General features: G+C 25.6%; 3 protein-coding genes and 1 long non-coding RNA gene across 4 annotated transcripts; 1 reads left to right on the top strand and 3 right to left on the bottom strand.

Annotated features, from left to right (window-relative positions):
- Positions 1 to 13,322: 13,322 nt before the first annotated feature.
- LOC145835287 (uncharacterized) lies at positions 13,323 to 14,667 on the bottom strand. Its single transcript, XR_014369848.1, has 3 exons — positions 14,578 to 14,667; positions 14,015 to 14,178; positions 13,323 to 13,438 (listed from the first exon to the last, which is right to left on the bottom strand). It is a non-coding gene; the product is annotated as an uncharacterized LOC145835287 (long non-coding RNA).
- A 7,563-nt stretch (positions 14,668 to 22,230) lies between these two features.
- LOC145834757 (nucleolysin TIAR-like) lies at positions 22,231 to 35,005 on the bottom strand. The gene is made up of 12 exons (XM_082942267.1): positions 34,915 to 35,005; positions 34,547 to 34,643; positions 29,983 to 30,081; positions 29,603 to 29,654; positions 29,429 to 29,516; positions 29,287 to 29,362; positions 28,087 to 28,183; positions 26,659 to 26,842; positions 25,866 to 26,013; positions 24,664 to 24,788; positions 24,067 to 24,432; positions 22,231 to 23,878 (listed from the first exon to the last, which is right to left on the bottom strand). Exons 1-12 carry the CDS (start codon positions 34,968 to 34,970, stop codon positions 23,803 to 23,805), a joined length of 1,464 nt encoding a protein of 487 aa, XP_082798393.1. The 5' UTR covers positions 34,971 to 35,005; the 3' UTR covers positions 22,231 to 23,802.
- Positions 35,006 to 51,044: 16,039 nt separating this feature from the next.
- Positions 51,045 to 57,389, top strand: LOC145834200 (uncharacterized). The gene is made up of 5 exons (XM_082941576.1): positions 51,045 to 51,434; positions 55,212 to 55,397; positions 55,709 to 55,922; positions 56,262 to 56,419; positions 56,813 to 57,389. Exons 1-5 carry the CDS (start codon positions 51,060 to 51,062, stop codon positions 57,089 to 57,091), a joined length of 1,212 nt encoding a protein of 403 aa, XP_082797702.1. The 5' UTR covers positions 51,045 to 51,059; the 3' UTR covers positions 57,092 to 57,389.
- Positions 57,390 to 60,716: 3,327 nt separating this feature from the next.
- Positions 60,717 to 65,407, bottom strand: LOC145834931 (uncharacterized). The gene is made up of 6 exons (XM_082942462.1): positions 65,272 to 65,407; positions 63,717 to 63,878; positions 62,936 to 63,109; positions 62,609 to 62,779; positions 61,185 to 61,269; positions 60,717 to 60,846 (listed from the first exon to the last, which is right to left on the bottom strand). The coding sequence occupies exons 1-6, from the start codon at positions 65,359 to 65,361 to the stop codon at positions 60,833 to 60,835; spliced, it is 696 nt and encodes a 231-aa protein (XP_082798588.1). The 5' UTR covers positions 65,362 to 65,407; the 3' UTR covers positions 60,717 to 60,832.
- Between the last annotated feature and the right edge of the window lie 6,682 nt (positions 65,408 to 72,089).

Genomic DNA, 72,089 nt, shown 5'->3' with positions numbered 1-72,089 from the left:
TAACACTCCGTTTGATAATACAATATTGTTATGCCACCTACGTTGCTAAAGCCATATGGTTTAGAAACTTTTTATTGATTTCCGTGTTTGTACTTGATTTTAAAAATTAGTTGCTAGCCTTATTATAAATAAATCTACAACAAGATTATATAATTACCTTAAAAATATGAAACATAAATGCAAAATTTATCATTGAACAGATTTTAAATGCAATCATAATAATGACTAATTCATTTGGTGAAACTATTAACACCTTTATAAATCATTAAATTTATACACTTAATTTTACTGATTTGATTAATATTGACAATACAGTACTAAAAACTTTTATTACAAATACTTAAAATACGATTAAGAAACTTTAAATGATCATTCAAGTCTTTTATAATAAAAATTTTATTATAAAACTTACATTCAAGTCCAATAACTTTTAATTTTGAAAACTTAACTCTTCTATAAAGCTTCAGGCATGGTTTAAGTTACAAAATTCAGATCTACCTTCTTTAAACATATATTTAATTTCAATTGGCTTTTAAGATATAAGCAATTTTGAATTTGAAACCAAATGTATGGAAGAAAATGTTAGGGTCTCTTTGCATAGTAAATTGGAACTTTATTAAAAATATATTCTTTTAAATTGTAACCAAATAATAAAAATTATAAAAAGGTCTTTTTAAGTGACTGTTCGATTAACATGTTTTGTGGATTGTAAAATATTTGAAAAGTTATTATGAAATGTTTTATCAGTTAACATATGAGAATTGACAAGTAGACAATTATTCAAATCTATTGTTAACAAAGGTAAAAATATGTTACATGTCCTGCGGGCATTTTTTCTTCCTCCTTATTAAGACAAAAAATGGGCTTCGAGTTTTTTTTTTCGTTTCTTAACTTTAACAAAAACTTATTTCAACTATCGAAAACAAGTTTCTAAGTAACTCACATTACATTTATTATTTAATTATGTCTTTATCACTTATAACTATGAGTTGTTAAAAGAACAATAATTTTTACATAAGTATTTAATCTTTATTAAAAAGTTTATAAAACTAAATTATCTAGATAATAAATACTTATAAATACAATAATTAAATACTTGCTTTCAAATACAACAAATAAAACTATCACTAAAGAAAACTATAGTTGATATAATGTTAAATAAGTTAAGCTAATGTCATACTTTTATAAATATTGATGACTACACTGGTGAGACTACTACACATATGATATTTTTAAGTTTATCATAAAACTTTTAATTATAATTTAAATTCAATGATTTCATATATGTTTAAATTAATTCTAGTCTAGGTGATCATTCAATAAAACTGACTTACAGTTCTTACCGTACTTACAATTCAACTAATTTTTTTTTAATATTGAAAAACTTCTTTAGAATTAACCAACTTTCTTTGAAGAAAAAAACTAGCTTGAGTTACAATCTTTTAAAAATTTTGCACAACAGTTGCAATTTACTTTTTTCTTACTCTTTTAAATAATACTAATTACTTTTGTTAATTTCTTTTTATTTAACTTAAATTAATTATCACTTTGAGCAAGACAATAAAAATATTCTTGAAAACTTCATTATTAATAGATAAAAATAACTTCACAGAAACCAGACAATGAAAAATATTAAAAAGTATATATTTGCAAAAACTATTAAAAATCATTATCATTTTTATCTTTATAAAACAGATCATTCTTCACAAAACTGATTATAAACAACTAGAATCAATGATTATAAAAATTACAAACACATAACCTATTGAACTTATAGAAAAGTGTGGCTTGATGTGGGGTCCTAATGAGAGTTTTAAAAGTCTCTGAAATGATAGTTTAAAATAGATTAAACCTAGTAGACAACAAATTGACAAAAATAGCTTAAATTTTGATATAGTAAGCTACAACAACTTAACTGCAGTAATCTTTTTTGAAAGACTGATCATGTTTTCATCATAAATCATAACTTTAGCACTGAAAGTAAATATTAAATGTTATATCAGGTAGAGCTAGCAGCAACGCAGACATTTTTAACTAATAAAGTTGGTACTTACAAACTAATAAAAATCAAATGGTAACCCATAATTTAACAAAGTACTTAGCAGTAAATTTCCTTCATTTTTTGCTTTCTTTTTTTTCTCACAAAACCAGCCTCATTCTATTGCTTTAAAAAAGGCAACACTGTTGTTTACAAAATACTTACTAAAAATTAGCTTTCTTAATCTATACTCATATTTTTTGTATATTTTAAATGCTTAAAAGGACTTTTTTTTTTTGGGTCTTTGTTTTTTATGAGAGAAATATTAAGAAAGTGAAACCCTTAAACTAAAACTATGCAAAATCTCACAACACCTGTACTTGTTGATAAAAAATTAAAACTAGATTGATTAGCAATTACCAATGTTTACCTCTACATTTAAAACCCACAACACTAAAAAAGCCTACTAAGTAGATAAAAACTTTAACCCAACCCTTGATTTCCTTTTACTTTTGAGCAATCATTTTCAAACTTCCTCAGTCTTACCTTTATTAATTCTCAAATACTTTTTTTTGTTCAAACTTTTATAATCTTGATAAAAAAATTGATTTTTTAAACTTTTCAACTATAAGTATTGTATTTATGAATTTTTTATGAATATTTTGGACAGTTTGTTCTGAATATTGCAAAGTACATTTCTTGAAAGTTCAAGTTTTTAGCTCAACAACAAAAATTTAAGTAGATATGTAGTGATTTTTTTTTTTAACTTGAAAATACAGCAAAAAAAATTGGTCCATTTTTTTTAACCTTGGTACTTTCAACAAGGATGACTAATATATGTTAAAAGTTAAAAATCTTGGACAAAACGTTAAAAGGTATCCGTGATGTGCAACTCTATAACCAAAAGGTTCTTTGTGCACCAGGTCCTAGGACCAAACATTTGAGCACTTTTTTGTTGTTCAACCAACTATACTTGAAGTTTTTATATAAAAATTGACATAGATAGCTCATACTTAAAGCTTTCATACAGAAGCTAATTTTGTTTTTTTGTAAAAATATGGATTCCCCATAGCCTTGATCCTACATTTATTAACTTAAGGTATTTTTTAGTTAACAGCGCATTTTTAATGACAAAGTTTGAGCTTAAAATATTTCCAACTGAGCTTTAAAAAAGTTTTGATAGTATAAAATGTAACTTTCAAATAAGTCATTTAAAAATAGCAAATCAGACAAAAAAAATATTTAATGGGCTTAACTTACTAATTCTTTTAGTAGCATATAAAAATTTAGAGTAGAAAATTGGTTATAAAATTGTAAATAAGTAAATTGTGGAGCTTTATATCTAACAACAAGAGATTTAAACAAGTGATAAACAGGGTTGCCACTCCTTGAGTTTTTGATTGACCAAAAACTGGCCTGAGTGACCTTAACTATCCAAAGTACTCAGAGATTTTTAAATTCTAAAAAAAGTTGTTGGTCTTTATTGCAAACACAATGTTATTTCTAAGATTAGTGAAGAGCTAGCCGCATGGCTGAAAAATCTAAATAAGCGGTTCAAAATCAGATTTCTAAACAAATTGGTTATGTAAAATAACAGAATGTTGGTACAGGGTTAACTCAGTCTGCCCTGAGATTTAAGAAAAAAAATTTAAATACTTGAGTTTTTTTTATGAAAAAGCAAAACTATTCAGAGTCAACCAGAGTTTAAAAAATAAATTCATAGTATCCTGAGTCATCTTGAGATTTTCAAAAATTTCAAAATATCCTTTATGTATGGCAAACCTAGAAAAAATTAAAAATCAAACTATACTTAATTTAGAATACATAAATAAATTTTTAACATTGAAAATTAAGCTGAGATTTAAGAAAAAAAAATTAAGCACTTGAGTTTTTTTATGAAAAAGCAAAACTATCCTGAGTCAACCAGAGTTTTAAAAAAATTCATAGTATCCTGAGTCATCCTGAGATTTTCAAAAATTTCAAAATATCCTTAATGTGTGGCAAACCTAGAAAAAATTAAATATCAAACTATCCTTAATTTAGAATACATAAATAACTTTTAAACATTGAAAATTAAGCTTAGCTGGCTAGAGTTGTTTAAACGTTGAGCTTGAGTGAACAACAACCTTAACAACTAAATTTTTAAAATTATATAAAACTAACTATGGATGAGGGTTGCCAAATGTTTTTGGCAAATTTTCTCAGGTTGTCAAAATTTCCTCCATGTTTTTAGAAGTACACATTTTTGGGTCTATGTTAAGTTTAAGGTAAGAATCTGTGTTAAATAGTATAAAACATTGAAAAGGCACTGTAAAGCTACTTTAAATATGTTTTATGATAAAAAGTTTTAATGAAAACTAAAAAATTTTATCTATATGATAGATTTTTTGTGTCAAATTGAAATTTTACTACTGAACATGTTTAAACAGTTAAAATTCCAGCTTTTCCAGGTTGTTTTTACAAATTTTCTCAAATTCCAGATTTTTCTAGGTTTTTAGGTTTTTGGCAACCCTGTTTAGATTTACATTTCTAATATTTTTTACAAAACCAACAACTTCATTATAAAACATAAATGATATTACAGAAACCCAGAGACTTGTGAGTGTGTTATTTTATTTTGAAAATGTATTTTTTTAACATTAATAACTTTTTTGTAGTTTTAAAAATGTACATAAAATTATTTACGTATTAAGCATAGTATTGTATAATAAATTAATGGGTGTTGTACTATCAAACAGTAGAGTTAAAGAACTATGAAACTTTGCTAAAGCAAGTTACTCTACTTTAAACAATTTTCCTTGAATTTTAAATTAGAACTAGAAAAAATCTGACTTTTCTTGAGTATTTTGAGTTGCCTTAGAAGTTGATGGAACAACATTAGAAGAGTATTAGAGTATAGTTTAAATAAATCATAATTAAAAACATAAAATTTTGAAAAAAAATGATTTATCAATCATCAATTTTTCAACACTACTTGTTGATACATTATTTATGTAGAAAGGTTTTATGTTTAAAACGAAAAAGTTAATGTACAGTGAAACTTTATGATAAAAGCCCTAGTAAGGTATAAATTAAACTAAAATTAAAAGGTAATTTTAGTTTTTGTTTGAAAGTTCAGCTGATATTATTGTAAAAATTTAATACTCTAGCTTAGTAATGTTCAAATTTGTTAAGTCCTGGACAAGGCACTTATAGGTATATGTAGTGTGCAACTCAGTAACCAAAAGTTTTTTTTTGTATCCCAGGTCCTAGGACATAATATATTGAGCGCTTTTTTTGTCAATCAATGTTCAGTGAAAAAAAAAGAGTTTTTTTTTATTATGATAGCTAAATGTTTTTTGAAAAACTTCTAGGTTTTTTTATTTTCTTCCAAATTTTAAGATTAAGTTTTTTGGTCCATTTTTAGTAAAAATTAAATTTAAGGTAGAAAACTGTCTAAAATAGTATAACAACATTGAAAAGATAATGTAAAGCTACTTTAAATCTGTTTTTTAATTAAAAAAATGCTATATTATAGATTTAACTATTTTAATTAAAATTTTATTACTTTACATGCAAAAATTCTTTAATTTCCAGGTTTTTTAGTGATTTTTGTTTTAAATTTTTAATTCCAGGTTTCTCTAGGTTTTTTTAAGTTTTCAAATTCCAGGCTTTTCCAGGATCCTGGTTTTTTGGTAATTCTGTTTGAAATATCATGACAACATTTATTAAGTTGATTAAAACTGATAGTTAAAAAGACAACATCAGTTTTTAAAGAGAAATCAAGACTAATTTTTTATATTGTTACTTACTTAGTAAGTTATAAAATCAAAATGAAAACAACACAGTGCTAAGTTTGCAGAATTCTGTTTTAATATAATTAATTTTTTATATATCATTAAACTTAAAATTATTTGAGATAGACACCAACACATTTATCAAGTTTTTTTTTGAAGTTTTATAAGCTAATTAGAACTTAAGTTTTATGAGTACAGAGTAACTGTAACGACCATTTCTATTAATGTTTTATAACGTTGTACGTTAAACTTTAACTATAAGTTTTAAATATACAGTTGAGTAGTATTAAAAAGCGCTTATTTTAAATTTCAAGCAAATTTATTATGGTAATGCAATATATTTAACAAAAATTTTTATTATTTAGATCAATTTTAGTGAATTTAGTGTTAAGATTAATGGTTTTCTTATTGAGCAAAGTGATAGTATAAAATACTTGGGTGTGGTTATGGATGACAAGCTGCATTGGAAGAAACATTTGAGTTCTCTAAAATCAAAATTGTCTAGGAGTTGTTATATTTTGTCAAATTGAGATATTATTTGGACACAATTATACTTAAAATGATATTTTACAGTTTGTTTTGTGCGCATATTCAATATTTATATCTGCTTGGGTGGTGCTGCTGATTGTTACTTAACAAATTGTTTATATGCAAAAAAGTGTGATCAGGTATGTTTGTTGTATGCCTGCCTTGACCACAACAAACCCTCTGATTAAAAAACTAGTAAGCTAAAATTAAGGGCATAGGGGGGGTAAACACCTTTTTTGGTTTTTGATCTTATTTTATATAGTTTTTACTAAGCTACAAGATACTTTTTACAGATTTGAAAAATTCAAAATAATTTTTGAGATATAGCCGGTCAAAGTCGGAGGCAACAATAGGATCTTTATAAGAGGCGCAAACTAAAACGGCAAATAACTAGAAATCACTAAAAATCTATCTCCTCCTACATTTTTTGAGATAACTACCTCAAATTTTCAGGAAATGTTCCTTGCAGTATTTAGAAAATTCTGTCGGAAGGAATTTTAAAAAAATTAATAAAAAAAAAATTATAATAAAAAAACAAAAAAAAAACTTTTTTTTTTGTTTATTTTTTGTATAATTTTTTTATTTTTAATTTTTTTTTTAATTCCTTCCGACAGAAATTTCTAAATATATCAAGGAACACTTCCTGAAAGTTTGAGGTAGTTATCTCAAAAAACGTAGGAGAAGATAGATTTTTAGTGAAATAGTCTATTTTTGCCATTTTAGTTTGCGCCTCCCATAAGAAACCTATTGTCGGCTCCGACTTTGACCGGCTATTTCTCAAAAATTATTTTGAATTTTTAAATCTGTAAAAAGCATCTTGTAGCTTAGTAAAAACTATATAAAATAAGATCAAAAACCAAAAAAGGGGTGTTTACCCCCCCCCCCTATGCCCTTAAATGATTTGTATAAATTACAAATTTGTTAATTAATGCGTAATACTATAACAGTGTTTGATGTAGAGCACAATAGATTTACACTTGCTAGCTCTGTTCTCTCACACAACACAAGATTTTCAATAAAATGAATTTTATAACTAAAATACCTAGAACTAGACTTTGCCTAAACTGCTTTAGGTATTTGGGTCCCAAGTTTTGGTCTAGTGTCCCTGAAACTTTTAAAAACTTTTAAAAAAATGTTTAAAATATAGATAGAAAAACTTTTTGTTAAATAACTACAAGGGTGTAGATCTAGAGTTCTTCTGCATGTATTTTTTTTTGTGTTGGAATTTGATTCATGTTATATGGGCATCAGATTGTGATGTGTGGGTCTTTTATCTTATGAATGTCCTGGTAATGAAAGAGTAATTATTATAAATTATTGAAATAAATTTTATTTATTGTTAATCTATTTTGTTTGTTATCTTTTTGATACTGTGTTAGATTTAAGATAGTTTTTAGTTTTTTTTTCTTTATTCTTATTAGAAATAAGAGGTTTAAGTGTAAATTAATTACAAATTTACAATTTTTAATTATTTTTGAGTTTAATGTCAAGTTAATACTAACAAATTTAAAAAACACTTATTATTTTTTTTTTTTTTCAAATACAAACAGTATCTCTTTTTCCTACTTACAGTATTTCTTTTTTTTTTTATAGAACTTAATACTTTGAATTAGATATTGGTTTATTTGAAATTGCAATAGCTAATTGTGAGTTTACACTGGTGGCAGTGATCACATTATTGGATTGTTGATGTGTGTTTTGTTGTAGAGTCCGCGGATACTTACTCGGGGATTTGAGTTTCATGATTTTTCCACACTTTGTAGTTTTTGATGTTGAGATTTTAACCTTGTGAGTGTTTGCCAAATGACGTATCATCAAGGGTTTTTTTTTCAATAAAGGGTTAAGGTTAGGATTAGTTTTTATTTTTATTTAGGTTAGTTTAAGATAAAGTTTTTCTTAATAAATTTTAAGATAGGGCAGGTGGAATAACACATGAGCTCAAACTCACTTGCTTGACCTTCAGAAAATGTTTATTGTTGCAGAGGGGAGAGTGAGTTCTGATGTTTTTCTACCTTAAAAAAATACATTAGTTAATTATTTAATTAAATATATTAATTAATTAAGAAAAAATCTATTAATTATTTAATTTCTATTATATTCAACTTAAATTAACTAGCATTGAAAACAAATTATTGTGTGTATATCTATAATAAATTAAATAAATATATATCCAATAATAGTTAAATAATAATTAAGTATTATTTAGGACAATAGTGTGATGGCTTGTTGATGTAGGGGTCTTAATACTAAGCTTTTAAAACTTTGAGTTTAACTTGTAATATCAAAAAAGCCTATGGTCCTCACATATATATAAAAAAGTATAACCATATTTATAAGCAAGATATATTGAAAGTGATAATTTAAAAAAAAAACTTAAATGAAAATTATTTTTATGACACTTTGTTTACTTACAAAAATAAATTAATTCTTCATAAACTATGTAGCCACTGTTTTTTTTTTTTTTCTTTGAGGTTTTTTAAATCAAAAACTTAATAGTTGATTTTTGTAGAAAATTAAATTAAATGTTTTAAACATTATTTTTATTTCTGACAATATACTGTAATGGTATTTCAATGTTTAAAAATTAATTAAATTCCAATAACTTATAATATTCTTTGTCTTTTTCTCATGTCTTTTTTATCTTATTTTTAGTATAAAATTGTTTGAAATTTTAATTATATTTTAGGATTAATGGTCACTCTGTAAAGTGTTTATCTAATTATACACAAATAAAAAACTCTTAGAGTTAAACATTACAAGATCAAAACCCAGTGGTCAACACATAAACAAAAAATAAATGGTTTATGAAAAAAGTAATAATTTACTTAATACTCTAAAAAGTTGTCTATTCCTGAAAAGAACATCACAAGAACATAACATATCAATTTATTTATTATTCAAAAGAAAGCTATGTAGTTTCTATCAAATTATTTAAACCATTTAGATTCACAACATATGTGTATTTATCCCACTTTTATCTAATTTAACCATTTCTCTATTTGCTTTACAATATATGCAAGCCATCCAAACGCTTTTAAATTAAAAACTATTAAAAAATAACAATAATTTGTAATTAATAAAACCTTAGAAATCATTAGAATTCTAACTAGTCACCTCATACTTCTTCCATTTTAAGTACATCAGTATTTCTAGAGCAGGTAATTTCATATTTGCCAATTGCAAGATTGTATATTTTTGACTGAAAGCAAAACTGGAGAATGATAATAACCCAAAATGTATACCAAGCGTTGATTTTTACTTAACAGTTGAAAAGATTTCGTACTTTACAAACCCTTTTTTTTTCAATCAGACTCAATTTAGTTTACTATAAAGATAAGAAATTATTTTTTTATTCTACTATAATTTTTTGATGTTTTTTTTCAACAAACCAATCAAAATTACAACAAAAAAACCGTCAAAGTTATTGCTATAGTTTTTTCTAAAAACATATACTATAAAGCTATGTATATTATACATAAAATACAAACTAGCTAGAAAAAATTATCGCATAAAGTGTAGTTTTTTAACCAAGTTTTATTTTTTGCATTGTTTTTATTCTTAACTTTAAAGCTTAGTATTCTTAAATCTTCTTCTTAGAAGTTAGTTATATATATTTATCTCAGGTATATTGTTTCTGTATTCTTCTAGAAAACTTAGGACAAAATGCCGCGACTAATAAGAAATATTTCTTTATGGCAACTTCGACAAAAAAATTTACTCTTCTTTGAGTACAACCGTACTTATTTCTTGTAAAATAATAAAGCTCTACTTTTTTTTTTATTGGCCTATAAGTCTTTTAAACCTTAAAAGTTTTACTTATAAATATTTTTTTACTCTGTAAAGCATACTTGTCAAAAAAAGAACTTCACTAATTTTAGCTGTTTTCTCAAGCGTGTTTCATCCTGTGTTTTTTTAAGTTGAAGCTTAATAAATATTTTCTCATTTAAGGTTGGTAAAAATTTCAAAAGGATTTTTTATGAAACTCTGCTTTAAGATTTTCAAAATAGAATTATAAATAATAAAACAAAATTTATACTTTTAATAGTTAAACTGTCTGCAGTACAATTAGTTTTTTTGTTTTTGTCGTGCTTCTTAAGAGTACTTTTATAAAACACACACTATTAAAACAATTAACAACTTCATTTTACTTATAATTCAGTTTTTTTCGTAAGCTTTGGATTTTGTATAAAAATCACACAAATTTTAATGCACAGATTAAAATTTTCAACGGTTTTTGTAACCTTAACCCAAAATAAAAAGATAAGTAAAATTTAAGTGTACATAACTTTTTTATAACACTTTAACTTATAATAGAGCTGGATTAGCTAAAGTGTTTTAGAAGTTTATTACCTTTCTAATAGTTTTTAGTTATGTTATTTTTTAAGTTATGTTAAAATTGTAAAAAAAAACAAGTTTTTTTTTTTTTGATAACTTAAAACTAAATATTGATAAAGAAAATTCAAGAAATTTATTGTGTTGCCCCAAGTTTGTTGTTTGTTTTTTTATAGTTTACTACGAAGCTGTTGTACTCTTTTGAGTTTAAAAAATGCGGCGAAGTTTGTTCAATATATTAAACGTTCTAGAAAATATTTAATAAAATAATGTTATAATTTCAACAAAAGTATTATACGTTTATTAAAAGTTATATTAATATTAGGTGCACAAGGATCAAAACTCTGACAGTTGAATTCAACCTTCGATATTTCGACTTCTTATATTTCTTAATTAATATGAATTACTACGTTTTACAATTATCTTTATTCAATAATTTTTTTTACTGAAATAATCTTTTAACTAGACCTTTGAAATAATTTTGTATTGTTTTCAAACTTAAACTAGATTTTAATATATTGCTAACATAACATTAAAAACTACTAAAGGATTTTTTATTTTTAGTAAGTATATATTCTATCTTGTATAAATAAATTATAACTTTTTATCACAAATTTGTTCTTTTTAATAAACCTTTAAAAACTTTTTTTTTAACTTCAATTTATCTTTTAAGATCTTACCGCTAATTTTTTAAAGAAATTTAGTCGTCGGAATTTAAAAGATCATATAACATTTATAACTTTATTTAAAATATAAAAGTTAAATATCAAAAGTGTAAAAGTATTTACATGTGAAAAATAAAAATGTATTAAATATTATTCATACCTTTTAGTTTTTTTTTACAATGAAAACGTTGCTTAAAATTTTTAGAAAACTAAGTTAAAACTTTAATTGAAAATAAGTTTACTTGTAACAACGCTATTAAAACCAGTTTTTGTATTTTAACCTGATTTTGATTATAGAAGAAAGTTTACAATTTTTTTAAACCTTAATAAATCCTTTTGTTAATTATGAACTCAGAAGTTTACAAAAATATCAACAATTGAGTGTAGATAATAAAGTTTATTATATTTGTTTTCGATAGAGTGTACGGTGAATGATTTTGAACTCGATAAATTTAAATGTTTACAGATTTTTTCAATACTTTATTATCTAACGAGAATTTTTTATTTTTATTTAAAAAACAGTACAAACGTGCTATTTTTAATTTATTTGAGTTTTGTTTGTCTGGTTGCAAAAAAAAATTTTATTCAAAAACTTTTTTTGAAAAACAGAGTTGATATTTAAATACAAAGAAATTATTAAACTTAATCAACTTTACTTTTTAAACTTATGATTTCTCAAAATTTAAATCAATCGCATAACTAAAACTTAGTATAAGTTTTATTTGGCTTATTTATATAAAAACATTTTGTACTAATTAGATTCATATGATTAAAAAACTTTTACGATTGTCATTAAGTTTATACCAGATTTACTTACTTTTGGTAACAACTTTATCCTGAATACTTTTTCATCATTATTTTTAATTAAAAAAAACCTTTTTAGTATGTAGCTTTTTGTGTTACCATTTTTGAAACGGGTGCACGATTATTCGAGTTCAAAAACTGTATTACTAAGTTAATGTTAACTAGCCCTTTCATCAAAAAAAAGTTTTTGTTTTTTGTAATTGTATTAGTTAGACCTAAATGACATTTTTTTCTCAAACATAAAATAATTTAAAAGATGTAATTAGAAAATTTTAATTTTACTAAAATACGTCTACTATAATTATAAATTTTATTTTTTGGTAAAACTTTTTTGACTATGGTAGTCTTATTAATTAGTCCTGCATGAGCGTTTTTTTCAAGTTCAATTTATTTTTTGAGATGTGACTCTATTTTATCTTTAGTATTTTTTAATTATTAGAATTGGAGTTGTCGTAAATTGAATAGTATTAAAACCTTTAAAAGCAAAGCATAATTAAATTTGCCATCAAATTGTACCAACCGTTTAATGTTGATAATCAAATCATGCAAAGTCTTTTTTTTAATAAAACTTTTGTACTCACAATTATTCGGTTATAAGAATTTTTGTTTTGTTGAACCTATAAACCTATTTATAACGTTATCAAAAGTTGATGAAAGTATTTTTATTACTTTTTTGTAGTTTGTAAAAACATATTCACAATATCTAACAAAAAATGTAATGCTTTTTTAGCAAAACTAAGCATTTCAAAATTAACTTAATTACTTTAAACTTTTTTTGAAATATTGTTTTTTTTTTTAATTTTAAATATATAAGCTCAGAACTTTCAAATAACTTTAATTGTGTACTTCATTTTTGTTACTGCTCCATAAACTTTGTCGAAAACACAAGTTAGTATTAACATTTTTATTATTTCATGTTTTTAAAATAGTGTACTTTACGCTTTTATAAAAAAATCTGTTGCACTGAAGTTTTCATGAACGTTAAAAAAATTATACATTTTAGTACAAATTTCCTAATAGTTATCGAAAGTTTTTATATATCGCATAAATGAGTTAAAGTATATTTTCAAAAATGAAGTAGTTAAACCGTAATGAAGTTTAATAACAAACTCTAAAAAGAATAACAATTAAAAGCTTGGCATACTTTAGTCTAGAGTAAAGTTATACTTTAGTATTTTACTACTAAAATACATTATTTTTCACATTAACACTCGCTTCTTTTGTTATTTAACTTTTATTGTAGTTAAGAGAATAAAGATGAATGTAAAACATTAACATAGTTGCAATAAAAGTTCTTTGCTCTAAAATATTCAGTTTTGCGGCCTTTCTTCTCTTAGTACTTCGTGAACTCGTAACTGAAAGTTATTTTTATAATATTTTACTAATTTAATTATAAAAAATTAATAATAGATAGTTTCTTATGATTAAAGTGATATTAGTGATGTAAAAGTAAAAAAGCTTAACAAGAGTGTTACACTTTTTACTTACTTTTTGTTTTGTTACAAAGTTTAGGGGTTGATTAAGACACAGGCATTTTCGTTAAAACGCTTCATTAAGTATGGAATCTTTTTATTAGAAGTATAAGTGCTTAAAGTTAAGATATAACAAAATATTCAAAAAGGCCAATATTAAATTTTTCAAAAATTCTAAACGTATTTAGCGCATTGATCACGTTTTTAATGAAAAAATAAAAAATCAAAAGTGCTTTACCAAATTAAGCATAATGCAGTAAAATTTAAAATTGAAACTAATAGTTTTATCTTTATTTAATATTTACTTAAAAATATTAAAAAAGATAGTTAATTATAAAACTATTATACTTTTAATAATACTCGATATTTAAACAAAAGCTTATCTTAAAAGTTTAAACATCCTTCAATTAAAAACAAAAAAAAAAAAATCACAAGGTTCAACTAAAGTTTCAAACGAACAGCAATCTTTAAAGTAGGATCCCGAGGTCCCTCCAGCAGCTCGTGAACTTCCTCCACGCTACATCCCTCCACAACACACTCCTCCCACAAGTTACTCCCGCAGTTCCGCGCTCTCCTCCCCCTGCTCAACACGCTGTTCGCCGCTCGTCTTCCCTGCGTCACATCTGAAGTTTTGGGATTTTAGTTTGTATTTAGTTATGAGTTGTAGTAGAAAACCTTTTTTTTTTTAGTTGCTGTGCTTTAGTATGTTTTGATGTATTTTTGAACAAATTAGCCTCTGATAAACTTTATTGGCTACATATTTAATTTAACTAAAGATAATAAACTTTTAATTAAATTATACGAAAAAAAAAACTATATATAAATGTTCAAAATTAACATATACATCAAAATAAGCAAAATTATTTTAATTTGTATTATGTAAAAAGTAAAAAAAAACTATATAATCACAGTTGTTTACTACTCTTTATTTTTGCAAGTGTAAGATTATAATCTATATATTTAAATTTTTAAATTTTCTAAAGTTAAGACTAAGTTTTTTATACTATCTGACAATTACAAACCTGGCAAGATCAACTTCTTAGCAGAAGATATTTTCAATACTACGAACAAAAAAACTAATATAGATAAAGTAAGCTTCATTGTACAAAGTACCTTTTGCAACTAAAATCGATTAGGTTGCTGTAACATTTTTGCAAAGTGTTTTTCTGTTGACTAATGAAGCGGATTAAAATAAATTCCTGATATTTGGGAAACAACGATTTTTGTTGTAGTAAAATATTTCATTAATTGAAAAATACCTTGCTGTGGTTGTTTAGTGTTCTTGGTAATCAAGTATTTGTAAAATAAAACCGTTGGTTTATTGTATTTATAAATAAAACTTTAAAAATAAGTTTCGACTACTAATGTATAAAAATGTAAAAAGAGAAAAAAATTAAACTGAAATATGAAAAAAAAGCATAACCACTTCAGTGGTATTAGTTTGAAAGTATTTTGGTTTTTATTTTAAATTTAATATACAAGAAACATTTGTTCTTTCATAAAGCTTGTTTTTAAAAAAAATTGTTCTTTGTTTTTTTCCTCTATTTTTTGGTTTTAGTTTATATTAATAAGTTATTTCGTTACTGACTTACTCATACCTTTTTTACTATTTACAAACTAACTTAAATAAAAAAAAACTGTTGTTCACAATTTAAATTTTGTTTTTTAAAATTTACATACACTACTTTAACTATATTTGTATACTAACCTCTTTTCAAATTGTAAAAATTAAAAAAACCTTTAATATTTGAAATTTTACTAATATTATTATGTTTTATAAAAAGTTGATTATTTATATTTTAAAAATGTTGTTCAATTAATTAATAAGTTTGTATTGATTGAATTGTTATAAATTAAAAAAAAAAGTTTAAAATAAGAGTACAACATAACATATTTCAAAATTAAGAAAATATAAGCAGCTTTTAATATATAAATCTAACATGTTATTAGATCAATATAAATGTTATACATATTTTGAAACACTAAGTTGCCAAAAATTAAATTGTTAAATTTTTTGAAATAAAAATGTACTCAGATAAAAAATAAGTTTGCTCTATTGTCGTTTACACATTAAAGTTTTTACCTTTACTGTTTAATGCTTTTAAATTACTGAAAAAAAGTTTAATCTGAGCATTTTTAATACAAGTAACTAAAAGTACATATTTTAGATTGAATAGAAATACAAAAGAAAATAAAACAAGTGAAATAAAGTATTAGAAAAATCTGGATCTCACAAACACACCAAAAAAATGAAATATGTGTGTAAATTAGTTTTAGTTTATTTAAACAAATAAAGCTCAAAATATGGGGTTTAAGGAAAGTATAAAATTGTTCTATACGAAATGTTTTTAGGATTCTTGTAAAACTTATGTAAGAAAAATAATAAAAAGTATTTATTGTATATAGAGTTACAAAATATTTTTTTTTGCTGATCAGACTAATTGATCTAATACTTAAAATTATTTAAAAAGTACTTTTTTTATTCATCTAAAAACAATTCTTTGTTTAAGAAAGTTCTAGGTTAATTTAAAATATTTCTAAGTTAATTGCCTTACTTACTTTACAGTTTCACTAGTTGAAACTAGTTTAACAAACTTATTAAATAGAATTTTGTTTACTACGTTTTAGTTCTAAATTGATAAAATCTCTCAACTTTTTATTATGCATAATAAGTTTTTTATGCTCGTTGCAATGAATAATAATAAAAATATTGTTATACATTATGCGAATGTCAATTTAAAAAAATCTAATTATATAACCGAAATTAATTAGAAGTTAGGTAACTTTATAAATTTTATTATAGATGTAAATTAAAAAAAACAAAACTAAAATTAAAAAAGAAAGTTCAGTTAGTTACAAAAGTAATTAGAAATTTGTTTAACTTTATATTTATAATTTGAAAGCTTATGATTATACTTTTGCTTGTTCTTTTACAAATTAGTTACTAAAAAATTAGTTACTAATAAGTCTCATAAGCTGCATAAATTATACCGTGTTAAAAATTGTTTATAAGTAAAAGTCTTTTAGGTTTTATTAAAACTTATCTGTAGTTTCTCAAGCTATAAGAAAACAAATGCGTTTTAGATTTTAAGCTTTTCTTAATTTATATATACAATCTTTTATAAAGGCTGACAATAATATAAACAACCGTTTAAAAGGCAATAAAATGTTTTAATTAAAGAGATGTTAACACCAATAAAAACTTCGACAAAATTGGTTATATCAGTATGCTTTGTTATACTACTTATTTGTCTTTTAAGTGTACCACCTATATCTTTTTTAAAATGTTTTAATTGTTAAGTTTTTTTTATGTGAAAGAGCCAGTTTTCAAAGTTTACAAATTTAAACAAAATATAAATCAAAGTGTAAAACTTTTATTAAATTAAGCTGTAATATTGATATTCTAAAGTTTTGACTGTTTAAATTTAAACTTTTATGGAACCAACATAATTAGCAGAACAACTAAAAGTATAATTTAAACCTGAACAACATTTTGACGGTAGTAAAAAATAACAACTCAGAAAAAAATAGTTTGAAAAAATTATGTTTTATGATTTTGTTATATATTTTATAAATTTTGATTTATTAGTGTAGTAAACTACATAGTCTGGTGAATTAATAATTTAGTCTTTTGACGCTAAAAAATCATAAGATTAATTTTCAAAGTTGAATATAAATTTAGTATAAGTTTATAAACAACAACATTTGTTACTTAACAACAAAGCTTTTTGTAGTCACAGTAATATTTTTTATATTAGTTCAAGGTTCACTTAACAACAATCAGTTAGTTTGTATTACTAGTTTTTTTTTTATTTAAATAAAAAATCAACATAGATAAGACTTAATTTACCATTAAGATAATGGTAAAAATAACTTGGTAAATTTGGATTTACTACGTAGTTTTAAACTGAAATAGTTCTATATAATTTAGTGTTTCATTTGCACAAAAACAATTTAGTTCTAACTTTTTTTTCATTAAATAAAAATATACACGTTATAAAAAAGTATTTTACGTTTTAAAATTTAAAGTTTAAGATTATGAGAAACTTTATACTTATGCTATCTACAAGTATGTTAAAATATGTATTTTAAAAAATAAGTAGAATTTTTTTAACATTCTAAGACTTTTGAACCAATGCTAGAGGAAATTCAGTAAGTACTATAAAAATAATGGAATATTAGTTATTATAATGAGTTTAAAACTTAAAAAGTTTCAAACTTGAGTTTAATACGCAAATTTGGTCCCAATATTTAAAAAAGGACATTAATAAAATTGAATCTGTGCAAAGGAGTTTTACCCGTCTTATTTGTAATCGTTGCAACATAACTTACACATCATATAATGATAGATTGATTAAATTTGGCTTAAAATCACTGGAATATAGAAGATGGGAATTAGATCTATTAACTCTTTACAAAATTATCAATGGCAAATATAAAAGTCTTTTTAACCTGTTTTTTAGTTTTTCCCAAAATAAATATCAACTAAGAGGAAATAATTTGAAAATAAAATGTAAACATGATTTTCAAAACAGTCAGTGGCAAGGCGCATTTTTTCACAGAGCAAAAGCTATGTGGAACAGACTACCTCAGGAATTAGTGTCTTGTGAGGGGTTGAACAATTTCGTTTAAAGCTAAAAAGATTTGATTTAAATACAATAAATACCAGTAAAATTCACTAATTTTCCACTATAAACAAAAGAAAAAAATATTCTTTTTCCTACGCCTTCCCCCTACAGAACAACTTTCATTTATTTTGTAATTATGAATTTTGTTTTATAAGCGATGATTTTAGACAAACTTCTTTATTATGTGTACTAAGTAATATATAAGTTTGAATTTTTTGAATTGATTTTTTTAAATTTAGTTCATTTGTATATCATATTGTGTTTAACTTGTGTTTTCATTTAAATTATGTTTTTATATCTAAATTTATCTTAAAGTGTTGAATATAAGTTTATTTTCTTTTTCTTTTTGTGTGTCCTGTTTAAGCGGCTAAGGTTTTGATGCCTGAGTCCAACATTGCACAATAAACAATATAATAATAATACAAAAATATTTTTTAGGTGTTTTGAGTTTAATCTATATCTATGAGTACTACGATTCCTACTAACAAAAAATGTCAAGAAATAATCGCAAATGGTATTAAAAAATATCATGAGGGTTTTGCTGAAGAGCTGCTCAAGTTAAGACCTTGTTATGACACTTTTTGCAACAAAGTTGAGAATTGGATTAGCTGCACCGAAAAATCTGAAGGCTGCGAACACAAATGTCAAAAGAAAACCAATGAGAATGAGAAAGTGTTTTGGGTGTATGAAGACTGCATATGCAAGGGTATAAAAATTTATGAAAAAGGACAGTCTGGTTCAAAAACTGCTGAAAGAGCAATTGAGGCTACTACAGCAGCAGTCGCTACAACCCAAATGACAGAAATCACAACAGGAGTTTCTACTGATCAAAACTCTCTGACAGAAAGTCTTACAACGACAACTTTGCTGCAAAATCCTGACTCACCCGCATCAGCTGATCCCGAAGGTCTAAGTGATCAGGTGATCATATGCATCATTGCAGCTGCTGTTATTTGCTTTTCAATTTTAGCTGGAGGTCTGGTTTATCTTGTGAAGGTAAAATTGCGAAGCCGAAACAACTCTAATCAGACTGGAAACGCAGCACAGGGAAACCTACCAAAGTTTACGAGAGAAGGTGAGGAAAACTATATTGAGATGGCGAACCCGGCTTTTGTGGGTACGGAGGTTGTGGAAGGCGTTTACGAAACTTTCAACTAGTTAAATTGATAATACAACGTACTTAACCTTAAATACATATTTAAATGATTTAGTAAAGTTTTTGTTACGTTGAAAAAATAGTTATTTACACATTTTATCCTAAAAATTACATTGTGTTTGCCTTTCAAAGTTCATGCTAACATACAATAGTATTATATCGATTTTTGTTTTGCCTTTTTACACTAAGTATTGCCATAAGTATATTTTGACAAAAACTAATTTTATAGATATAAATAAGTTAAGTTTGTTATCTACAATTTTTTAGAATTATAAACAATTTAAAGTAATTATTCAAATACCAGTAAGAGCTAAATTTGAATTTTGTAGAATAGATACTTAAACTATGCTTACATGAAAAATCGATTAAACAAACTTATAACCAGTGAAAATATTTGTAATGTATAAATTCTACGGCCGAGTATCATTATAAGTTAAGTATAAGTTGGACTAACTGCCAAGACATATACAAAAATTTTGGACACTTAACTCAATTTATAAGCCTTTAAATTTGATAGTTAAAGATATTAGCTATTTAAAAAGAATTGAGCCTGTCTTCATATGTCTTTAGTATATTTCAATCGGTTTTTATGTTTTGATAATTGCTATAAAAGTTTAGTCAAACATGCTTCACAACTAAGTCTTATTTTAATAAGTTAATATTAATAAAAAGAAGTTAATAAAAACTAAGTTTATTTAAAACAAGCTAGTTCTAAAAAATATAGTTTTTTTTTCATTTGGCAACACACCTCATTATCAAAATGAAGTGCTGAAATATATAGTGGTTAATTGAACAAAAATTATTAAAAATATTTTGGTTTAAAGACCTGGATACGCAAAAAAACCTCTCAGTCATCGAGTTGCATACCCAACTTAACAAAAATTATAATCAGCTACAAATAAAAAAAAAACCTTACAGTCAAATTTAAACTCTAAAACGAAAAACTCTATCTAAAATGAGGCTATTAAACTTTACAACATCAAATATATCAAAAAAAAAAGAAATAATTTTTATACACACATATATCTAATATTATTTAGCTAATCATATAAAAAAATAGTTTAGACAGCTGTTTCGTACATGAAATATAAAACTTCATGTACTCCTCAGTAAGCTACAGTTTATTAAAATAGTAAACAGAAATTTTGTACAGTTTATTGTACAGATAGCTGAATTTGAAAAATACGCTGTAGTTGTTGATTCAAACTTTTATGCATTTTGGAAAAGTTCTTTTAAAACATTAACGAGTAGTTTTAAACATTTTTTTACTGTTTAAAACATTTTTCTAATAGTTTAAAAGACCTTTCTAAAATAACCTTTTCAAAATCAAAATTTCTGTTTACTATTTTAATAAACTGTAGCTTACTGAGGAGTACATGAAATTTTATATTTCATGTACGAAACAGTTGTCTAGACTATTGTTTTTATATAATTAAATATATATTTAGTTCCAATTAAAATTGTCGAACACTATCGACTAGAAATTTTGTATAAAATTCTTGAATATATCTAACATAAAATGTATATTGAACTTTACGTCCAAAGGTAAAGTTATACTTATTAGTTAAAAATTATAATAAATGTAGTTACGAATTAAAAAAAATCTGACTATTTTTTTAATGCTTATCTTAGTACAAACATGTAAAAATGTCTTAGGGTAACTACATTTTAGGCAACAACCTTGACTTTAAAAGAAAAATATAATTTATAATAGCCAAAAACTGAACAAATTTACTTTTAATGAAGTTCAAATGCCTTATTATGCCAAAATCATTTAAAATAAACATAAATTGTAAATAGAAAAATATTAAGCTGATAAACTAGAATCAGATTTAAGATAATATCTAAACTAGACTTAGTGTGTGGTAACCCTGTTTTTTACACTAAATAGATTCGTTTTGTGAACTATTGCTCAACTTAAAAAGCTGGGCTAGATTAACTAGAATAGTTATTTTGCGGGCTTAAACTGTTAAAGAAAATGTTTATACGAGCTGCAAAATTAAAAGATAAACTATATAAATGTTCAACTGTAGTTTTATGATTATTTATCAAACATTAATTTGTACCGAAAATTAAATTAGGAGTTCAGTTTTTTTACATAAAAAAGCTTCATAAAATAGTTTACAACCAAGTTGGTTTTTACAGTAAAAAAATCGTTGCGGGTTAGAAATTTTGCTTGGTAGCTGGATTCAGCCCGTACGTTGCCCACTCTTACTCTACTTTTTCTTAGTAACCATTAAAAAAAAACTAAATATTTCAGGATTCGGAACAACAACTTTAGCGAGAAACTTTCATCTTAAATTAGCATGATTTAAATCTTGATCAACTTAAGTAAAACGTAATATGGGTTAGCGCATAATTTACAGTAGTCAAGTTTTAAGTAGGTAGGAAATCTTTATAAAAAATCCATAAATTTAAAGCTCTATTTTAGGGGTTGGTAGACTACGACCCATTTAGCTGGATTAAAAAAAAGAAATTTCTAACAAGAAAAAAAATTAAGTTAAGCGAAATGACCTAAACTATTATTTAAAAAAAGTTTCAACTGCTCTCAATAAATTTTTAGTTAAGTGGTGGTTTATTTTTAATTTGTTTGTTGGAGTATATTTTCAAATAAACTTGATAGGACACAAAGACTCGCCCATTAAAACCTACCCATAATTTATAAATGGCTGCCGATCTATGCTCTTACTTAAATAGAATAGTTAATATTTTTACTACAAAATGTACTTATTATAAGATAAACTTTAAGCCACATATAACATAACTACAACTTCAATTTCCATTTATACAAAAACATTTGTCTTAATTTAGTATCTTATTAGATATAAATTAAGGTTGTGTTCTTGAACTCATAAAAATTAAACAACGTTTATTTAAAAGATCTTTATTTATATAGAAATCAAACAAACTTAAATGAGCAAAGAAAGATTGTTAAGTAATAAACATAAAATAAATGTAGTCAATGCAAAATGTAAAATTTTGGTACTTTATATTAGGACAAATAAAATAAATAAAAAGCTGCATATAAGTCTAGCTTACTTTGTCATAAATAAAAATGTTAATAAAAATAGCTCAAGTCCTTTTTAAAATATTCAATTTCAAACCTACAATCATCAGACGCCTTTTCACTTATCGACCATTTAGTTGTAAATTTCCAAGGCACAAAGTATTGTTTCAAAAGTCGTCGGTCCGTAGGTGTAGCAAAACAAAACATACAAAAGAACATGTAGATAATACTAAAATGGATCTGAGTGCAACGAAAGTCTTCATTAGAACAAAAGTTATCAAAAAGCACCAACAACGTTTGCAACAACAACACATAAATGTAAATTCCAGCATTTATATATAACAGTACTTAATCAAAAAAACAAAATTATAATATTAAAAAAAAAGTAAGATGCGTTAAATAATGTTAACAAGCAATTAGTATTAATACAAATAATAAAATCGATACGGAATACTCATAAAAAGAACTGGAGTACAAATAAGTGTCATAAATTTGTGCACAGGTAGTAAAAAATTAAAAGAAATAAGAAAATTCTTCAAAATAACTTCAAAGTAAAAAATGTTTAGACCAGCCTTTATAAAAGCATTTAAAACCAGTAGCACGTAAAGTAGATAATAATTAATAACTTTAAAAAAGGTAAATTTACAATATAAAAAGTAAAATCAAATAAGTTTTTATGCAAAAAATTTTTTTAATATTATTTTCTTTTAACAAACAATTTTTATTAATTTAACTTTATACAAAAACAATATTTTTAACTGCGAAACCACTTCATTTTAGTCTTTGATAACAATTAAGCAATAAATTAATCATTTAAGTTTAAACTGTAAAACAGTATTATAACTGATTTTCCAATTGTTTAAGTTTTCGTAGAAAAAAAAGAGAGTAATATAGTGAGCAGCATTACATAGTGGAGTTTTTAGCTAGGTTTTTAATGTTTTATTCTTTTAAAAAAGTTTTATAACCGCAAAAAGCTTTTAATCTTCGATAGCAAGACTTTTAGAAAAATATAAAACATGGCAGTAACGTACTCACTGATAATTAAACGCAATTAAAGGCTGGCCGTTTTATTTTGTTTTTGTTCTAACTCAATTTATTTATTGTACTAATTTATTGTGGTTATCAAATTATATAGACTACACGAGAATTATAAAGGCACAACTTTGTCTAACAACTGACAACTAGGCTTTTATTTACGTTTCAAGTTATAGTATGTCAGCTTATGGGAGTTCAAATTGAAACCGATCGTATTTCGAAACAAACTTTCTTAATTTAGGGAGAGAGCGCAAAAATTAAACAAAAAGTAATTAAATTCAACTATTAAAAAGATTATGAAAAATCTCACTATATACCGATACCACACGTAAAAAAATCAAATCACAAAAAATAACAAACACACATACTTATTGAGTGAAAAAACAAATGGATAAAGAAAGTAATGAAAGGAACACAAAAATTACAATTTGATGTCAGAATTATTGTTGGTGCCGGGGTCGCCTGCTTGCTGGTTGCTTGATTGTTGGAAACTTCCCCTGTAAATATATACACTTGCAACTATATTACAGATAAGACAAGTGACAGCTCATTGTGATCTTGTATTGGAATTTTAAATTGATTTTATAAAAAATCTAATTGTTAACAACATTCTTTAAATACCAACTGCGTTGAAAATAATTTGTATTAGTTTTACTTAAACACTCATAAACATAATTCAACCAACCATTGCCCGTTCCACGTACCAATCGAGTGCCCGTTGCTTCCGTTGCCACCAGCAACCACCTGCTGAAGCTGGGCCGCGGCCCTGTTGTTCCACCCGTCCCCGGTCGCTCCCGCCGCCTGCTGGGTCCAACCCCAGTTCTGCTGCTGCTGTTGGCTGTAAGTCGCCGTGGGCGCCCACGGGTTCTGGCTCGCCCCCTGCTGCTGACCGCCGCTTCCGCCTGCAGTCCACGAGTTGCTAGTTTGCTGAGTGGCAGTCCACCCGCTGGTTCCACCTTGTTGCTGCTGCTGGCTACCGATGGTTGCCATGGAGCTGGCGCTGGGAGCCCAGGCATTCCACGTGGCTGTCTGCTGACCTCCTTGGTGTTGACTGCATTTAAAATACAAATCGGTTTTTTTTTTTAAACAAATTTTTGACTTATAGAAATTTACTTTTTAATTTGTTCTAAACATAGTAATTTACAACCTATCACACTAAATTCATAATTTCTAGTTTTAATAAAAACCTTTTCAATGATATTTTTATTTAACTTACTGTTTAATAAACCAAGATAGGGTATACAAAATATTTTTAAATTAAAACAAAATGTACAAAACAAACTTCCAAGCGGCCATCTGCTGGGACTGCTGGTTGATTTGCGACTGCTGGTTCCACATGTTGCTTTCCTGCTGCGACCACTGGCCCACTTGAAGCCCTTCCATTTGGTTGATCATTTGATTCACCGGCTGTAAAATGTTTTGTTTTATTTACAAAATATCATTACGAAGTACTTACTAAACCAGAGTTTTCCAAAGTGTGCAGTGTGCACATGTGTTTAAAAATATGATAGTGTGAGCAGAAAATGTGTTGTATGATAAAATAATGATTATTTTTTTTTAATTTTGAAGGAACTAAAAACTTAATTTATTTTCAAGTGTATAGAACATGTATATCGTTTACTAGCTATGATAAAAAATGGTAATAAAGACATAGATAAAAAGTATAAATTATATTTTGTATTTACGTATTAATAAAACAATTATGAGAAAAAAAGAATTTATTTGTGTCAATTATGGTTTTAGGTTTGTAAACTTTTTGTATCAAAATTCAGCAGACATTAAAGTAGATTAAAAATATGTTTAAAATGCTAAACTTATAACATAAACTACTTAAAAAGATTATTTAGATTGTCTTTATAAAAAACTATAAGCTTTAATCAATAACTAACCTTAATGTAACAATTCTGTAAATTAGACAATCTTTAAACTATCTTATTATATGACAAACCAATACCATTATAAAATTAAGTTTTAGGGCACTGCTAAGTAAAACAATGACTTATAAAGCATAACTAGTAAATATAAAATAAGATTTAATTAAGATATAATAAAGCAGTTTTGATTGACATTACCTTTTTTAATGAACCTACGGCTACTTAAATGCTTTAAACTTTAATTTATTCAATCTTAGAAATTAAACACTTTAGCGTTTGTATGCTTGTAACTTATAAAAAATTATTACAAACTACGTTAGTCAAAACATGTATGTTAAGTATTTAGTCATGAACATATGATGTTAGAGAGAAGTTTTAAATTGTTTTATAAATGAATAATAAAACTCAAAAAGGAAACAATTTTTTTAATTTAGATAAACCCAACCACTTTTCGAAAAACTGCTACAAATATTGATCCTTTAACAAAAACACAGCAGTAAATTTAATAAATATAGCGATTTAATGACATATGATAGCTAATAATTTATTCTTAGTGTTTATGAACAGTAGAAAATTAAAACAATAGTCTTTATTTTACTAAACAACTAACATTGTTGTTAGAATACTGCAGCTGATTCATTTGCTGACCAGAACTGGACGTTCCCTCTTTACCCCAAGAGCACTTGATGTTGTATCCTTCAAGCGAGGTCTGATGCTTTGCAACGATGGCACGCGCTGCATCAGCATGATTGTCCATCCTACAACACAAAAAAGCAATCAGTTAGTTCAAAATTTGAGTAAAAAAAAGTAATATATTGTAATTTGTTTTAAATCAAACAATTCAACGTTCTCGACTTGAATATCTTTGAGGAGATTTTTATCTATTACTTTTTTTTACAGTTTATTATTAACAAAACATTGTTTCACTCCTATATTGGTATATAGGAGATCATCAGTTGTAATAAAGAAATCTGAAAAAGCTTTTGAACAAAATAAATGGAAGATATGTAAAAATATTTAATAAAACAAAATGAAAATCAAAGTATTGAACTTATGGTTTGACAACATAAAATTAAGTTAATGATGCTAAACTAATATAAAAATTTTAATTAAGTTTAAATTTTCACTCAAGTTTAGCATCATTAAGTTCTATTTAATGTTGTTAAACCATAAGTTCAATACTTAGTTTTCCTTTTTTTTTTTTTAAATATTTTTACATACTTCCATTTATTTTGTACAAAAGCTTTTTTCAGATTTGTTTATTACAACTGACGATCTCCTATATACCAATACAGGAGTTAAACATTGTTTTGTTAATAATAAACTGTAAAAATAAATAATAAATGAAAATAATATGCAATCTAAATTTTAAATACACCAATTCGAATAAAAACTAAACTGACTTAACAAACGCGTATCCCTTGTCGGGAAAAACTCTGATCTCAACGATGTTGCCGAACTCGGTGAAAGCCTCCCTCATCAGCTGATCGGTCAGCCCCGACATGCAGCCACCCACGTAAACGGTGCAGTTGCTCTGAGTCGACTGGTTCATCACCACGCTCAAGTCCAGTTTGGGGTTCTGCTGCGCTGCGCTCACGTGTGAAAAATTAGAGTTAAAATGATGCAGATGCTACTTTAAATACTTGTGATGTTCTGAAGTTTATACCTTGTAGAATTTATTTTTGAGATTATAATACTACTTTAAACAAATAGATAGTTTAAAATTCACTTTAAAAGTTTTATTTTATTAACACATAAATTTTTATTTGGATTTTTCAATTTAGAGCTATTATTATTTCTAATGTGATTAAATTAAACTAGAAAAAAATTAATATGTGTATCAACAACAGTAAAACAAATATAAGCTAAATACTTCAAGTAAAATCAAAAGTAAATAATAGATTATCAATGATAAATATAGTATAAAAATAAAATCTATTAACTAATATGCAAACAAACTAACATATTTCTTAAAATTGTAAGCAAAAATATTCAGAATAATTTTTCTGATAGTAATTATGTCAATAGATTTGTAAAAAAGGATGTCTTAAAACATACACAAAATTTTAAAATTTACATTTTCTAAATATTAAAGAAAATGTTTACTATAGTTGTTGTTTTCTGAAGAAAATTAGCCTTAGTTAATGGCTAATAAAAACAAAATTTGTTTTTTTTTATTGCATAACTGGCAGTTATACATGCTTGCTTGTTTTTTCTACGTTTACAAAAATTAATAGAAAAAACAAATAAATTTAATAAAATTTTAAATTCTTAAAGTGCAACCCCAAAAACCAATATTTGTTATTTAGCGCTTACATTAACAGTTTGTAAGAGTAAAGTATTTGTATTTTATTCTTGTAGATTAGTTTAATTCAATTTTTTTCGAACATGGACTACCATTTATATATCCATTAACTAATACTTTATTTTGTTCCTTAGTTTTACTATATAATAAATTTCAAAAGTTAGAAATTTGTTGTTGAGTTTAAACCCTCGCTAGTTATTTATTACTTAGTTTTGTTAAAAAGCAGTTAAAGATGTATTAAGTTATCTAAAAACCATATAAATTTCCAACTAATTGAAGCTTGAAACATATTTTAATTGTAAAAAACGATGGATAAAAAATTGGCAATCTAGTAAAAAAAAGCTGTTTATGTTTGTCCAAATTAATATCTTATGTATCATTGTTATTTTTTATATAAACTCAATCATTTCAACTAGCATAATTGATAAAAACAGTTTCAAACTCAGTAGCAAGTGCAAAACGTAACACAAATGCTATTATACTTATATGCTACTTGAACACTGATAGACAAGTGTAAATTACTCACGAGTTCCGTTCTTGCGAGATGCCCAATTACAGCGAACCTGCCTTCCGTGAAGAGATTCCGACAACACTGTCTTCTTATCAACAATATCTTGTGCATCCTATAATGTTTAAGTTCAAGCTAATTACTGTACATCTTATACTTATAGAAACGTTTACACTTCGCTCAACTTTAAGATTATATTAGATTTTTATACTATTTAGCTTTTTAGTTTTCTACTTAATCGATTACAAATACAACATTGACAAGTATTTCGAATATCTAAACAGCAGTACTTGATATAATCATAAGGAGTTTTTGTTGTTTGTTAAATAGTTAAAGCGATAGAAAAGGCTAAGATATTAAAAAAACTAATATTGGCTTTTACACAAGAGCTTTAAGAAAAAACTATAAGCCACTTTTAAGAAAAAAAAATATTGAAGTAAAAAAAAGTTTAAAGGGTTTTGGTAGACAAACGTGTAGGCAGCAATTTTTTAGGAAGTTTAAACACAATTTATTCACTGCAAGTCTTTATTTTTTAAGCAAGAGGATTTAACATTTTATAAAACTTTCTCTTAGTAGCTTTAAATCATTTACATGTGAAATTTAATGAAATTTTTAAATATAAATTTAAGGTCAAAACTACAACAATTTGATATTTAAAAAAAAAGATGACCTTTTAAAAATGTGAAAATTTTCTGAAGTTATTTTATAACAAACTATCAAGGATAAGCTATGAAGTTTTTAAAGACAGAAGAACATAGATTCTTATCAAATAGTGTTATTGCAACTTTAATACGGAATCTATTATATTCATAAAATTTGATCACATAGATTTTATAAACTCTTTTATTCTTTTTTTATCTGTATAAGTATTTAGAAGCTGAGCCATAATTTACAAAACAAACCTAACTTGTAAAAACAAGTAAGACCTACTAGTCATAATATATCTACTTTGAAATAAATTCGTAAACACTTTTCCTTACTTAACTTGTACAAAAAGTACATGTAGTACAACTTGAAATAATAAAAAAATAGAAGAAAATGGTTTAAATTTAAAACTTTTTATTTGACTACTAAACTGAGAAGCATATTAAACGCAGTCTAGGACTTGATTTTCATAAGGCAATAAAAATATCATTTTCCTCAAAGCTAAATTCAAAATAAAACAGTGTATGTACTACAAATTACACTTGAATAATGAACTATTTTTTATATAAATACCTGATAATTGACAAAAGTAACAAATCCATAGCCTTTAGACTTATTGGTGGTCATGTCTTTCATAACCTTGGCATCCCTGTGAATAAAAAAACATTAGCAAATTTTTTAACGAAGATGTAGGTTGTTAAAAAAATCAACTCACGCTACTTCGCCGACCTTGGCGAAAAAAGCGCGCAAATCCTCGCATGTTGTTTCAGGTGCGAGATCACCAACGAAAATATGATGGTGGCCTGTTTTTCGTAGAACAATAATTTTATTGGTCATGGCAAAAAAAAAACAGTATTATAAATACAATAACGCTTTACAGAAAACTTACTTGGAGGATCGCGTTTCCCTGAAGGCCTTGTTGCCCAATTCACCTTTATTTCCTGAACAAAATATAGTAAAAACAAACTGTATACAAAGTTTTTCAATTAAAACTGGCTAGTTAAAATTTAAATATAACTTAATCGATAATAAAGCTTAAAATTTATCTACAAAAACAGCTGAATCTTACATTTTACTGTTTTTCCTAGATTTAAAATATTTATCGTATGTTACAATGTTTGTTGAGCTAACAAAACAGCTATTAGGACTTTATTTTAAGCATTCAATTAGATTAGCTTCAATGAAACATTTTTCTATTATGTTTGTTTAAAATTTTAACAGATTTTATTAATCTACATACAGAGTAAGCATAATAAAAAATAATAATACCTTTCCAAGTATAGGACGGCAGTTCATAGCACTGTGAGCAGCTAATGCATGGTGATGACTAAAATACTCAACAAAGCAATACGGATCTTGAGAGTTCGGCTGTAGATAATAGTTATAAATAAATATAAACCTTTTATGACAAAGTTCTTATATCTTTAAATGTCTGATGTATATGAATGACACTATTGTAAAAAGTTTGCATTAAAATGTTTATAAATAAAATTAAAAGTCATAAAAGTTAGTATAAATTAAGTAAGGTTACATAAAATTAGCTTTATAACAAAAACATATATATAAGGAAAGATAGATAAATAAGCAATTTGAAAATCTACTGAGGTTTAAAATATTCACCACTATACAGTAGGTTATTGATACATCGTAATAAAGGTATTTAGCAAGCTTTACTAATATAATTTAACTATTTTTTAAAATGTAAAATAAAACTTATAACACAGATATTTATAGTTCTTTTATAAAAAAATCATAATAATTTGTATAACAACAGTTCAACTTTACTTAAAACTTTTACAATGATGCGTTCGTTCGAAAAGATACATTACCTTTATGTTATATAAACATTTAAATAGTTTTAGAATTCTTTAAGAAAACAATACTTATATAAAAAAAAAATAGTGATATACCAGAACTTTTTTTTTAAATAACCATGTATATGATTATTATTTGTTTTAAGTGGAAAAATATTATTTTGAAAGATTTTTAATTGGTTTATTTGTAATAAACTAACTTAAAGATTATAATTGTAATATCTGCGAAAACTAGTGACAGATCAGGTATTTTTTTATTAAATCAAGATCAGAGTCTCAGCAAAAAAGATTAGCTCTAATAGATCACTATTTTTGATTATGATATTATTACAAAAAATTAACATCTTAAAATTAATTAAATAAATACACATATATATAGCTCATTTTTGATTAACTTTTAAAACCTTATTAACTAAAAACTAATTTTCATAGACATTTTAGTAAAACAGTTTTGCTACACTTGCAGTAATAATAGTATACATTCTTAAAACATCTAAACTTTTACATAATTGTGTGTTTATAAAGTAAAATTAAAAAAAGTTGAAACTTAAACATATTTAATAGTTTGCATTTTATTATCAAGTTACTGATTTATTATGACTATCTATTATAAGTAAATAGAGGTAAGGCCTTTTTTATATAACAATTTAGTATTGGCTCTTATATAAAAGCTTGAAGTATAAACTATAAATTAATTTTCAACTTTTGAGATACAGCCGTTTTTGTAAAAAGTTTACGATCCAAACTTATGGAAAATATTTTTTCACTGTCCATTTAAATTAAAATATAAAAATTTACCAAAAATATTTCTTCTTCTTTATCTTTCAAGCTATTGACCTCAAATTTTCAGAAAATTATCCTTGCATTAAAAGAAAAAATCCTATTTTAACAAACTGAAAAAAAATATTCTAATCAAAATAAGAATTATTTTTAAAACTAACTTAAAATAAGGACATTAACAATTTCTTTACTAATTAGGGCCAACTTTTGATTTAATTTTGTAGAGTTTTACCTAAACTATTTTAAATTTTTATTCACTTAACACAATTTCAAGTAACTTTTGAGAGAGAAGTAATCAATGTTGGTGAACTCAACAAGTTCCTTAAAGATGGAGCAAAATAAAATTGCAAAAAAATACATAATTTTATTAAAAATTTATCTTCTTCTTCATTTACAGTAGGTCCATTACTAATTTTTAATTCTTTTCAATGCTGGATTTTTTAAGTTTGAAAAAAAGCACCTATTTTTTTGTTATCTAAAAAAAAGTAATTTAATTTTTCCTAAAAACCCAAACATTAAAATATCTTTAAAAGTATAAAAAAAATATTTTCTGAAAATTTGAGGTACCTAGCTCAAAACATGAAGGATAAATAGATTGATGGTGAATTTTTAAATTTCCAAGAAAATGAAGTCTGAAAAATTTGCGGTCTATACATTTGTATTGGAAACTTTCTATAAAATTTACAGTATCTCAAAAGTTAGGTAAAATATCTAAATTCTATAAAAACTAAATTGTATTTTATACTAATAGCTTTCATACACAAGCCAATGTTAATTTTCACAAAAAAAATTGATCTTTTTATGGCCTTCAATAGGAAAAAATGAATATTTTATACTAATCAGTATATGAGACATTTCTTATTTTCACAAACCAATTTAAGGCCATAGGGGGGGGGTCCACTTTGTTTTTTACAACTTGATCTTATTTTGTAGAATTTAATCTGAGCTATCAGACACTTTTAACCGCTTAAAAAAACTGAAAGTAATTTTTGAGATATAAGCGATCAAAGAAAGGGCGTTCAATAGGTTCCTTATGGAAGGCGAAAACTAAAAATGCGAAAAAAGACTATTTCACTAAAAATCTATCTCCTCCTTCATTTTTTGAGTAATCTTTCTCAAATTTTTACAGAATGTGTATCATTAAACTTTAAAGAGATCTATTGTAGGATTTTTTTTAATTTTGAGTAAAAAAAAAATTATTGTCAAAAAACTACTCTTTTTTTTAGTTTTTTTTGGATAAAATTTTTATTTTTCAAAATTTCAAAAATTCCAACATACAGATTCTTCAAAATATTAAAAGGAACATTTCCTGAAAATTTGAAGTCTCTAGGTCAAAAAATGAAGGAGGAGATAGGTTTTTAGTGAATTTTAAAATTTCCGAGAAAATTGACCCCAAAAAATTTGCGGTCCATACGTTTATATTGGAAAAATTTTACAAAAAGTTAAATATCTCAAATGTTAAATGATATTTTTGAATTCTATAAAAACTGGCTTATAGTTTGTACTTTAAGCTTTCATATAAAAGCCAAAGTTAATTTTAGTAAAAAAAAAATGTTGGACCCCCCTATGGCCTTAATTGAACAGATTTTATCTGAAAACATTTATGAACAATTCTTTTTGCTACTTTTTAAGTTAAAAAATGATAAATGATTAGTTATGTAATTTTTCAATAAACAAACAATTTCTTTCTGCAGCAGTTTTTTAAGATATGCTGAATTTTATTAAGTAAAAAATACTACAAAAACTTAAATTCCATTATTAAAAGTTTATATTTGTTCAATTTAATTCTTTAATAATCTCATGCATGCAAAAAGCTTGTTTTATTTTGTTCAAAAAACCTTGAATTTTTAGTAAACAACAGTAGATCTTTTTAACTGTGGACTTAAAGAAATTTTTCCATTTACTTAATGTATTCTTAAAATACTGTTTAATGAATTTCATACTTAAATAAAAAAGTTTCTTCTTATTATCAGTTCCTGTTACAATGTTTAATATATTTGTAGGAATAGGGGATGAGGCACTTTTTTAAATGTTGATTTAATTTTAAAGACCTTCAACTTAGTTAAGAGATGCTTTTTACTGTTCTTATATTAAAAATTAGTTTTTAAGGGATTAGGAGACAAAGTCGGAGAGTTCAATAGGATCCTTAGGGGAGAGTGAAGTTAAAAAGGCAAAAAAAGACTATTTCATTAAAAATCTGTCTTCTCCAACAGTTTTTAAGCAATCTTTTTTAAACTTTTTCAGTTTAATCAAAACTTATAAATTAATAATCCTACTGTAGGATTTTTAATTATTTAAAGTAATTTTTTTTTCATTAAAAACATATTGAAATTTTCTCTTAAATTTGGCCAACAAAATTTAATCTTTTTTAACTATTACTATATGATTTTCTCCTTTAATGTAGGGTTTATTTCCTGAAAATTTGAGGTCAATAGCTTAAAAATGGAGGACAAGATAGATTTTAGTGAATTCTATAAAATTCTAAGAAAAACTTGATTCCCTACAGTTGTATCAATGTTTTTTACATAACTAGTTATATCTCAAAAGTTAGTTGATCTTTTTTTAATCTATAAAAATGATCTAATAAGATATACTCTAGGCTTTGAAATAAGTGCAAATGTTAATTTACCTAAAAAAAAATTTGGACCCCCTTATGCCCTCATTATAATAGATAGTAGTTTGATTACATCACTAAAGTTATGCTAAAAAAATTAATGATAAACTTAAAAACACAGAATAAAAAAATTGAATACTAACTTCTATTTTTTAAACATTTATGAACTGTACTTATGTTAGTTTTATGGTTGAAAATATTTAGTATTAAAGAGTAATAATATGGGTAAGCCACTTTTTTTAAATGTTGCAAGATTTTTAACTTAGCACACGCAGTTGCTACACAACTGACTATATCTCAAAAGTTTTTTTAATTTTGTGAAAAGTATCTTATAATTTATAATTATAGTTAAAAAAATTGATTTTCTCTATGGCCTTAATTTGGTTTTTAATAAACGTTATTTGTACTATATGGAATACCTGTAGAAAACTTTAGAAATTAATAATCTATTGACTATCATAATAGTTATTGCTTACTTTAAAACTAAAACAGGAAATTTAGTTATATACCACAATAAAAGCATGATAAAATATATGGAATTTATTTTAGTAAATTATTTTATTTGTACTAAAATAAGAATAATATATTTAAGTGTTAACTTATCTACTAACAAAACCAAACTAACATCTGCAATCATCTTACACCCTTTTACAGCTCCAATGACACCAAACAATTCTGTAATTAGGGACTCTGAAACTTGGGGGCTCAAGTTTCCAACATAACTAAAATTTATTTAGTGTAACAAACTAGTCTCACCAAAAAAGCTAATAGCAACAAAACGTTTACATGAAACTTAAGTTTTAGTTTGACAATAACAACAATAATATCTTAAAATCTTTATAATTAATAATGTTTTTTTGATTGATATTACAGTATTTTGTTTTTGTGCTTAAAGATATTAAAACTCTAGATTTTGGTTATTAAATATGTTTTAATTCGTTTAATATATAAATTTTATATAGACTTATATCACTAGAAAAAAGTAATTCTTACAGGGTTCTTGGAAAGTTGTCATCTTCTTTGTTAGTTTGTTGTAAGTTGTTCATCATTTTGCTTATTTAGGATAAAAATATAATTAAAAACTGTTACAACACAATTAAATTTTAATATTCAATTATAATATTTTTCTACATATTACTATAAAACTTATGTAACATATCAATTCAAACACTTAACTTATCCAATACTTATTGGAAATTATTATAACAACTTTATTGTCATTAGTTACAATATTGAAAATTAAAATTTGACACAAAAAATAATAAGTATTTAAATTGTATACATCTTCTGGCAACAAAAACACACAGAATAAGAAATTTATATAATGGCTTTAAACATGTTTAATGATTAACAAAACTATCAGTAAAAATCATATATTAATATTTTATAAAATTGGCTAGGCTTTATTTATTATATTTACTTCCTTAATTTGTAGTAAATAATTAGTAAAATTAATAAAATAAGAAGGCCATAGGGTTAAAAAACTTTTCATTTTTATATTAATAATTTAAAGTTATCAGTTGCTTTTTATAATTTTTTTAATTTCTAAGTTACTTTTGAAACATTAGCAATAAATCTTAATATTTAATTATGAAAGGCACTAACTAAAAAAGTTTAAAAAGACAATAACTATAAAAGACTATTTCCTTATACAAATTTTAAGCTAATTTCCAAACTTTATTAGTCTAATCCAGGTTTTATCAAAATGGGCAACATTGCCTTCCTGGAGCGATTTTGGCTATTAAGGGAATAATAAATAGTAAGACAGCAAAAAAGTAAATGAGTTATTAACTAGTATATAGGCAATACCTAATAAACCTAACAAGAGAGATTATTTAGAATTTTTTGCCAAGAGATTAGTTGTGAATTAAAGCTAGGGAAACCCTGGTCTAATTTTCATAAATTTAAAAAACATGCAGAAAAAAAAATCTTTCAAAAATAACTAAAAAAAAAAGATTGGTTTTTAGTGTTTTTTTTACTTACTGAGAATATTGACTTCATCTCAAAAGCTATTAAGTTATATGTTCTTTCAAAAATGACATATATTTTAAATTTAAAGTTTAGATTTAAACGTCAATGTCAATTTTAATAAAAAATGTATTTATCTACCATACTATGGCCCCTTTTTCGGCCTTATATTTATATGAACACTACTTTATTATTTAAGCACTACTTTTATATGTTAAGGAAAAAGTTTTTTTATTTAATAATTTTAATTTAGTTCAATTTTTTATTTCAATATACAATTTTAGAAGATAAATTAACATAATACATTAAAAAAACTAGAAATATTAGATAATATTTGTTATACATTAAGACAGTGCTTAAGATAAACTTTAAATTTTATTAAAAGATCATAACTAATACTTTCTAAGTTTGTTAATGAGATTTGTTACAACAAACTCTAAATGATCTACATTATACAAAAGGTATGTAATACAATAAATTATTTATTATAATAGTAAAACTTATAGGATAACTTGATAAAAATTTCTTGTATTTGTAATATTGAGATTTTTACTTTTTATAACTTAATTAGGCAGATTTTTCAAGTAGTTTTGGAAACCATGTCTTAGAGACGGGATTGAAAAGTTTGGAAAAGAAAAGATTAAAACTTTAAAGTTATAAGAAATTTATTAAGTATAACTACTATCATTTGGTTAAGTGTTTCACAAATGTGACTTAGTAATAACAAAATAATTTTAAATCTAAAATTAATGCTACTTTTCTTCAAAATGCTTTTAATACCTAAAATATTGCATATTTGACTCGGAGTTGACCAGAATAGAAATAATATAAACAGAAGTTTATCTGATGAAACCAAGTTTTACAAAATTTAGTTACATCAAAACAACCAAAAATATTATTGTGATTTCGACAAATTTTACATTGTTCTATAATTGAGAATACTGCACCATTTGTGGGCCTTGTATGTTCATTAATTCTGACAAACATTTGTAGCTTTGTTTCTCTAATATGTTGGGTATCTAGGTCACCTGGACTTTGAAACTTATAAATGATGCAACGCCTGTAAAACTTATTGATCCAATCTTTCAATGAAAAATAGTTTCCAACTTTAGCTGTTTAAAATCACAATAATATTTTTGGTTGTTTTAATTTAATTAAAATTTGTAAAAATCAAAACAATTTATTAGCAATAGAGGCAATTTTTAAACCAAAACTTAATTATCAACGAGGTATTGATAAAGGATCTAAAATTACACTTAACATTTTTAAATAGTCTATTTTGTATCTAATTGATATTTTTAGTTTTATGATTAATTTTATTTTGATTGTTTCTTAAGTTTGCTTGTATTTTGTTTGATTTAAAGCATAAAGTAAATCACCTTTTTCACAATTTAGTTTATTTTATTGATTTTCAACTAAGCTACAAGTTGCTTTTTACATATTTTCAATACTAAAGATATTGTTTAAGATATAGCTAGAGACTACAAAAGGTTCCTTATGTGGATGCAAACTAAAACGGCAAATAACTAGAAATCTATCTCCTACATTTTTTGAGACAACTACCTCAAACTTTCAGGAAATGTTACTTGCAACATTTAGGTAATTCTGTCAGTACAAAATTAAAAAAATATATAAATAAAAACTTTATGACCAAAAAACGAAAAATAAAAGTTTTAATTTTCTTCAGACAGAATTTTCTTAATATTGTAAGTGACATTTCCTGAAAATTTGAGGTAGTTATCTCAAAAAACGTAGAAGATAGATTTTTAGTGAAATTGTCTTTTTTTGCCCCACATAAGGCACCTATTGTTGCCTCCAAATTTGACCTGCTATATCTCAAAAAATTTTTTTGAATTTTTAAAATCTGTAAAAAGTATCTTGTAGCTTAGTTAAAACTCTATAAAATAAGATCAAATTGTGAAAAAAGTAATTTACCCTCTTATGCCCTTAATTACTTTTGTGAGTATTTATTTAGTTTTGAAAAATAAATTAGTTAAATTTTAAAGCACTGCTTAAATAAAATCGTTTAATTGAAAAAAGTTGTTATTAGCAATAAATTGGTACATTAAATATTCCCTCAGTCATTCTAAAACTTTCATAAGTTTCAACATATTCTGAGTTCATAGCAATCTTGATAGATGCATGAAAATCTTAATGTGTGAAAGCAGAGAATTTACAATGACTAAACTAAATCTACAAGAAAGCAGATATTTATGCCATAGGTCTTTTCTAATAGAACTTACTGAATTTTTACCATTATATCTAAATAGATAAACTTGAATTTTAAGAAACAATTGATAGAATTTGCTATCTTAGTAAAAGATACTTAAATTTAGATCAATTTGTGAAAAAGGTGCCTTACTTAAGCATAAAATAAAGTTTTGAGTGTAGTCCACTGAGCCAGTATGTAAAGTTCTACAATTTTACACAATTATGTCTAAAAATTCAACAGGGTTTGTGCACAAAATTTTTCAAATTTAGCCAGACATTTCTCATTTTAGACTTATTTAGACTGACATTTTTGCAAAATAGACAATATTGGCTATGATGGGGTGTTAATTAGTAGGCAAAAAAAATGGTAGTTAACTAGTAATGTGGGTTTTTTTTAATTTCATCAAAGTGGGTCTTTATGAAAATGATTTTGGGAAACTCTGCTCTAACCTTTGTTGTTCAGTGTCCAGTTAGTCTTATAACCAGATAAACGACACAAACTATTATACAAGTTGTAGTAGTATAGTCTATTATAATAGAACTTTCAAGTAAACTTTTTTTTTGTAAGTGCACATTTTTTTTTGTCAATTTATACAGGGTTCACACTAGAATTTCAAAAAAGTTTATAGGGTAATCCATAAAATATAGCATATTTTTAGGGAAATTATTAATTTTTTTTTGCTTAATAGATAGTGTTAGAGAACAACTATATTAAGCTACTGTTTATACTCTTCTTTTACATAGTTTTAATAGCAATGATATGTTAATATTACTTTTCTTTTATCATCTAAGTTATCAAGTTTACATTTATTATAGGATAGAGCTTGATGTTTCACAGTCTTAATGTCTACTTTATATAGCTTATAGCATATAATGAAAACTTTATGCTATGTACAGTATTAAACTATGTGCAGGAGTAGTATTTTAGTAGATCAATATAATAGTTAAGATATAAGAGACATTTTGAATAGTTTTTAAAAGGCCTAATTTATTTTATATAGCAAATTTAAGAATTTAAAACACTTAAGTTTTTTTTATTTCTGAATAACAATATGAAAAACAAACGTAATGAAATATGTAATGTCGTCATGTTAATATTTTTCTATAGTTATCAACTATTTGTATAACTTCTTTAACATATACTATTGAAGAAAAATGTAAACAAGTAAACAAAAAGATGTAAAAATGTAAACAAAAGAAAAATGTAAATGTAAACAGACATTTTGAGAGACAAAAACAGCTAGCCTGAGTTTTGGTTTTCTTTGATACCAAAAATAGTTTGTACCTAATGCTAGAGGCTCTAACTGATTGCAGTAATTTTTTTTAATCAAAATTTTGCTTGCTGTAAACTCATTACTTTTAAGATGGCTTTTTATTAGCTGTTTAGCAATTATACTGCTTTGCAACATGTTTGTTCTCATTGATGATTAAGGCCATAGGGGGGGGGGTCCACTTTGTTTTTTACAACTTGATCTTATTTTGTAGAATTTAATCTGAGCTATCAGACACTTTTAACCGCTTAAAAAAAATCAAAGTAACTTTTAAGATATAAGCGATCAAAGAAAGGGCGTTCAATAGGTTCCTTATGGAAGGCAAAAACTAAAAATGCGAAAAAAGACTATTTCACTAAAAATCTATCTCCTCCTTCATTTTTCGAGTAATCTTTCTCAAATTTTTACAGAATGTGTATCATTAAACTTTAAAGAGATCTATTAAAGAATTTTTTTAATTTTGAGTAAAAAAAAAAATTATTGTCAAAAAACTACCCTTTCTTTTAGTTTTTTTTGGATAAAATTTTTATTTTTCAAAATTTCAAAAATTCCAACATTCAGATTCTTCAAAATATTAAAAGGAACATTTCCTGAAAATTTGAAGTCTCTAGGTCTAAAAATGAAGGAGGAGATAGGATTTTAGTGAATTTTAAAATTTCCGAGAAAATTGACCCCAAAAAATTTGCGGTCCATACGTTTATATTGGAAAAATTTTACAAAAAGTTAAATATCTCAAATGTTAAATGATATTTTTGAATTCTATAAAAACTGGCTTATAGTTTGTACTTTAAGCTTTCATATAAAAGCCTAAGTTAATTTTAGTAAAAAAAAATGTTGGACCCCCCCTATGGCCTTAATTTTGGCTGAATCATTGCTCAACTTCTGCCTGGCCATGAAATAGAATACAAAATAACTTAACAATCTTGATGAAATCTAGTAACCTAGAACCGATGTCAAGTTTATGAAAGTAGAAATCACTAACTTTCTCAATGAAATACAATTTTAAACGTTTTGCCATATATTAACTGCTTGCTCTGTAACAGGTTTAGACTCAAACCAACTTACATTGCAAAACAGAAGAGGAAACTGTTGTGAGCCAGTCACTTTAAAAAAATTTCCTATATGAGCATCAGCATTGTGAAATAAAAAATGCAAGTGTATAAGCAATCTTTTCAATTTCCAGCCTGTTGTTTCTGCTCCTTTCTGGAATGCCCTACAAAGAATGTGTAGGTTACAGCTACCTATGTTTAATAGCTTGGGAAAATGTTAGTTATCATGTTCCTTACTTAAGGTTTTAAATAAGGTAATTCACAGCAGGACCATTCATTGATAGTTGGATCAATTTATTTTAACTCATAAAATCATACAAAAAAGTGATGCTAAAATATTCTTGTGGCTATGGCAACAAGAATATTTAAAAATTCTTTTAATGCTTTGCACTCTAAAAAGAAGTGCATATAACTCTAGAATATAAGTAAAATTTATATAAACCAAAAAAATAATATTCGTAATATTATCACAAAAATTTCAATCACCAAGCAAAAAAATGCAATTTCTAGAGATTTTCACAAATTTTTCATAGGGATTTTTCAGTACACTGCAAATTTATAGGGAAGTGGGAACCCTGTTTATAGTAAAAAACTAATTTTAAAGAACAGTATTAATTGCATACAAGTATTGAAAGGATACTGTGCTGCAACTTAAAATAGATACAATAATAAATAAAATTTAAATTATAGAAAAAAGTTCTTTACCTAATCAAAATGCTGTCAATTTACAAGTAAATATTGTTTAAAATTCTAGTTTTTTTTTTTAATTTTCTCATATTTCAGTATTTTTGGCCTAAATTTTCAAGTTCTAGGTTTTTTGGCAACCCTGTTTCTTTTAGAGGGCAAGCCAACTCATTCTTTTATCTTTTTCATAACTTTAATTACATCAATACTGATAAAATCACGTTATGATAATTCCCACTCACTGATAAATATACTCACCTCTTTGCAAATAATTGTATAGCCTTCAAAACCTTAAGTAAACTTAGAAATAAAATATTATCTTAATATAATTTACATAAGAAAAATAAAAGTATTTTCAAAATTCTTTAGAAATTCTGAAAACTTTAAGCACTAATAGTGACATTTTGCCTTCATAAGCAAAACACTTTTTTATAAAGAAAATCACAACTTAATAACATACTTTTAAAATTATGAAATCAACCTAGGCTATTTGGACCGGAGAAGTTCCCAGCAATTTTAAAACTACCTTATATTGGAGAAAAATCACGAGTATTTGAGAGCAAAGTAAAAGACTTAACAAAAACATCTTACAACCAAGTGCTTCCAAGAGTAATATTTCTTTCAAAATATTTATTAAAAGTGCAGTTGAAGGACCCGATACCAGACCAAGACAAAAGTTGTATAGTGTACAAGTTTAATTGCTCTTGCAAAAAGAGCTCTATCGGTCAGACCTCTAGGCACTTGAAAACCAGGATAAAAGAACATCTACCTGCTTGTGTACTGAAATACATTGAACAAGAACCTAAAATTAAGACAATAGCAACAAAAAATGGAGCAAAAAGATCTTCAGTTGCAAAACATCTAATAAATAATAGAGATTGTGCTAGGAAATATGACATATCCAGATTTAGAATAATCCATCATTGCAATAGTGTGTTTGATCTCGTGAAGTTGGAGGCTATCTCTATATTTTTGGAGAAACCAGAACTGTGTAAACAGAAGGAATTTGATAACAAAGTGTCTTTATTTAGTAAAATTATCTATTTTCTATCCATTAGTAGTATTTGAGTTCAACTATTTATTACTTTACACTGATTATTTATTGTGCTTATTACTTTGTTAGTTTTAACTTTTTGTGTTTTTGTTTAAAAACTTTTCATAATTTTAAATTTGTTCTACTGTTAAGTTCTGACAAAAAGTAGTGTAATACGTATAAACTATCACAGAAAAAACTTAAGAGAGTGTTTTATTTATTTGTTTTGCATTAAATATGAATTAGCAAATAATGTTTGAAATAGACATTTTGCAATTTTTTCCAAAAAAAAAACAGATACATCCTTATGCACATGAACCCTGATAAAATCAAAACTACAAAAAAAAATTAGCTTGCTATTTTATTAAACCTTCAAAATATCAAATTTAATGGAGCTGCAAACCTATATTTTTTTTGTTGAAATTTTAGTTAAGTAAGGTGTACATTTTTGAATGTTGGTCTTTATTTTTTTACAAAAAAAAAGCCTCCAGTTGTTTTTTACACTTCAAAAAAAAGTAACTTATGAGATCAAAGTTAAAGGGTTTAATAAGTTCTTAGTTGAAGGATCAAAAAAAATGCAAAATTAAACTATTTTACTAAAAATTCATCTCCTCCTTCAATTTTTAAGAATATTTTTTTTAATACTTTCTCATAGTAATCACTAACAAATTTTGAACAACTTGTAGAGACTAATAATTTTTCTATTTAACTTTTTTTTGTAAAATACAAACAAAACTAATCAATTTATTTCTTATTAGCTTCTTTCATAAAATGTTTTAACTTCTACTTCTAGAAAAATTGTTAATAATATTTAAAAGTACATTTTTAAAATACTTAAATTAAATTGCTTCTAAAATTGAAGAAATTTGATAAAACTTGAAAGAAATTATTTTTTTGTGATTCAGAATTTTGGGATGAAAAATTGTTGTACCACACAACTGTATATGATTTTTTTACCAAACTGGTTATATCTCAAAAGTTAATTTAATGATTTTGGTTTTACAAAACATCTCTTACAGTATATACACTTCGCATTGAAATAAGAAACAATGCTTAAACAAAAAAAAATGTTGAACACCCCTATGCCCTTAATTCAGGGTTGCCACTCTTTGAGAAAAAATTAGCTTGAATTTTAATAAAAAATTCAAATTAGTCTGAGTGTGTGGCAACCAACTGTATGTGACTGCCATGCTATAAATGTGTTTATTATTTGATAAATCTTTATTAGTTCTTGCAGTTACATATACAAAATAGGGGAATGGGTCAAAATAGCACAAAGACAATTGTGCATAAGGGGACAAAATTTCACAAAGACACTTTTGCATGGAGGGTCATTTTAAGGTTGAAAATTGAATGAGTTTGGGTCTACTTTTATATATAACTAATTAAAGTAATAACAAATGTTTTTTTTTTATTACACACATCAAAAATAACTCAAAATTGTTGACTTTTAGCTCACTAATAAAAAACTACAAAAAAAAAGTGAGTTAAATATGTTAGTGTCTTTCAGTTTAAGTGGCTTAGGTTTTAACGCCTAGGTCCTTTGTTGGACAATAAACTTAATAATAATAATAAATGTTAATTATGTCAGTTTATAAAATTGGGACTATATAAATGAGTTATTTAATCTTGGTTAATGTTAATCATAGTTTACAGCTTCCAATACTTAGACAATAATTTCTATACTAATTTTGGAATATACTTTTCAATACTTATGTTTTTAATGTTCTTAAAACTCCTTAGGAACATTGGACAAATACATTTTTAGGCCTAATTAGGAAAATGACATTTTACCCTGAATATAAATTTTGTAGTCAATATTTTTACACACAAAGCAAGTCAATAAGTGGTCTATAAAGATAAATAAAAGTTTAAGAAAATCAAGAAGTACAAAACAAATACTTTTGGCTAAAACAATTTACTGCAAGGTGTGAAATGTTGTTCCATTAATGTAAGAGTAAATTTTAAGTATAATGTTTGACTGCATGACAGCATTGACTGCAATTCGCGCACAGTATATCAACGGGAACTGTGGGTAACTTTTTTTACCAAAGCAACTACACAGGGACAAAAAAACATAGCAATTTTAAATTTAACAAGTGTAATTAAATCATTATTCTTAAATTTTAAAGTAGGAATCGGTATACTTGTACAGATAGTGCATAAAAGTTTTCGTCGAATTGCAGGTACTTATTTAATAAATAACTATATATTTACCACAAATTACTGTCTAGTTTTTTTAAAGTAGAAAAACATCAGAAGAACTCACTCTCCCCTCTGCAACAATAAACGTTTTCTGAAGGTCAAGGAAGTGAGTTAAAGCTCATCACGTGTTATTCCACCTGCCCTATCTTTAAATTTACTAAGAAAAAAATTACTTTTTAATTAAATAATAAAACTAAATTTGTCTATAAATTAAAAAAAATAAGTAACCAAAATAAAAACTAATCTTAACCCTATATTCAAAAAAAAACCTGAAAAGTTCAAAATAAGAAGCGGGACAAATTGTAATTTGGGGTAAGATCCTAAACTGACGGGGAGGATCTGATCTGGCTCATAAGCTTAAATGTAACACGTCATAAGTGCAATAAATTAATTTAGTATAAATATAGCGACTGCAAATGTTATTGTCTATTAAGCTAAGACCATGAAGCGTCTTGTCTCCAAAAAGGTTAACTTTAAATAATAAAAGTTTCAAAGGTCGGAAAGAGCTAGATTTAATTGAGCTTAATATATAAAGGCTTTAAAAAAAGAGCTAGGAGAGAATTGAAGGATAAATTAAAATAAACCGTTTAAATTAATTTAAAACAAATCGCATATGTTGACCTCTGCTTTGAAATGATCAAAACTCTTAAACAAAATGAAACTTTAGAATTTATATCTTTTAAAAGATAGAATTTAGTTTTCAAATTCAGCACAAAGTAATTAAAAAAATACAGTGAAAATGCTTTAGAAACTTTAAACTATTGTGGTTTAATTTTTTTTTTAAATTGCACAAATACTTAAATATAGATTAAAACTTTTAAGACTTTAATATTATATTTTGTTAGTTACACTACGTTTATGAGAAAATAATTTTTTTTTGTAAAGTTACTGACGTTATCAAAGAACGTTATAAACAAACTTTTTATTTTTTATTTAAAACATTTATTCGAAAGATTTAACAAAACTTTTTTTATTATTATAAAGTTTAAAACAGATTGAAACGTCTAACTCAGTACCTAGTTTCTATATAATTTAGCTAAACTTTGCTTAAGTTGGCATTCATATTTGTTTTATATAAAAACTATCTATGAAAAAACGTACGATTTATTAAATATAAAAGTAGTTCAAATAAAAATATAGTATATTTAGATGAGCTTTTTAGACTAAACGTTTTTCTTAAGTTTACAAGTCTTAACTTTTTAAATCCAGTTCCAATAAACTTAGTTTGCTGTAAAAAAATTAAAAATTAATCAAACTAAGATAAAACCCGTGTTGCCCTAGTTTCGTTTAAAAAATACTAGTTCTTCTAACTGATTTTAAAAACATAACTGTACCAAGATGCGTACTTATTTATACTAAGTTTATTTCAACTGAAGAATATTTAGATTAGTTGTTTAGTAGTTCATTTAATTAATATAAAGGCATGAAGCAAAACATTAAAATTACAAATATATGTACAAAATAAAACTTACGTAAATTGTTTTATTGCATTACCTATTTATAATACAAATGATTCTTAAAATACAATATGATAATTAGATTTGGACAAACAAAAATAAAAGAATAAAATATAAGCCAAAATTTAAAAACTTGTTTTAGTTTTTCATTTATAAATTTCTTCTCAAGTTTATTTTAATTATAAACAAAAAAATTAAAATACTTTTCTTTTTTGTATAAAACATATATATTTATCATAAATTTGTTAATCTGTTTTTAGAGTTTGTTTAGAAATAAAGCTTATAAGTGTCATGCTAGCTTTTATTAATATATTCAAAAATGTTTTCATAAATTTAATGTTGTATTTCATTCTTGAATTTAAATAAATAAAGCATTCATGAACAAATTTTATTTTTGATTAGTTTTTTTTACTCGATTAATTTTTTGTTAAATAGTTTATGTATCAAGTTTTCATACATCTAAGTTTTTGAATTTCAACTCAATGCTTTTTACAGTTTAGAGGTAAACAACTTAAGTTAATTAAGTAATTTATTGTATTAGTTTTAATACTTCTGTTTAAACATTCTTCTGTTGTTAAAAAATGTCTACTTCTTTAAAATATTTGAAAGCTTAATTTATTTATGACTATTTTTTGAAAACACAAAAATAAAACACTCAATAGCTAATTAAAAAAGTTCGCAAAATATATATTTAATTCTGAAGAAGATACTACGAAAAAACTATTTAGTGTCTTCTTTTAGACATACTATTTAAGCAAGTATTTATATCATTTTAATAAATAAACAATGAAAAACAACCTTGTAACGAGTTTAGTATTTAATTTCAAATGCTTTCTTGTTATTTGTAAACAGATAAGTTACACATGATTAACTAATTTTCTAAATTGATTTTTCTTTATTAAACTTGGATTATTGTTCTGAATAAAACGTTAAACTGTATCCAGTGTACGACTCGATAACCGAAAGGTTTTTTCGTACACTAGGTCCTAGGACCAATTTTATTTTGAGCGCTTTTTTTTCGTTCAGTATAGTGGTCATATCAGTACAGGACTATTTAAAAACTAAAAATCTAGTTTTTATTTAAAAATTTTAAGGGTAACGAATAACTATTTTTTAATTTTTTCATCTACAATGTTTTTCGAATGATTTGAAAAACAAAACTAAAACACTTTGCTCTTAAGTGATATGAAAAACAAATCGAATTCTATATGAATTTTTTATGATTGTATATAAAATAAGTACACAACAGGCAAAATATAGTAAAAGTTTAAAATTAACACTAATTTTAAAGTAACTCCCAGACATTTTTTATAATGTCTTTTAACTTACTGCATTTAAAAACAAAATAATTTAATAAAAAAAAAATTTAGCTACTTAAATAACAAAACTAGAAATCCTTAAAAATCCCTACAATAAAAATAAAAGTTGTTTTTTTAAACTTTAAAAGTATAAGCAACACCTTTTTTACTAAATACTATGATTACAAATCCTACGCTGAAATGTTTTCTTTAAAATATAAATCTTTTTTATTTTTATTTATTTTCAATCTATTTAAAAGTAAATTGTATATAAACTAAAATGAAAATGATGTCATTTAGTAGAATTTTATTGGTTAGCATGGTAAAACCAGATATTAAAACTTGCTTTGATATTTTTGAAATAAATATCGGAATAAATTTTTAATAGAGTCTCATAAAATTTCAATTATAATGGTACTACCTAAGTCAGTTACAAGTTAATTACAAGTTTTATATTCCAAAGGTTGAAAAAAATCTAATGAAATAAATTAGATAAATAACTAGTTTTTGATGACCATAGTTGCCATAATTTTTATGCTTTTTTTTTGCCCTTCTTTTTGTTATATACTAAGCTTAAGAATATTTTGAGCTGTATGCTATTTTTAACAACTATATTAAATTTTAGTACTAGATTTTAGTTTATACAAAGACCTGTCGCTTAATTTCGTTCGTAGCATTATAGTTTAAGCATACCGTAATCCGTATAACCTCAGATTTTTCAAAAAAAAAAACAAAGGTTCAACATTTAAAGTTTAAATTTGAATCTATTTCAATTCTTTGCGCTGCCATATATCTTTGAAAATTTAAACTAGCGTTCAATAAGCAAAAAAATATTGCGTTCATCGGCGAAATTTAGTTTTGTAAATACTTAGATGTTGTATAAAAATAAATTCTGATCATAAGTTTTTCTAAAATTTTTACGATTTTATGAACACAGGTACGTATAAGTATAAGATTAAACAACTTAAGTTTACTGATTATAGATTTTTAAATATCGTCTTTAGCTGCATATATACTTAAAGCTCTACTGTTTAAATTATGAATAAAAAAAGAACTTTAGTAAACTCATCTTAACGTATTGAAGAAGAGAAATAAAACAAGAACAAAATTTATATAGCATAAGTATTCTTCCGCAGCTCCAAAAACGAAACACTATTTGTTTTAATTAAAGCTAAAAAAGATGTAAGCCGAGACTAATTTTTAATAAAGAAAAAAACTATATATGTACTATTTTCTAGTTTACAAATTATTGATATATTTACACCTGTGCTCAGTCCACCAAGCTGAAAAAATTGAACAGCAACGTAATTATACCTTAAAAAACAACAAAAACATCAAGAATAAGATTTAAAAGTATATTATTTCAGATGTGCTTTTAACCTAAATGCAAGTATAAATGCGAATTTTAGTTTATATAGTTATTTATTTTATAAAAAGTATGCAGGATATAAAACACAATAAAATTGTTAACTACAAAACAACCTGTTTAATATATTTAAACCAGGGTTTCCCAAACTTATCGACTAATTCGTTTATTTTTAAGGTTAATATACAAAATATTTCCTGATCGAATGTACTTTTAGCTTAATGTTTTAAGCGTACTGTACTTTTATGTTTTTTAAACATTAGTAGTAATAATCCATTACAAAACATAATATTAATACACATGCTTGTGTAAAAAGTTTGTAACTATTGAAAAATATTTTAAGATGTATAAAGAAAAACAAATAATTATAATTCAACGAAAACAAACCCTAAACGTTGGATTGTCCTGGACATGACGTTAAACTGTTCTGGTGTATGACTCGATGACCGAAAGGTTTTTCCAAACACCAGTTCCTTGGACCAAACTTTTTGAGTGTTTTTTGTCATTCAATAAACAATAATAAACTAGTCATATTGAAGTTATTACCGGTGCACAGGATAAGTCGACAATTTGATCGAAAAAGCAAAGTGTCTTTTAAACATTAAATTACTATAGCATAAATAAACTACTTCGAAAAACTTTGCACAGCTTTGATCTAAACTTAACTTAATGAAAAGTATTCATAAATTAAAAAAAGTATTAAACTTATTTGAAACAGTATGCTAACAAATTTAAATTTATGACTTTTATTTATTATTTTTCATAGCAAAATATAAATTTAGTTTTAAAAACTTTATCACCAGAAATATATAAAAACATTATACTTTTTTAACATAAATGCAAATTATAGATTATTCATTTTTCTAAAACTTGCCCCTTTCAGGTCCATTTACTGTTTATTACCAACTGGACTGCTAAATTTGCTTTTTTGGTAAAGATTAATACACTATTTTAAATATTTAATTCTTTAGTTGTAAATAAATATTTGTATTTTAGCAATAAATAACTTAGCAAGCTTAGTTTTATGTTGAACAGTTTAAAATTGACAAAATGTTTATGTGTAATTAAGATGTTTCGAAAATTTATTACCACATTGATATATATTTTAACTAAACCGCTTTAAATTTTCAGTTAGCTTTATATAAAAGTAGTCTTGAATGATAGCTATTTGAAATTTTCGATCAGTTAAAGAATCTTTTTACTTAAAATAATATTTATAAAGCTTTAAAAAGTTTAAAGTTTAGTTTATTACTTTTGCGTTTGAAAAACCTACAACATGAATGTTTCCAAACTTTTTTTTAACAAGAAACTGAACTTTTTGAGTTAAGTTGACGTAATAAATTACTAGATTTTTATTTTAGAGATTGAACAAAACTTTAATTATTTTTCATGCTCGTTGTTCAAAGTGTTTTAAATTAGTTCTAAAATATTAACACGGTTTTAATATTTTTAGCAAGCTGAGATTCAAGTAAAACACTAAAAGAAAACAGAGTGTATAACTTTTAAATTTTCCAAAATGAGCAAAGTTTTTTGTGAAATTAATATTTTTAAATCTAATTAGTTGACCTTGTTTTTTGTGTTCTTCTAAATAACTTTTAAAATGTTGTTTTCAATTTATTAACGCTCAACTAAACGCATTCACCAAGTACATCTTTATTATAACAACATTGACCACTCCAAATATGCTTAAACAAATTATGAAGTAGTAGCAACTTTTCATTGGTCAGTATTGATCAACGTGTTAGATACACGTTGTTAGAAAATTAACACTGCTCTTCATCTCAGTTTGTTTGTAGTTTTGCTGGCTAGGTAAAGCACTAACACCTTTTAATCAACAATTTTAGTTTTAATTTTAAGTTTAAGCAGAACAAGGTACAAAAAACAGTAAATTTTTTCTCAAAAACAGCCGACACTGTGTTCCGTTATAGTTTGCTAGAAATTAAAACATTTGTCTATTGCAATATTTTTATTTTTTATCAGTAATAGTGTTTAAATAAGTAGTTTTAATAGGTAGTTTTTTATCTATCGTAAAAAAGTTATATATAAGTGTAGATGTTTTTAACTTTTTGTTCAGATTTTGTGTTGTTTTTTTACAATTTTTATATATTTTGTTATTATTATGCCAATTATTTTTATTGAGTACATTTATTAGATCAAGCTTTTTTATTTAATTTAATTTTACAAGTAACATTTAAAACAGAGGCCGGCAGCCTTTTACAAGTCGCGGGTTAATTTTTCTACAAAAAAGTGGGCCGCTGTTTCTAAAATGATTGTAGTAGTGGTAGAAAAATATTTCTTTAAACAGTAAATATGATCCAAGAAGCCTTAATAAAGCACCAGTAATTAGCTATCATTGAATTGAAATAATTGTTAGCTTTTATTTACCACAAAAACGTTTTTATTTGTTTAAAAGAAATTAAGTTTGTAGCTGAAAAGTACTTGGCGTAGTTTGCCGATCCCTGGTTTAGAAGTTTTGATAACACTATTTCAGATTAAGTTTTAAAAAGTGAACTTTTTTCTTAATTTTGACAAAATATTTTTTAACTTAAAACTCCTAAACCATAAAATTTTGGACAGCATAGAAAACCTTACAAGCATGTCGGAACCAGAAAAAGTTGAAGACGCCGCTCCCGTGGCCGAAGAACCAGCAGAAGAAGTTCCTGCCAAGAAGCAGCGCCGGAAGGCCAACAAGGCTCCGTATTCGCCTAAAAAGCTGGCGAAGAAGATGCGGGCGGGCCAGAAGAAGGAGGCGACCGTGGCGGAAGAGGATTTTCTGTCGAAGGCTCGAAAAACGCTCCTTCCGATCTGGAGGAACTACGTCAGAGTGTTCCTGCTGAGGAACTTGCTGGCCGTCACCGTGGTCGTTTGCGCCGTCGTCATAGTTTACCTGCAGATCGTCGCCATGAACACTCTGCCCACGCGGAACCAAGGGGCGATGCAATCTGGTGGTTTGAAGGAGTTCACTGAGAGGGTTGTTTGCTTGTTTCGTTTATTTTTGGCTGCACTAGTTAGTAAACTGTTTTTCAGTGTGATAAAAAATTAAGTTTAAAAATGATTAGTTAAGAACTTAAGTTTAAAACCTTTCTACTATATAACTAAGCATATTTTTTTTAAATAAAGAAGTTACGCACTCAAAAAAATTATCATGACTAGTTAGATTTATATTTAGTTTTTTAACCTGTCTAAAGATTAGAAACGAAAAATACCAATACGATTAATTTACTTAGGAGTTTTGTATTTTGCCGCTAAGTTTGATTAAGTTTATAAAAATACTACACTAATAAAAAAATGTTCTTAATGTAAAGCTTTTTATAGTTTCTATAAGGCGTAAACTTGTATAGAATTTCTAAACTTCTAAGCATACTGTTTTTACGAAACAAAAGTTTTAATTTTAAAAGTTGTACCTTAAAGATCTATTTAAAATAACCTGAATGACAATAATAAGTTTGAACCTATTTTTGTTTTAAAAAAGTACATGTCTGACTTATGGGTTTTCATTGGTTGATTATTATTAAAGTTATTAATTTCAAAAAATCTTTTTGAAATTGACTAAGTTATAATTAAACATTGAATTAAAAAAAACAGTTTAATAACTTAAAAACAAGTAAAATTATATTCTGTCTGACACCTTTCAAATTATGGCGTATAAAGCTTTTGTCTTGTTTAATAATTTCAGCTTACATAATCTGTTTTAAATCGTTGTAATAAAACATTCAAAAATACTTCAAAAATTATACAAAAAGGACAAAAGTTTTATTATTACGTAAATTAAATGTCAACGCTGATTTTATTTGTTATAATTTTATTTTAAATATCTACACTCTACATAGTAAATAAAACTACATAGTGAAATGGATTTGAATCAGGGAATAGACTTAGTCTTAGAAGACTTCTATGAAGATAATGTTACCGAAAAGGAAATAAAACAGACTTCAGATAAGGTAGTTACATTTCCAGAAATAGTATTTAATGCTGATAGCTCCAATACATTTGCCAAAACATCTCTTGACGACAAACAACCAAAAGCATTGATCAACACAAAACTGAATCAAGCTAAAAAGTGTTTTGACATAGACGAAAACCAAGGATCAATAAAGGACCTATTAAGCTGGAGAATAAGCAAAAAAGAAGACAATTTACAATTGAGCACAAAGTCATCGGACGACGACTTGATAAATTCTTTCTATTGTGACTACAAGAACAAGGACTCAAGATTGGCTGATGTAAGAAAAGAAAAACCACTTATCGCCTCCGAACGTAAAGAAAATTTTTCAAGTGAATCCGTCAAGTCTAAAAAAGCATTTACCATGAGTCTAAAGGACAAAATAAAGTCCTTGGACTTTTTGCAACAAATAGACGAAGAAAGCATTCTAGTTGTTCTGGGAAAAGCTTTGTCTTTAAATGCTGGTAAAGATATTGAAATAGAGTCCTTATCTTCGGATGATGACATTTGGGAAACAGTCTCGAATAATTTTAAAAACAAACTGCAAGAATGTAAGCTAACGAAAAGTGAAACTTTTACGAAGGTAAATGTTGACGACGAAATTAAGGGTTGCGTAGAAGTTGTTGACAACAGCTTGGTAGAACAAACTGAGGAAAGCAAAGGTGACTTGGTTGAAGTCATACGTAGTGAAGAGCATACCAGAAAAAATACTTTAGTAGAAGAGAAACAAGAACTAGTTCGTCCTCAAGATCAAGAGTTAAAAAGTGGTGAGGTGCTTAAAAACTCAGAAAAGGACAAATTGGCACAAAATATCTGTACTGAAGAACAAGAAGTTTTCTCTAGGAACAATAAAGATGAATCCAAAAAGGATGTGATTGGTTTGAAATTAGATGAAGGTGACAATTGTAGTATAACGAAAAAGAAAAATACTTTGTTTGAAGTTGAAAATGTTACTGAGATAGACATCCAAGAGAAGTGTTTAATGAATAATCAATCTGAATTAATTAATATAAAAGCTACACAAAACAATTCCTTATCTGGAAAACTAGAAAAAATTGAAAATGGTCGAAACAGTAGCAAGTTGGAAACAGAACAAGCTCCAAAACTTGAAAAATATTCTGCAAGTACAACAAAGGTTCGCAAAATAAAATCAGATATGGTCACTGACTGCGGTAGTACTGGGGAAAAAACAGCAGAGCTATTAAACTGTATTGGCAAAATTGAAAGCATTTTAAGAAACGCACAACTTGACAAAGAAATTCTGATGGAAGAAAAAAATGTTTTTAATGACGAAAAACTCTCAAAAACGTTTGACAACAGTTATACTGATAGCTGCAAATCAGTATCTAACATCGCCAGTTCTTCCATCGAAAACGAAATAAAAACGATTGAGACTAAGGAAGCTCCAAACTGTAAAGTTCGCATAATAACTTTAGGAAAAACTGAAATTGCATCACCAGAAGTTGAAACTGCATCATCAGAAACCGTGTTTAGCACTGATAGCTCCAATCTACTTTATACAGCATCTTTCGACAATAATCAATCAAAAGCAGTGATCAACACAAACAAGAACAAAGCTAAAAAGTTTAAGTTTTTACGAAGATCGAACAGAGTGTCACCTTGTACACGATCGCAGAAAGTAGAAGAAAAATCGAATGCAAGAAATGTGTTTTCCAGTATGGGAAGAAAGTTTAAAAATTATTTTAAATCTTTCAAACGAATTTTTATAAAATCCTTTGCTTGTTGTCCACCGTTGTAAAAAGATTTATATGGAGAACTGTTTTAGTTGTTCATTATTGAACAAAACAGTTGCTGTGCTAATGGAATTACAGTCTTCAAATGAAAAAGGAATCATCTTCTTAATGAAAAACGACTACGTGAAATATCAAAATCTTCCTGTTGTTGCTTTTTGTCAAACAATTAACTTTTAGCAACATTTACAACACTGTTTTTAAGGAGGTTGTTGCAAAAAGAAGATTTTATTTGCTGAAAAAACTCTTAAAATAGAAGTAACCACACTTTAATTCCAAATATAATAAAGTAAATAACATAAAACTGAGTATTTCTTTATTGATTTAAAAATTAACTTAAAAAAAACTAAAACATAGTTATAAATTAATGATGTCCATTCAACAGAAAAATATTTTGAATAAAAACACTTACAGTTTAGTTTTATGTGTAAAAAAAAACGTTTTGTTAATCTAATTTGTAATCTTTTATATAAAAGTAAGATTGTTATAAATGCTAAAAACTGTTAATCAAACGCAAATACTTTATTCGACTAACAAAGTAATCTGCCCATAATTTTTACGAAGTCTTCAAGTCCTAAGTTTTACGGCATTGTAAAAAAGTTAAAACCTATCATTTTGTACGTGGAACCATAGATGCTGTTTGTAATTTTGTATTTAAGCAGCGCCGTTACACATAAAACTTGCTTTAGTCTAGTGGTTCTAAAAACTTATAGTTTTTCTCTCAATTTCTTTAAGAGTTTACACATAAAACCTACATGTTAGAAACCATAGTATATGAACAACTGCCATCATTGTTTATTGAACGACAAAAAATGTACTCATACTATTTGGTCCTTGGACCTGGTGTACGAAAAGTCCTTTGGAATAATGCACAGCACTTTGGAATGCACATCACTTGGAAACCTTTCAACGTCTTGCCCAAGACATAAATCGTTAGATACATAAACAATCCAAATTATGGAAAATATGCTTTCGACTAATAAAATTGTTGAAGAAATTTCTCAAATAAACAACACTAATATAAAATTATTATTACTAATAAAGTATTTTACAGGTAAACTTTACCATAGCGGTTGGTAATGACAAAGAAAATTTGCGGTTTGGCGACATAGAAATAGGTTTGTACGGAAATAAGTGCCCTCTGACGGTTAAAAACTTCCTTGAACTGTGTAAGGGCTCTAAAGGGTATGGGTATAAGCACACTAACTTCTTCTTCTTAAGACCCGGTGCTCTTATAGCTGTAAGTTTCTTGAAGTTTCTAAACAGTTAACAAGTTATGTATATTAAAGTTTTCTTTTAGTTATAAATGTTTGAATTAGTTATAAAATAAGTACATACAAACATTCTCTGATTTGTTATCAGATTTAATATTTTTTTAATTAATGTTTCAATCAAAAATTAAAACAAGTAAAAATAATTTTGTTTTCATAAAAAACTGATTAGTGGTTGAGTACCAAAATTTATGATTAAACTTGACGTGTTTATTTAAAAAGTACGCTTTACATAAACTTCAACTAACACCCTGCTTATAAAAATCCAATAAAAACAAAGGGAGGCGACGTTCTCAGCAACACGGGCGAAACGTCCAAAAGCGCCATCGAGGCGAAGGGACTGGCGGGTGAAAACTTCGACATCAAGCACTTTGCCGCCTGCGTCGCCTCGCCCGAAATCAAGAATGACGGGGCAGTGTCCCAGTTCTACATGACCTACCAGAAGATCACGACCCTGGACGATCACGGCGTCGTGTTCGGGAGAGTGAGCAGAGGTAACTAAGTAATAAGTGCGTACATTTTAATTAAAGTAAATTTTTTTTTAGTAGAGCAGAGGTTATTAAGGTGATATTTCACTCGTGTGATTTATAAAATTGCTGGAAAACTAATATTTTAGCTTATGTAATCTGTTTCAAAATGAGTTGCTGCACTTAAAAGTCTTAATTTAATTTTTTACTCATTAGTGCCTTATTTTTAAATATTCTAATTTTTTAACAAATAATTGTCTTAGTTAGAGTGGTTCTGAAACGCTTACATTTCTACTTTGATAATCTTGGCTCTTTAATACTTTTTACCTGTTACAAGTCTTTTGAATACAACGTCGTCGCTTGCAGGGTTGGAGTTCTTCTTCAGCTTGAACAAAGTGAAGGTCGACAAAGAAACCGCCAAACCGTTGGAAAACATCGAAATTGTGGACATTAAAATAGTCAAGGAAGAAGAAATGGAAGAAAAAGTGAAAATGGACGCTAAACTTGACGAGATGGCAACAAATGTGAGTTTGACTATTGTTTTTTAATTTACGGTTTCTAAAATTAAGATACAGTAGGTACGCATTAATCATAACAATTGAGTGGGATCAAAGTATTTAGAACAAAAAAGTTTTACTAAACAAATGAAATTAGCGGACGATAATATGATCTTAATATTTTTTATGTAAATATAACAAGATAACTTCTTTATAAATAAGCTAGAATAGATTGAATTTATATTGATAGTAATTAAGTGTTAGCTGTTATCTAGCGTGAAACAGCTGTAAGGTACGCATTCTTTCTTGGGCTCAAGCCAAGGTTGCGTACTTTACAGTGGACCCCACTCTTAATTAACACCAAGCTTCAAACATTTTTGCGAGAACTTGCAATTCGGTGATGCATGACAAAAACCGCAGATGGACATGAAGGAGATGGGCCACGAGGAGCTGGAGAAGATGCTGGCCAAGGCGGCCAAGAAGATGGCCAGGGAGAAGGCCAAGGAGATGGGGGTGAGCGAGGAGGAATTCGAGGCGAAGATGGCGGGAATCATCGAGGAGGCGAAAGCGAAGCAGAAAGACGAGAAGGTGGGAGAGGGCGGGGAGGAAGCGGCGAAACAAGCAGAACCAGTGGAAGCAGCGGAAGCGGCAGCAGCAGCCGAGGACTCTGAAGCTTCAGTCGCCGACGTTCCAGAATAGGATGATAATAGATGAAATTTTTTAAAGTTTTTAAATTTGTTGCTTACTATCTATTTACCAAGTTGTCTAAGCTCGTATAGTTATTTGTAATTGCTTGTTAGAAATATTTGTATTTAGAATATTTTTAAAACCTGTTTTGCTTTTTAAGATACTAAAAATTGTATTAATTTTCACTTGTTTTTAGTCCTAGGGCGCTGTACAAAGATCAAAACCTTTTTTTGATTGTCACATTTAATTTACGTTTGTTTTGTTATTTTAACTTAGTTTAAAAACAAATAAAAATAAGCTTAAAACTGTATTGTAGACTCAAAGTATAAGAAAAATACTTACTTTACCTGCACAAGTTAATGTGCTGATAAAATGATAGTTTATAAAATATATATTTATTATACTATGTGGATATGAAGGTAAATGACATTACAATATAAGAAGTTGTTGAACAACTAAAAATGGGTACAAACAGTTTATTAAAATTTATTTAGACAAAAACGAGTAGTAGTTGTACTATTAACAGCTAGCTTTGAACCATTACACTAAGAAAAGCATTAAAATTGATACTTTAATCTTGAAAGTAATAATATTCATGGAGAAAAATAATAATTTATAGTAAAAAATTACGGAGGCAATAATCCTGATATGAAACAATCTCATTTAAATACAAAAAAAATAAAATTGGTATACAAAAAAGAAAAACAAGCACATATTTTGTGGTTTTGCTGCCGTAAAATTTGTCAATACATAAAAAACAAACAAAAGTACTTAAAAGTATTTTTTGGCTTTTTTGTCGAAAACTATCATAAATGATTCATTTGCACTTTTAAAAGCTGCTTGATGTTTTACTACTTGAGAACTCAACAGTTACTTTTGCAACAGTTACTTTTGTTAAATTAATTTTATGATACTTTCGTTTATTTTTGTAAAATTATATTTTGAAACATCCTATAAATATTTTTGTTAATTGAAAACGAACTTTATACGTTATATTTAATCGTTTTTATTCTAAAAATTATCATTTAGAACATAAAATAGAAAAGAACTCTACCCAAATGTATTAAAAACAGGTGACAACTTCTGTGTATAAACAGAACCAGTTTAACTTGTCGAGCACTGTTGGCCAAAACTTAAAAAAAAAACTATTGATATTGAAATATATTCATACGTAGACTTAGAACTATGTTAAAATAGATACGTTCTATATACACTTAACGTTTTACTTATATACATACCAGTGGCGTAGCGTGGTATTTTGGTCAGGGGGTGCGCAAATTTTTTTCTCAAAAAATCCTCTAAATTAAAACTTTTGTAATTAGCTATAAAAAAACTTTTTATAAATAATTTAATTGAAATAAATTTATTAAGTAAAATAAGTTCGTTAACTGTTTTAAAAAACATTTATATATTACAAAATTAAACAATTAAATAAAAGTATAAATTTCATTAGAATTACTTATACTTGCAAAAATGTAAACTTACTAAATAAAAATTGTTTTTATTACTTATAGTAAACTTAATATCTTTAAAAATTAATATATTCAATAAAACGAAAGTATCTGTTTTTTTTTCCGAAAAAATATCATTCTCTTTAATATACAATACAACAGTGATAACAACACCTCATTGCACATAATTTTAACAAAATTACACAGAAGTTAAAATAGACCAACTTTATAACTGTTATTACAGTTTATTACAACTTTGTAAAATATTTAAAAATATACTTTTTAGATTTAATTCATTTGATTGTATTTGTTTAAAATAAAAATCACAAACAAAGTTTCTTTCTCATAGGCCGACACGCTTATCTTGTATGTTTACAAAAATAAAGTTCAGAAAACTAGCAGTAGTCTTAACAATGTAGCATAAAAAAAGTTGTAAAATTGTTTAATTTTTCTTTAAGCGTGACGTATTTTTGTAAACTTTTTGTAGAAAAATAATCTGCCATAAGGTTATACTACAGCGGTGCGCTATATTAATTGCGTACTTTTTGAGTCTAAATTCTTATGAAGTTAATGAACTTAAAAATTTTTTCCTTATGGAGTTTTTCATCAACATCGGTGCGCATTTGCAATTACGCACCGAATCAGTATATAGAGTAATAACATTTACTCTCCTAACTTGTCACTAATTGGTATTCAAAATTTCGTTTAACTTTTTGAATACTAGATAAACATAGTTGAAAAAAGGCAAATTAAGCAGAAAAAATAAACTATAAAGGATAAAGATATTACATTCTTTTTTTTACATTTTTATTTTTTTGGGTGGCACGCATGCGCCAGTGTCCCTCCCCACGCTACGCCCCTGATACATACCTATGCTTATTAAACTATTTGTTGTATGTAATCGAAAATATGTCTTAATTAGTATTATAAGTATAAATGTTAAATAGTTGAGTTACAAAAACTATTAGTTGTATAATATTTTAGTCGAGCTATCTAGAATCTAGATTATCGGACTACAAATGGACTTCGTTTTATTTAAAGTTAGTTAATCAGATGAAACTAAATTAATTTAGGTCGGTAAACAGCAAACAGTAGTAAACTTTACTAAAAAGTCGTAACTTTTAAAAAATTAACTTAATTTGTTAACTAAATAAAAAAAACCTTTGTAAAATTACTTAGTAGAAAGCTAATCTTATACCTTAAGAAAGCTTAAAAGCCCTTAAAACTTATTGAGAGTGTAACCGTGTTAACATTTAAACAATAATGAGTTTTGTTTTACTTAAATAATTGTATTTATTATTAAGAAAATAGATTGCATAAATATTGTAGTATAAAAATTTTATTTTGTGAGTCTAACAAAAACATTATAAGTTCGTATACAATTAAAATAAGTTTGAAAATATGTACAAATTTACCAATTTTAACATTTTTAAAGTTTGTTTTATTTAAATATGTATGAACTATTTTGTTTCTTAACAACTCAAGACGTCTTTGTAAATTTATAAAGTGCTTAATTTTGATATGAACAACATGCTTGAATTACAAAACACACAGCTTACAAGTAATTTTTTTTTATAAACAAATCTTGCGTTAAAAACAGTAACTGTAATAAAAAACAGAAAAAAAGTCGTTCATGAACAGAAATGTAATAATAATTTATAGGATAACTATTCAAATTAAATTTTGATTATAATAGTTATTTTTAAAAGATACACAAAAATAGCAAAGCTGTTAATATTCACAGTATGGGTGGTTATTTATGTTATTAAACAGCTTTAAATATAAAGTTTTAGGAATGTATCAGGCACTAAATAAAAGGCAAATGAAACTAACTAAGTATAAAAAACTTGTTTCAAGTACAAAAAAAACAAACATAATAAAAATTAAGAGTTTTCTTTATGATAAAATTTTTATAAGATGATATTTTTTAGATCATTAAAAGGCAAATAAGAACAAATCTTAGAAAAAAGGTTTACAATCATTTAGTTTTGAAGTCTTTTTAAGGAAAAAAATTGAAGTAAAGAATTCTAAAGCTAACAAGAAAAATAGTACAAAATGTATACTTTTCTATTGTTCTTAACTTTAAGTAATACTATAGCTATACATAGCTATACTATGCAAAAAATATTCTCGGGTTTGAATAACTAAATTTTATTTTTAAGTTTCTTAAACTATTTCAAACAGTGTTTTTAAGTTACAAACTTGTTAAAAATAGCAAGCTTCATAGTTTTACTTTAGGTAAGCACGATTAAGTGTTTTGCAATCTCTCCTTGAGTCATATATAAAAGTTTTCTTCGCTGCTTCAATGAAACTCGACTGAAATTAATGTTTACTTAAAAAACGTTTTTAGAGTTTTTTTTATTTTACGATTTAAGATTGTGAACATGAGTTTCGAGTTACATCGCCAGCTAAAATGTTTAGATATTTTTTCAAATTAATCGGAAAAAAATAAAGTTTTTACCAAACTACTTTTGTTTTTACTTTTATTTGATAAATATCCTTAAAAAATTAGTTTTTGATCGATTTATTAAAAACAACTTTACCAACTTATTTCTTAGTTTGAAGTTTTGATTGTTTTACATGTTTTTTTTGGTCTTTTATTAGAGAGTTTTATAACTTATATTTTGTTTTTAGTAAGTAAAACACAAACTAACTTTCAATAACTTTATTTTTTGTATTCATTACAAATTTGTCCTTTTCGATTTTTGTGAGAAGATTTCCTTTTAAGTACAAACGTTCCTGTAGTAAATATGCTGAAATTATTTAAAATCTAAAAACGGAAAAAATTGTTTAGCATCTCTAAAAAATCAAACAAACTTTATTTTGATAAGAACGTTTAGTAAAAATTATTATGAAATTTCTATCTACATAAAAAACTAAAGATTGTTACTTTTAATGAAAAGATCTTAGTAACTGTAAATATTTTATTATTTAAAAACAAAAAAATGAACTAAGTAGATAAAAGTTCCACATTTGTGGATATTAAGTTACTGATTATTAGTAAAATAATAATTTGGTCAATCTTTTTTAAAAACTTTACAAACTGCACTTAAGAATTGTACACGGCAGTGATTAAAAAAAATTTATAGCTTTGCACTTGGGATTTCTTAAACGAATTCTGTGGAAATTAGGTAATTAAAAAAGTTTATTTAAAACAAAAAAAAATTCGACGCTTAAAAGTTTTGTTAAAAGGACCTGGTGTAAAGAAAGTCCTATTTGTCATCGTACAACAAATCATTTATTTACTAAATAAACAATTTAAGGAAAAACTCTATTTTATTAAAAATACTACAATTAGTTTTTAATTTTGATATTACAAAATATATTAAAGCTTCCATAAAAAAGTATCAAAATATAACATTTGAATAATACCAGATTATTTGTATATCTATTAGCTTCAACTACTCATTAAAACTTCTGTGCAACGAAATCTATTTCTGCGTTCACTAATGCGCAAAGGTTCAAGCTTTAAGAAAAACAGGGATAAAGTAAGAGCGGGGTCAGTAATTTAAAGGTTACAGAAACTCAAGTAAAAATCATTCGTTGGCAGCGCAAATAAATTTGATTAAAATAACTTGTTCAAAATACCAAAGCTAGGCTTTTTTATACTAAAATGTTACAAATTCTCTCTTAATTTGATTGTGAGTAAACAAAAAACGGTGCTTATCAAAAGGTTGTTTTATTATAATGCCGATTTTTTTAGTATTGTTTTCAAAAATTACCGCAGCCCGTGGTGACCTTTTCTAATTAGTTTGGCTCGCAAAAGACATTTTTGTAGTAAATTTGGCTAATTACTTTAAAAATATGCTGAACCCTGTAGGTCAAGCCTTTAAATTTTAAAGCATTATTTATTCTAATAAAAAACTTAATAACTATTAAACTGACCATCCAGAATACCATGTTTTAAGAAAAAATTATTAAAAAGTTATAAAAAGTTACAGCGACCAAAATAATAAATTAACATCAATCGTCCGGCAAATTTTATTAGAAATTAATTGCTTATAAAATGTAAAACATTAAAAGTAAAAACATATTATTATTTCTTTTTGTGTATAGATAAAACAAAAACTAAAATGACCATGAAATTGTCCATTTTCTGAAGTCCACCAAGAATGTACTCAAGTTGTTCTGAGTTTATGTAGCAGAAGGAAAGATTGAGTTTGATTATGCGTTTCGTTGTCATTAGCTTTTTCAGCAAGCTTAAACCTTGTTGGCCCACGGAGTTACCATACAAGTTGATTTCGTCTATCTTAAGTTTTTTAAAACTAAAATTATTAGTAGCCTTTATGTTTACTTAAAAAATTTAAGCTGTTGTAAGCAACGTTGACTTATTAACTATGATTTTTTTATTTTTAGCCACAGCATAAAAAACATTTAAAAGATATTTTAGCAAAGCCAAATCAACCTCGTTTCCCTTCATTTCGATGAGTCCCTGGAAAACGTTGAGCAGCTTGGAACCGAGCATGCCGCCATCTCTGAAGTTCAAGCGTTTCACGCGACACCTGACGAACAGGTGACGTAACAGTGCGCAGCCCTCCACCCCCACATTCGTCCGACCCCTCAAGTTCAGCTGTTCATTCTGTGAGTTTGCTAAAAGTGTTTATCAACCAATTTTTTTAAAGATGGCTGTTATCCGCGTTCTTAAGCTACTTCAGAGTTGTGTTTGGAAGAAATAAACGTTTTTTTTTGTAAGTCAAATTTCTTCAAACGCTTGTGTTAGAGTAACAAACACGTGTGTGTCATATTGCAAATAAACTCTTGGTTAAAACCTAAACACCCATTCTCATAAAATAATAAATGCACATTCTATTTTTGATATTGACGTGATTTAAAAATTTAATTACTAAATTTATACTATTCATCTAGTTTTTATTTAAATTTGTTTTAACTACATTAATATGTCAGCAATCAATTAAAAAGGAATGTTTATTTTACAAATATATTATATGTGTTTATGTAATACTGTTTTGAATATTTTAAGTATAAATATATATTATTAACTAAAACTAAAGTAAGTATTTCAAAGTTTAATCATGTTTAAAATTAGTTTTTAATAAGAAATAACAGTAAATTAAATTTGAAAATAAAACTATGGTAATATATTAGTTATTCAACATTTTTTTTTAAATTTAAAAATATTATACCAATTGAAATTTTCTTTTTGATAACAACAAAATAAACCTTACCTCATTAAGAAGAATTTTTTTAATCTGGTCTAATTCAAACTCTTCGAAAACGCTGTCTGAAAACTTGAGTAAAACTAAATTCTTGCACTTTATTAAATCTAGCAAGATGTTAAAACTTCTTTGGTTTAGTTTTGTTTTCGAGCCTAAGTCTAACTCAGCAACCTGTATTTTTATAAAATTAAAAGTATTTATAAACTTCTAATAAAGTTAAAAACTATCTAAAAACAATATTTAAAATATTAGTAATATAAAAATTATTTTTAATTGCCCCGATTTTAAGTTTGGTGCAATGATTCAAAAATGTAAATTTTTAAAATTGCATTCAAATCTATTTTATTTATTGTGTAAATAAACTCTTAATGTTTCCTTTTTATTTGTAAGACTTTTTATCTAATTACTATCTCTTAATTACAAATGTTTAAAGAAACTCAGACAAATAAAGCAACTATAGCTGCAAATATTTTACCATACAAATTTTGGTGAGTCTGTAATAAACCATAACTGCCATAATCTATAGCTTTATGCTGAACTGGCATACAATTTACACAAGGGCAGATAAAAAGCTACAGACTGTGGAAACTGTACAATTTACAGTGTATACAGTTAAAAACCAACTTAACTACTTTGGTTAACGTTTTTAGGATTTAAGTTAAAACATAATAACACAACATTTTTTACAAAATTTTTTCTTGTATTTTCTAGTGATTATATTAGGACTGATACAAAACTTTGTTTGAATAATGTAAATTTTGTAAAATTAAAGTTTTTTATTTACTGCTGTTATAATTTATATGGTTTCTTGCACTTAAAGTATCATGCGCTTAGTACAAAAATAGTGTTATTATTAGAACTTGATTTAAGGAAGCTTAACTAATAAACCTTAGTCTTAGAAAAAAATCTGCATTTGATTTTGAGTTAGCTGCTAAACGGTATCTATGCCGTCAAATCTAAAAAAAATGTTATACCTTTTAAGACGTATTGAGATCACTTTAAAACTATTTAAGACAAAGTTTAAAACCCGACTTTAAACCAGTAACGCAGAAGATCTTTTAAATAAATTAAAAATTGTATAAAATGACTATTCTTAGTATGAGATAGGTCAGTTTGCTAATCATAATTAAAAATAAACAAATAAACTTCCTTTTGGAAACTTGAGTTTAAATTTAAAAATTTAACAAAATCGTATACTATATCAATACATTTTGTACAAAGTCTGTCCTAAATGATCATTAAACTGCAATTTGAATCAGGTAGCTGTACTATAATAGACAAATTACTTATTTAATTTCACTGTGATTTGTATGAATATAAAAAAGCAAACTGTGTCGATTAATAAATCTAAAACAAAGCTATATTTACCACAAAACTTTGATATATACTTTGCTTAATTTTTTTTACAAAAAAAATTAAAAAAAAACTTAACAATACCTATTCGCTTAATTAAACTTAAAGTTGATGCTTAAATTTGAATTAAACTATAAATAGACTTGTCTAACCATAAATTAAATGTAGTATATTTATAACGAAAACACAGTATTTATTTAATTAAACTTACATCTTTAGCAAATGAAGAAAGTAGCAGATCTACAATTCTGTTACTTGATGGTTTTCTGTAGAACCCTGTTTTTATTTGATTTCTCCACATTTAAGTACAGTTTGTTCAATTACTTTTTGTTCATTATCTTATATTTTAAAAGCTATTGAAAAGGTTTGCTAAAAATGGTCTTACTGGCTTATTTTAAAGCTTACAAAAATGCAGAAGTTCAATAAACTATCTTAAAATATATATATTCATACTATAGCACTGAATTTCAAAAAACAAGTAAAAAAGGAAGGAAAGTACGAATAAAAGCAGTGAGATTCTATTTAATTACAATAAGTTTCAAATAAGGTATAAAAGTAAGTCAACTTATAAAAAGTTAGTTATGATAAGTATAACTTTTCTTTATTAACAAATATTCTGTTAAAAAGGCTTATATTTAATTTTTATAAACTAACTATGCTTTTTTATTATGCTGTAAAAAAAAAAGAAATATATTTAAAATAAAAAAAAAATTAGAAAAAAAAAGTTTTGTACTAGGAAAAAAAATATTACAATAGTATAGATTCAACAATAGCTATTATTTAACAACTTCCGTCGCACAAACGTCATAAGTAAAAAATGACGTGTGGATTACATATGATTTTTGTTTTAAACGTTGGTTCATCTTATAAAATGTTGTTAAGTATTTACAATAAACTGAGTAAACTGTATAAGGTATATTGGCTAAACAACATTGTATAGATTCAAAACAGTCAGTTTACAACAGCAAACAAATGTAAATTCCTGAATTTTCTATAATTTTTGAAGAAAAAAAAAACGAAACTGCTTTTAAATACCAAAGAAGAGTAAACATACATTTTTAAATAACAATGGTAAAATAAATCGTTTGGATAATTTACTTTCGTTATAATGGTATAATCACAATAAGGTGTTGTTTGCTTTTTAATTTAAAATACAGTGTTTTCAAACCAACATGTAACAAAGGCTGTTTTATTTTTATTAAAGTCTAAAAATTAAAATGTTAAACTTTTAGAATATTTATTTTGTAAATTAAGTATTTTAAAGTTGTTGTAAGCTGTAAAACTTAAAAATTAAAGACAAAATTTAAACTTTTACCAACAAAAACTTTAGTAACTATTTTTTTCAACGAACATGAGGTTTAATCTACAGTTTAAAAATTAAGGCTTTAAAAATATTAAAAAATATCTATAGAAAAAAAATTACACTTTAAATCAAAAAGGCTGCTTGTTTTAAAAAGTAAATGCGTTTTTAATTCTTAAACATTGTTCTTTATCGATTTTTTGTTAACAATTAAAATAAAACACATTAAAATGTCCGTAAACTCTTGTACTCATCAATTAAACTTCATCGATCATAAAAGCAATTTATAATTAACACAGAAATAATTATTCATTATGTTTAGGTCTAAAATTGCTCAACAAAAAATATTAAAAATTGATAACGTTAATTATATCATAAAGTTACTTTAGAAAGGTTAATAACATATTACTAAACTTACTATTCTAATATTTTCTAATAATTGATTCTAGTTTAAATTAATTCAATTTTTAAGACTGCATGTGTTTTATTAGCTTTTTAATGTTTTACTGCAACAACTGTTTTTTTTTATATATTAACCTTGTTAATAGTTCATAAGATAAAAAACTAATACAACAATATAAACTAATATTGAGCAAATGTAAAATTATTTTAGTACCAAATATTATAAAATTTAAACTAAAATAAAGACTAACCTTATTAAGTTTGTTAGGAACTATTTTATTATCTTTCTTATATTTTACTGCAATAGCTGTTTTTTAAAATTTTCTTTAACTATCAACCTTGTTAATAATTTTTATGATAACAAGATAAATACAACAATATAAGTTTATATTGAGGAGTTGTTAAATTTTTTTAGTACCAAATATCATAAAAAGAATTTTAAAATAAAGATTCACCTTATTGATTATGTAAGGAACTACTTGAAATAAATAGCATAGTATGGAGTAAGAAAGATAGATCGATACGTGATTGCTGTTTAAGCTCATTTCCAGATATATTATGGCATATGGTAGAACTGTCAACAATCTAGCCTTATTTTTACTTGAATCTTAAAAAAATTTAATATTTATGTGCATTTTTTTGGAATGTTGCTACATTTTGAAAAAATAGAGGTACTTAAGTTTCAAACTTTAAAGTAAAATTAGGCTAAAACCATAATATTTTTTATAGAGAAATAAAAAAAAACCTTTATATTAGGTTTATGATGTGTTTGATCTTTTAATTTAAAATAAAGTCAATACAAGTAGTTTTCAATTTTTTTATCCCTTAATATAAGCTAAAATTGTTTTTTGTGCTTGCTATAAAGTTTAGAAAAAAAGAAAAGTATATCATTGTTCTTAAAGATAAAACTAGTAAAATTTCTTTATAAAAAGGTTAATTAATATCCTATTTCAAACTTTGTATTGAACTAAGACTGAACAATACTTTTCTAAAATGTAATAAAGCGTTATACAAATATGCAATAAGCAAACAACGCTAGTTTTAAGTAACGCTGTAATAAAAACAAGTGATTTTAATTTGGTAATAGTTCAAGTAGTTGTTAAAAAGCAATTCACACTTTTCTCATGAGAATATGACAATTATTAAATATTAATAAAACACATGTTATCGTGATTGAATGACTCGACAAAGAAATAACTTTAATTAATTCTGTTTCCTAACTTTACTTTTTTCTCACTAGAAATTTTTATTTTAAATTTGCTTGTTAGTGCGATTTATTTTACTTGTGGTCTTTTTAATAAAAAAGTATATATACCGTGTATATTTATAAATAATTTTTAATCAATTAAAAAGTTAAGTTGTTAATAATTTTTGCCATTAAAAATTCTGATTGAAACAAATGAATCTGATTAAACAAAAAATAACTTAAAAAACATTTGAAGTTGTTATTGTAAAATGATGTGGTTTTTATGATAAGTTTATTCATCGATTAAAAAAGCCAACCCTCAAAACTTTTGGTCAATGGAGCTGGTGTGTACAGAAAAACTGATTATATCGATTAAGTATGAAGTTAAACTATAAAAGTATGCTTAAGTTGTATTAAAAAGTTATCGTTTTATCAAGTTTTTAGAAAGAAATTATAATTTTTTTTTCAATGTTAGTTTTCCCAATAATCAAAAAAAAGTTTTTATTGCGTTGTTGCTTGCATTAAAACCTGTTTAAAGCAAAGTTAAATTTTTGTAATTTTTAGTTTTATTAGCATATTAAACTAAGTTAATATATTGTAGACCGACAAAAAATACCAATTTATATAATGAGACATAACTAAATTACATTATTTCTTACTCTGATTTTCTTAACAAACGTTCTTAAGTTTCATCGACTGTCACGAAGATAATTAATTGAAATTGATTGAAGGGTAATGGTGCAGTGTGAAAATACAACGGGAACATTCGAGTATGAAAAACAGGCGTTAATTAGCATGCGTGTGAACCCAAGTGTGCTCACAGCGGGAAGTCACGAACGGTCAGCATCTGTTTAAAAAAATTGAGGTATTTATAACGTCACTATAAACTCTTGCAAAAATTAATCGTTCAAAGTTGTTGTAAAAATTGTAGTTTCAACAGAGCTACTTCTAATCTGTCGTATTCTAACGTGTTTGTAAGTGAAAATGTGTGTATGATACTGCAGTAAAAAAGTAACGATATTCAATTTAACCACAATAATCTGATAAACCGCACATCTATTCATTTAAATAAAGTTTTATTTTGTGAACAGTTTTTACGCCGAGCATATGTTTAGAAATAATCGAGCATTTATAAAATTTCATTTGCAATAAGCTGATAAAGTTTCTCTAACATATTTTGGACATTCAAAAACGAATTCACTGTATAAACACCAAGTAGCTTTAAAGTAGCTTTACTCACGTTGTAAAATGCTCATTTCATGTCAATTCTGACATGCTGGCACTTATTCGAGTTTAAATAGAGTTCAGATTTTAATATAACATTATTTGTTCAAAGCAAACACTTTATGGCTTAAAACTGCGAGTGCTATAAAACTAAAAATTTTATTCGTTGCAATCTCAACAGCAAGTCTGCATTTTTGTAAAGTTTAATAAGTTAGTTGATTTACTGTTTATCATTTATTACTTTTAAATTAAAAAACCAACATATATTTTGTTAACTATACTGGAAAAGTAAACGAAATATATTTTCGCTATTACGGCTCGCGGGCTGGATTCGCTTAACTATTGTTACATTAAAAAAATTTAATAAATGTTTTTTTTTTAACTTTATTTTGATTAAGTAATAAATAAGCGTTGCATTAAAGTTTTAATGTTAAGTTTTTTTAAACTTTATAAGTGATTTTAAATATTGCAATAAATAACATTAAATTTTATATAAGTAAAAAAAACTGAATTTTTTTTTAGGGCTAAGAACAACTATAAGAACAGTCATCCTACAATATTTACGTATATATAAAAAAAAAAATTGTTAACGAAGCTTTATAAAACAGTATTTTTACTTCTCATAAAACTTCTAAACAGTAATTTATATCTTATCTAAAATAAAATTAAAAACTTCTTTTCGGTATGCAATCTACTAAAAGTTTACCTTTTTACGATTGTGTTTAACTTTGTTCACTTTTAGATTAGTTTAATAAAACTAATAATAAGTTTTAGTATCTTCAACAACATTGTAAAACACAAAATAAATAAAAACTCTTTAGGCGGTTTGAGCAAAAATACAAAACATAAAATAACTGAAAACATGTATTGTATATATTACAATATTTAATCTGCATCTTAACAAAAAACTTATTTTTTATTGTTTTAGTTGCCTGCTAAAAACGAGTAAAAACAATACAAAATCGTGTTAAGTATTACAACATAGTATAAAAAACTAATTATAACTAGAAAAATTATTATTGGTTTGTACTTGTATTAAAAAAAAGAAACTTTTGGTGCAGTTAACAGTGTATAAAAATCGTTAAGCTCCTAAACTTTCTTCAGTCTTATTTGTATTTGTTTTGATTTATAATGTATACACACAAATACAAGTTTCGCTAGTTTTGTATATATTACAAAATGACGATATTTTTGTTTCAAAGTAGATCTCTTTTTTATTGTAAAGCTTTCGGATAAGGTTCACTACAAATCGTTATTTTCGTTTTTTTGTAAGTTTAATGTGTAAACTTTTATTTAATCTTGTAACTCAAAAATGTTATACTTTTTTATCTCAGGTAAGTAAATTGTGCCGTATAGAAAAAAAAGTTGTTAAAAAATATTTTTTTTATTAAGTATATTTTTATTGATCATTGTATATTAAGTATGAAAATATCAATAGATATCTCTATATCAGCATAAACTTAAACGTAATTTTTTTTGTTGTAATGTATACTTTTGTTTTAAAATCTTTGAAAATACAACTAATAAAGAAGTTAAAAAAATACACATACACAAACTTATTCTTAACAAACTAAAAATAGTTTATTTAATAAACAAAAAGTAAAAAATATTTGCACAGTAAAATATAAAGTTTATATAATATCAAAAACTAAACAGTTATTTTAAACTAAAACTTTATTGTATACATTACAGGGAATAAAAGCCCCTGCTCAAACAATGAAATTAATCTGATTAATTTTCCATTCAAAATGACAAGCAAGCAAAATAAAACCTGTTTTTGCAAGGCGTTTTGTTTATAGGAAAACATATTTGCCTACATGAATTTTTTCAATACGGCTTCCAAACTTAAATTAAAAACCTCTCTAGTTTTTGAGTAACTAAAAAAACAAAAAATTGAAGTTAATTAAAAGTGTTTAAAATTCTGCATCCTAATCTAAATTATAGTTTTGAGGCTTAAAATCATCTAATTTTTTTTTAAATTTATTAATGTCATTAATAAAATATAGTAATTACATAACTGATTAAAAATTTGATTTCAAATAAAAAATCGTTTTGTATAAACCAGATACAAATATAAGTAAGGAACGTATACACACATCAAAACTAAAAATAATTCATACGCGTAGTAATGCTAGCCATGAAAACAAAACAATTTCCGAGTATGAACTCTGCTAATGGCAGAATTTGAATGAAAAAAACAAGACGCGCAGTTTTTGGTAAAAGCATTAGTCTGCTGCGTTTGCACACAAAAAATAACACTGTTACATTTATAAGAAGAGAAAGATTTAAGATGTACTGAGATCTCAATGTCGGACCTTCAGTCTAATAAGTTCACGCATGAGCGGTTGTGTGAAAGATGACACACGATAGCGACACTTGACGTCTCATCTATGTGCAGAAAACACCAGACACACATCTTTGTTTGAGGCATTATTTGTAAGAAATGACACATTTTTGCTACTGCGGTTTTTTGTTTCTTTTTTTTTCGACAAAAATTAGACAGAGTAGTTGCCTTTATATTAGCGTGAAATTTCAGGAAACTTTTGTTTTGTGCAACTTTATAATTCAGTTTTTAAAATGATTTTAAGCAGATAGCTCATTTTAATAATGATATTTAATGATATAATTTTTACGGTTTTAATTACACTAATGGTTTATTAATTGGCCCTGTTGTATTTTGATAATTTTGTAGAAATTTATCCTGCGCTTATCTAAGTAAAATAAATTAAAAAAACCAAGTTCAGCAAAATATTGTCTAATTTATATGTCGTTGCTGTCAGTATTGACATTAAGCTAAAAAGTTCAAATACATTTAACTGAATTTTGCCTATTTGATTTTCACTTAACTTAAATATAATAAAGTTTTAAATCAGTATAATATGCTAATTAAACTAAATGATGCGAAACTATGTACCGT

The sequence above is a fragment of the Thalia democratica genome, chromosome 4 (genome assembly GCF_965202585.1).
Source record: "Thalia democratica chromosome 4, ktThaDemo2.hap1.1, whole genome shotgun sequence".
NCBI lineage: Eukaryota > Metazoa > Chordata > Thaliacea > Salpida > Salpidae > Thalia > Thalia democratica.
This window is presented reverse-complemented; position numbering and strand designations above follow the sequence as displayed.

Excerpts from the sequence above, each read along its gene's own strand:
- LOC145834757 (XM_082942267.1), bottom strand. The coding sequence starts at position 34,970 with ATGATGAACAACTTACAACAAACTAACAAAGAAGATGACAACTTTCCA. Across the intron at positions 28,184-29,286 it reads TTACTTTTGTCAATTATCAG|GATGCACAAGATATTGTTGA; the intron begins GTATTTATATAA and ends TAAACATTATAG. Across the intron at positions 23,879-24,066 it reads GGTACGTGGAACGGGCAATG|GGGAAGTTTCCAACAATCAA; the intron begins GTTGGTTGAATT and ends ATATATTTACAG.
- LOC145834200 (XM_082941576.1), top strand. The coding sequence starts at position 51,060 with ATGTCGGAACCAGAAAAAGTTGAAGACGCCGCTCCCGTGGCCGAAGAA. Across the intron at positions 55,398-55,708 it reads GACCCGGTGCTCTTATAGCT|GGAGGCGACGTTCTCAGCAA; the intron begins GTAAGTTTCTTG and ends ATAAAAACAAAG. Across the intron at positions 55,923-56,261 it reads GTTCGGGAGAGTGAGCAGAG|GGTTGGAGTTCTTCTTCAGC; the intron begins GTAACTAAGTAA and ends CGTCGCTTGCAG.
- LOC145834931 (XM_082942462.1), bottom strand. The coding sequence starts at position 65,361 with ATGTGGAGAAATCAAATAAAAACAGGGTTCTACAGAAAACCATCAAGT. Across the intron at positions 63,110-63,716 it reads AAAAAATTCTTCTTAATGAG|AATGAACAGCTGAACTTGAG; the intron begins GTAAGGTTTATT and ends GCAAACTCACAG. Across the intron at positions 61,270-62,608 it reads AGAAAATGGACAATTTCATG|GAACGTTTGTACTTAAAAGG; the intron begins GTCATTTTAGTT and ends TATTTACTACAG.